We start from the raw sequence: 68,743 nt of genomic DNA, 5'->3' as shown, positions 1-68,743 counted from the left end.
GTCAAGATGGAAAAAAGGTAGTGTAATTTCTAACAATACGTGCAAACCATGAGCACAATCGGGATTATTTACAAAGTAATTTATTACCAAGGGTTAGTGAAGAGTTTAAAGATTTTTGCACATTACCACTATAGAGCGGGAATATAGTAGTACATCAAAGAAAGTATTCTTGCATGGAGAGAATAATATCTTCCATACATGTGTTACAAAATTATATAGGGATGAATATGTTGTACATACACAGCTTAATGACTTACAAAATTGAAAGCAAAGAGGTGTGTAAAAATCTAAAAAAAAAAAAAAAAAAAAAAAAAAAACAATATTGGGAAGGTTATATGATGCCGACCACAACTTTGGTTCTTTTGGTGCATACCGGAGGATGCACAAGTTTAGAGGGGGTGGATGTCGTGTTGTGGTTCGGCTACTATATGAAAATAATATAATTATGTATTTAATATATAATTTATTAAGTAATATGGTGAGAGCCATGTTAGTAGATTTTAGTTGGTTGTAGAATATAATTTGATTATTACTTTGAGAAGAGGGTGTTTAAAAAGATTACTATAGAATTTGTATAACTTTAATTTCTTTTTGATAGTGGCTTTTACGATTGGTTTTGGTTGATAGTAACTTCTAAATATTTAGAGTCATCTTTGTTAGACATTGGTGACATTTGAAAATTTATTTTGGTTCTTTTATTTGGTGTTTAGAGCATACATTATGTAAATCTTACAAGAAAAAGGATTGAAGAAGGATTTTGGTAGCAAAGGGAGTAATTAAGGCACCAATATAGATGAATGGAGATGAATGATGAAAATCTCCATTCCTATTGGTCAAAAATCATGACCAATGGGCTTTGAGGAGGCTGCCCGAGGCCATATTAGGAATTAGGGTTAGTTTCTCGAGGCCATTCGAACTTTGAAGGCTAGAGTCAGAAGGTTTAGGTTTTTGGTTAAGGTTTTGGTGCGAGTTTTGTGTCATTTGGGGTTTATATGAAGAAGTTATAGGCGCTCAAAGTTAAGATGTTAGTTTTGGACCTATTATCCCTCTTTTGGGCATAACGCACGCGTACGGATGGCAATTGAGGATCGGCGACCGCGATTGGAGAGAGCACTTTTGCGGCTATACTTTTCACATACTGCTTACTGGATTCTAAGTTGGGATGAAGGTGTTATTGGATTTTGAAGTCAGCACATGCAATCTAAGGGTAGTAAGTAAACCGATTTACTAGTATTTGTCTCTTGAGCTATATCTTGAGAAATTTTGTTAGGTTTTGGCTCAAAATTTCAAGGAATGTGTAATTTCATATTAGTAAACTTTGTGCATAAGTTTTATGACATTTGGAGTTCGTGTTTTTGAGATATAAGGAAAATAGTTTTCGGGTGCTTGTAAATTAGGGTTTGGAGTGTCTGTTAGGGGTTCTTAGATTCCAGAAGATCGGGAGTGAATTTGCGGTTGATTTTTTTTGTGGTACAAGTTAAGGGTAAATTCTACCTATTTTGTAAATTTGAAACAAACTGAACGGTTCGATCAATAGTTATGATTTTCTAAAGTTCAGGGCGAGAAAACCCTTCGCGGGAAAAATATGTTTTGAAGGGATTTTGTTATATTTGGAGTTTTATACAAAGAATAAAGGAGTTTTGGAAGCCAAGAAAAGAATCATATAAAGGTTTAAGGTACAGTCTCTACAGCTAGATACCCAATGTATTCCCAGATAGCAAATCACGCCATACGACATCGACGCTCTTCATAATGTTTACTGTAGACTACAGTAAATATTGTAGCTATAGTATTTAGAATCTAGTAGAGAAGTATTGTTTATCTTCTCCTCTTTTTTCTTCTTGTGTACGAGACACAACCAGATCAATAGATTGTGTGTGTATGAAGCTTTCTCTCCTCAAAAACCTTCTTGTGTGTATGACTTACTACTACTTTTGTGTGTCTGTATGACTTACTATTACTCTGGTGTCTTTCTAAACATTCTCAACACATTATCAGCACCACTCTCTTCTACAAACTATCACAATTTTTTGCTCTAGTCTTTGACTCTTCAAACCTGTTGCTACCCTTGCTCAATGTCTGCCTCATGATCTTGTTCTTCTTATTGGCTCCTGACACATTAGCTTGCTTAGAGTACTTATTCCATTCTCTGCCCTGCTTCCTTTTAATACTTGATTTAGCTCAACTCCACCCCACCTTGCTCCTTGCTCCCTGCTGCCGCCAAACCCGCCATTGCCACCGCTGCCGCTCGCTGTTGACTGCCGTTGTTGCCACTCTGCTGCCCTACTGCTGCTTACTGCGCCATCTTATTACTGTTCTGTTGCCTTAATCTACAATCTCCTTCAAATATATATATATATATATATATATATATATATTTTTTCAAGTTCAAGTTTATCATTTTATTTGACTTTATATTTTAAGGTATGCTTTACTCAACTTTTTTACTTAATCTTGTATTTTCTTTACAGATTTATTTATAATGAGTAATTCAACATCTTCAACTGCTTCTACTATGGTTCCAACTATTACCAATGCATCCCAATATTTTCAAGCTCTTTTATTTCCACCATTGACTATAGATGGAAACAATCATCTATTATGGACAAAAATGGCAAAAGCAAATTTATTTGCAGCACAACTCTTGAATACCATTATGTTTGAAGAATCTCCTACAATAAGTATTTTTATACTTCTTGCTATTCGTTGGAAAGCACTTCTTCTCATTTGTCATCATCTTGTACCTGCATTATAACATCAATATTTAGAAATGGAAGATCCTGCAAAACTTTGGAAGAATCTTAAATCTAGGTTTGATCATCAAAAGACTATTTTTCTTCCACGTGCACGTCATAATTGGACACATTCACGTGTCTTAGATTTTCCAAATTTAAATGCTTTCAATAATAAAATATATAGTATTATCTCACAATTATGATTATGTGGACAAAGCATTTCTGAAGAAGAAATGATTGAAAAAACTCTCTCTATATTTCCTTCTGTATCTCCTGTACTTGCACAATAATATAGGAACATGAAATTTCAGAGTCATTCTGATCTCATGTCCTATCTATTTCTTGTGGAGAAGCAAAATGAGCTATTCTTGTACAATGCGGAAGCTCGTCCTATTGGAAATACAATTCCAGAATCTCATGTACTTAATATTTCAAAGTCTAAGAAGAAATTATATAAACATGGAAAACGTGCTCATAAGTATCAGGGTAGTTATAATCAAGACCATTTCTACCCATATGGAAAGAATAAACATTCTACTATTAATTATAGTAGAAAACAAAAATCAGAGATGCGTTCTTGCCATAAATATGGAATGATTGGATATTTAGGACATGCATGCCGTACTTCAGAATATTTTATTAAAATGTTCCAAGAAAATAAGAAATTACGAGCTGAGGCTTGTGAAATTCATACCATGGATGTGTCCATGGATTCAATTGGTGTTGATGACTTAGAGGCTTATATGAATGATAGAACCTCTAATGATGAATCAAATGATATGCTAATTGATTCTGCAACAACACATACTATCTTGCGAGATAGACGATTTTTTATTGAAAAATCTTCAATTTGGCAAACTAAAAATATGATGACCATAGCTAGAACAAATATGTTTTATTTCCAAGAGGGCACAACGATGGTAAAATTACCTGCAGGTTCCATCATAAAATGTAAACATGCGATGTTTGTACCCTCAACACCTCAGAGTCTAATCAGCTACCGAGATGTGTGTATTAATGGTTATCACCTCTCGATTGCCACTTTAAATAGAAAAGAGGTTTTGGTTCTTGCAAAGAACCATAAAGTTGTTGAAAAAGCTTTTGCTACAAAAAATTGTTTATACCGAATTGTAATTCGGCCTCCCATTATATTTAATTTTGCATCATCTATCTCAGAGAGTCGTGTTTTTTTTTGGCATGGACGATTGGGACATCCAGGATCCACGTTATTTAGAAAGATCATTCCATGTATAACTGGACACAATTTAAAGCCTGCAAATGTAGACTCTATGGAATTATGTCATGCATGTGTGCAAGATAAAATGATTATTCGGCCTTCAATCTAAAAACTTCCACAAGAATTACCACCAATGCTTGAAAGATTGCATGGTGATATTTATGGTCCTATTAATCCAATATCAAAACCATTTTATTATTTTTTGGTCTTTATTGATTCATCAGGTAAACAACCACATGTTTTATTACTATTGACTCGAAACATGGTGTTTGCCAATCTTATATCTATGCTTATTCACTTTCAAGCATATTTTCGTGATTATCCTATAAAAACATTGCGTATGGATAATGCAAAAGAATTCGCATCAAAGTCTTTTGAAGACTATTATACTACAATAGGAATCGAGTTGACATATTCTGTTCCATATGAACATGCTCAAAATGGACTTGCAGAGTCATTTATAAAGCATATACAACTCATTATCCGGCCATTCTTCCTTCACGCAAATCTATATGTATCTATGTAGGATCATGCAGTTTTACATACTGCAGCATTAATATGCCTCTGCCCTTCTTTTCTTGAAATTGTTTCACCACATGAACTCATTTTGAGTCGTATTTCAAATATATCTTACTTACGAGTATTTGGTTGTCGTACTTGGATTCCAGTACCAAAACCTCAACAGGTTATCATTGGAGCTCATCGACAAGAAGGCATATATGTTGGTTTTGATTCGCCAAGCATTATTCGTATTGTTGTTCCATCAACTGGCACATTATTACATGCACGTTTGTAAAATTACCATTTTGAAGAAATTATATTTCCATTTCTTCAAAAAAGAATATCCAATTAACAAAGAAATAAAATACTCATATTTGAAGCACCAGAAATGTTTACAATGAATCCCGATCCTAGGACATCTTTGGCAGAAACTGAAGTTCTTAAGATTTTGCATTTAAAACGGATCACGGATGAAACACTTGATGGCTTCAATGATACACCTAGAATTACAAGAGTTCCTATTAATGAGGCTCAGAATGCACCTGCTCAGATTGCAGTGCCATTGACTACAATACCTCAAGTTATAACAACAACAACTAAAAGAACTCGTGGACCAGATAAGCAACCACGTAAGAAGAAAGCTATAAAATTAACTAATCCTGGTATTATTTCTCAAGAAATTGTGTCATGGACCAAAAATACAAACAAGAAATCTAAACAAAAAGTTCAAGAAGAAATGACAAGAACTAGATTATTAGATGAGTTTAAGAGTAACGCCAAGAGAATTGAGCTGGAGCTTCAAGAAATGCGTTGTCGAGACTGAAGAACTCTTCAACCTCGACTCCTATATATACTACTGGCCTATGGTTCTAAGGAAGCGCATCAAGAAGCTTCACAAGAACTATGAAGCTTCTCGAGCAACTACCCAAGAGCTAGGAAGCTTCTCAAGTAACTTCCTAGAATCTACTAGAATATTCTAAGAATCTTCTAGAGCCTTCTAAGGGAATCTTTAGGGAATCTTCGAAGAATCTTTAGAGAATCTTAAAGAATATTCTAAGAGAATATTCAAAGAATCTTCTGGAAGTTTCTAGAGACTTCTTTCTAGAAGGTTCTAAAAACTTGTCTCTAGAAAGGTCTAAGGACTATGTCCCTAACATCATCTCCTCCTTTAGCTTCGAGGTCTCCGAGAAGCAATGTTATCGTTAGTCAATACCAATGCAAGAAAATGAAGATCTGTCGCATAACCTCTGCTATGAACTCCAATTGTTGTTCACAAGGCAAGTGATTCAATGGTCCTTGAAGCCAACGGTAGTGGCCCACGCCTTCAACTTCTGACCAAGCATGAACCTCCGTGTCTTCATTGTGAAATTATCTTGCAAACACTCCTTCTGGCTGACCATTGTAGGCAGGCTCGACCTCAAATACAATCACAAGCGATCTGTTGCTCGGAATCCTTCGACGTCGTCGTGGTGCAGGCGGTTCTTCATCTCGCGGTCGTCTTCGTGAGCTAGTTTCTTGAGATAACATAACAAGTGTAGTATCTTGGCTATCCATATTCAAAGGCTAAAACAATAAGAACAAACTTGGGCTACTAACAAAGTTCTACGCTATCTTGGAGAGAATGACTACATCAACTATGGATTTTGGTGGTGCTCTCTCCTCTTTTCTGTTTTCTGGATGAGCAAGCTTCAGTAAGAAGCTATCGTCGAACCGGCTTGGGTTTCTTAGGATATCGTCGATGAAACTCTTGTACCTTTTGCGGCGCATTCGCGAGATTTTTGGCCGGCTCCCATGTTCGTTCATTAATATCGTAACCGCTCCAATGCACAAAGTATTCTAATTTACCCCGTCTTTGCCGTGAATCCAGGACCTTTTCCACCTCGTATTCTTCGTGGTTCTCTATTTCTATGCTAGGTGGTGGACATTGTACTCTTCCAGAAAAAGACGATTCTCGATAAGGCTCCAACAAAGAAACATGAAAGACAGGATGTACCTTCATAGTAGCTGGTAACTCCAGACGATACGCTACAGGATTGATCTGCTTCTGGATAACAAATGGTCCCAATCTCCGATAGTCCAATTTGTCACATGGCCGCTTGGTCTTAATATTTCGTCGAAGCAGCCAAACTTTGTCTCCAATCGTGAATTTAGGTGCCTGATTCCGAAATTTGTCTCCGGATGCCTTGTAAGATTCTTGGGCAATTTGCAATTGAAGCTTCAATGTAGTTTGAAGCTGCGAAAGGTCCTTCACCAATCCTTCAGCTGCCGGATTATTAATCGTTGACGAACTCCATAAGTCAAGCTTCGGATGGTATCCATAATTGGAAAAGAATGGCGTTTGTTGAGTTGACGCATGAAGGGTGTTGTTATATGCGAACTCGACTAGCAGTAGATATGCGGCCCAATCATCTTGTTGATAGTTGATGGTGCAACGTAAATATTGCTCTAAAACTTGATTCACCCGTTCTGTTTGGCCGTCCGTTTGAGGATGAAATGCCGAAGAAAGCTTGATATCCACCTTCAATATCTCAAAAAGAGATTTCCAAAACTTTGACACAAACTGGGTTCCTCGATCCGATACGATATCATCTGGTAGACCATGATATCGATACACATTATCAAGAAAGAGTCTTGCTGTGTCTTCGCTTGACGATGTCTTCTTGCAAGGGACAAAATGCGCCATCTTTGTAAGTCGATCTACGACAACAAAAATGTTGTCAAATGAATTCGATGGTGGTAGATCCGTAATAAAGTCCATGGAAACCGAAGACCATGGTCGGCGCGGAATAGGCAATGGCTGTAGAAGTCCATAAGGCCGATGTCGAGGGTTTTTGGATCTTGAACAAATGTCACAAGATACAACAAAATCTTTCACATCCTTCCACATTTGAGGCCACCAGAAATCGCGAGAAATAAGTTCCAAGGTCTTATTGAATCCAAAATGTCCCGCAACTGGAAAGTCATGACGAGATTGAAGAACTCGGAGTCGTGTTGGTCTTTTTGGGATATACAACCGCTCTTCGAAATATACTAGATCTCCTTCCATCTTGAATTTATCATCACTAGCATGTTGCTTGATATCAAGGGCTAGAGAATCTTCAATGGTTGCGGCCCGTACCTGGTCGAGGAAGTCAGCATCAATTGGTACAATAGCTGCGTTGAGCCAAAATTTCTCTGGCTTCAACAATGTCGTGCACTGTTGATCAAATGCTGCATCTCCAGCCTTTGGCGTAAGATATGATCTCCTTGATAATGCATCGGACAACCCTTGTTGCTTCCCAGGCCGATAAGTAATAACAAAGTCGAACCTGGATAGCGACATACTCCACCGAGCTTGACGCCGATTCAAAACCCGAGCCGACATAAAATACTCCAAATTCTTGTGGTCCGTATATACGGTCACTGGATGTGTAGTTCCTTCGAGAAAGTGGTGCCACTCTTGGAAAGAATCTACTATAGCAAGGAGTTCCTTATCGTGGATCTCATAGTTGATCTCAGCAGCAGAGAATTTTCGAGAATAGAACCCAACTGGATGGAGCTTCTCATCTACGCCCATCTGTGAAAGTACAGCTCCCAAAGCAAAATCCGAAGCATCTGTCTCCAAATAAAAGGCCTTTGTAAAGTCCGGATGTACCAAGATTGGAGCTGTAGTAAATACCATCTTCAAATCTTGAAATGCTTTTTCTGCGATAGGTCCCCATTCGAGCTTGTCTTTGCACGTTAACCGAGTGAGGGGGGCAGCAACTTGAGAATAATTCTTGATGAAGATCCGATAGTAGTTAGCAAATCCAAGAAAACATTGTACGTCCCTAACCGTCTTCAAAACTTCCCAAGACATGATTGCTTCCACCTTCTTTGGATCCATCTTCAAGCCTTCCGTAGTCGCGATGAATCCCAAAAACTCCATCTCAATTTGATGAAATAAGCACTTCTCCAATTTGGCATAGAGTCCTCGCTCCCCTAGTTTTTTGAGTACCAGACGAACGTGATTCTCATGTTCTTCCTCGTTCTTAGAAAATATCAAAATATCATCTAGATAGATGACAACAAAATCGTCTAGATGCTCTCGAAAGATGTCATTCATCATGTGTTGAAAGACCGCTGAAGCATTAGTAAGACCAAATGGCATGACATTGTATTCAAAATGGCCATACCTTGTTCGGAACGCTGTCTTCCATTCATCTCCTTCCTTAATTCGCACAAGGTTGTAAGCTCCCCTTAGGTCAATCTTTGTAAAGATCCTTGCACGCCCAAGTTGTTCTAGAAGACCAGAGATCAAAGGCAGTGGGTAGCGATTCTTTTTTGTCACCTTGTTGAGACCTCGATAGTCCACGTACATCCGTAGTGAGCCATCCTTCTTCTTCACAAATAAGATTGGTGCCCCAGCTGGCGACTTCGAATGACGGATGAAGTTCTTGGCTAGATTCTCGTCAATGTACTTCCGCAACTCAGTCAACTCCGTCTGCGACAAATTGTAGATTGGTCCAAAAGGTGGTTGTGCTCCTTCTTGCAATTCAATGGCACAGTCATAGGGTCGATGCTCTGGCAGCATATCAGCATTTTTCTTTTCAAAGACATCTTTGAATTCTTCATACTTCTTTGGAATAACCAAAGTCGGAGTTGCATCTTCTCGAGTCGGAGTTGCGAAGATGACAAGAGGTATATTTTACTTGGCTTCCTTCATGAAAGCCCTTGCACCTATAAACAAGGATTTGTTTGTAGACATTGTCTTGGTAGATTCCACCTTCAAGGAGTTTGTTAGAAATGTCAATTTCCGCAACTTCCAATCTATCAATGGATTATATCTATCAAGCCAAGATAGTCCCAAAATGATAGAACATGAAGGGGTCTTGATAACATTAAACACAATATTGCTCTCATGGTTTTCAAGACGTACCTTCAATGGTTTAGTTTCATGGATAACATTGCCCGAAGACAATGGTCGTCCGTCTATGACTTCTACATGGACAGGCTTAAGTTTCTTTACAAGAGAAATATTGTGAAGCTTGGCAAACTCTTCATCTATAAAACAAGCGGATGCACTCGAGTCTAATAAAGCATCGACTTGTAGTTCTTGAATACCCAGATGTAAAGGTACCATAAAACAATCTGAAGGTTGAGCTGAGAGAAAGGGACCTTGATTAATTTTGGATGTTGAGATGTCCAGCCGCACTGTCCCTATTGTGGCTAGGCGTCCTTATTTTCCTGCATGCTTGTACTCCTGAGTCTTGTTGTTTGAGGCTTCTATTTCTTCTGACAATCTACAGCTTTATGGCCCGCTTCTCCGCAATATAAATACAAGTTTTGTTCAAACCGTCGCTTCTTTTCCTCAACTGTGAGGGGTTTGAAACGTACCGCATCAATTTGCATGGGTTCAGGATCTGTGGAGTGATTCTCTGGACCTTTTGAAAATGTAGCAAATGCTCCATCATTTCTCCAGCCTGATCGTCTTTCTTGTCGTAATTCAAAGAGGCGATTGTCACAAATAATTGCCTGAGATATAAGTTCTTCTAAAGTATCCGCCTTAGGCATGGTGATCAATAAGTTCTTGACATCATCTCTCAGTCCATATCGAAATCGTGTCATGAACGCCTTATCATTCCAATCAAGATCACATGTAAGCTGTTGAAATTCTATAGCATAGATTGCAGCAGAACGTGATCCTTGTCGCAGATTTTGTATCTTTCTTTCAGCCACTCTTTCTCGATCACTATCTCCAAACGCAGCAGTAAGTCTCTCTATGAAAGCCTCTAGGTTGTACAATATTGGAGAATCCTTCTCCAATAGTGGAGCAAGCCAAGAGCGAGCATTTCCTGATAGAAGAGTACCTATGAAAGCCACCTGGGTAAATCCATTCGGATAACGAGAAGGGTATAGGCGTAGGTAAAGCCGTACTTGTTGCACAAAACCTCAGAAGTTGGCTCTTGTTCCGTCAAACTTGTCTAGCATAGTCGCTTTTGGTTCTTTCGTACTAATCCTTGAAGTATCTATAGGGGTCGTATGTGACACATGTCTTGCTTCTCTCAGTCGAATAATCTCTTGTTAAAGGCTATGAATTTCGCGTCTAGCTTCTTCGGTCACTAGATCAATTTGAGGTTCTTTACTTGGATTGCGAAGAAATGCAATCTCTTTTCGTATACTATTCATAAGAGCTTGAAGATCTGCAAGAGTTGCCACTCTATTATCTACTTGTGGAGATGCACTGTCTATGACCTGGTCTACTTCCATATTTAGAGAATAGATGGATTAAAATTTTGAGAGAAGAAGAAATTACTAAGTCTCTTGGAGAAAATTGTAGCACTACTTGTCACTAAAACCTACTCGGAGAAAAGAAAAAAGAAAAACACTAAACGATTTCAGTTTTAGAGGAGGGTAATCCGCAACCTCTAAAAATGCCTCAATGCTTTCGAGAAGAGGGGTAATCCGCACTCTATCAAGAAGGCAAAGCTCTGAAATCGATGTTAACAGTTTTTTCTACTAGCTATGCTAAACAAAGAGAAGGAATTAATATCAGTCCAAGAGAGGGTAATCCGCAACCCTTAAAACGCTCAAGTATCTCCAAGGAAAGGGGTAGTCCACTCTCTGCCTCAAAGAACTAAGCTCTGATATTAAGATAAAGGCAGTCTCGACAAACTGTCACGGACCAAAAATACAAACAAGAAATCTAAACAAGAAGTTCAAGAAGAAATGACAAGAACTAGATTATCAGATGAGTACAAGAGTAACGCCAAGAGAATTGAGCTAGAGCTTCAAGAGATGTGTTGTCGAGACTGAAGAACTCTTCAGCCTCGACTCCTATATATACTACTAACCTATGGTTCTAAGGAAGCGCATCAAGAAGCTTCCCAAGAACTATGAAGCTTCTCGAGCAACTATCCAAGAGCTAGGAAGCTTCTCAAGTAACTTCCTAGAATCTACTAGAATATTCTAAGAATCTTCTAGAGCCTTCTTAGAGAATCTTTAGGGAATCTTCAAAGAATCTTTAGGTAATCTTTGAAGAATATTCTAAGAGAATATTTAAGGAATCTTCTGGAAGTTTCTAGAGACTTCTTTCTAGAAGGTTCTAGAAACTTGTCTCTAGAAAGGTCTAAGGACTATGTCCCTAACAAATTGTCACTCATCTTGTAGGACTACCAATTCATGATGATATATCCATGCATAATGTACCTTCAATTCTTATGAAAAACAATCTTAGAATTGAAAGGAATAAGAACAAGTTGAGTAAAGAATTATCTATTCTGTATTGTGCTACAGATGATATTTGGGACAGACCATCTATTACAGTAGATGAATCATTTACATATATGATTATAGAAGCCCTTTCTTGTGAGGAAGACGATCTTGAACCTCAAACCATCGAAGAGGTAATGCATTGCTCAGATTGGTCAAAATGAAAAACTGTTATTGAGGAAGAATATGCCTCTTTGCGTAAGAGGAAAGTCTTTGGTCCAATTGTAGATACTCTTATATCTCGTCCTGTGGGATATAAAATGGTATTAATATACAAGCGAGATGCTCAAGGCCAAATAATCCACTATAAACCTCGTCTTGTTGCTCAAGGATTTATTCAACGCTTTGGCATTGATTATGAATCCACATATTCTCCAGTCATGGATTCAATTACATTTCGATATATTATTGGAATGGCAATTCATGCCACCTTTGAGATGCATCTGATGGATGTAGTAACTGCATATTTATATGGTTCTCTTGATGCAAATATTTATATGAAAGTTCCACCTGGCTTAGAAACAAGAACTCCAAATCAATCCGCTCTAGAAAAATATCGTAGTATTAAATTATGTAAGGCCTTGTATGGTTTAAAATAATTCGGACGAATGTGGTATGAACGTCTTTGAGATTATTTAATTACAAATAATTTTATAAGTGATCCACTAATCCCTTGTTTATTTATCAAATGAGATAAAATTGGTTTTGTGATCAACGTTGTATATGTTGATGATCTTAACCTAGTGGGCACTACATCTGCATGTATTACAGCTACAAACCTACTTACACGTGAATTTGAGATGAAAATACTAGGAAAAATAACTTTCTGCATTGGTCTTCAGATTATGCATTTAACAGATAGTAGCATTTTTCTCTACCAACTAACGTATATTAGACGAAACTTGCAAAGATTTAATATGATTGATGCTTATCCATTGTCCACACCAATGATTAGACGTGGTCATGATGGTCATGATCTATATCGTCCATGCAAGGAGGAGGAGGAAATATTGGGAGACCAATATCCATACCTCGCAGCGATTGGAGCACTTTTGTATTTAGCTACATTTATAAGACCAGATATTAAATTTGTAGTTAGTGTAATTACAAGACATAGTGCACATCCAACACTACGACATTAGAATGGCATCAAATATTTATTACGTTATTTAAAAGGTACTAAAGACTTGGGATTATACTACACAAAATCCGCAGATTCAAAATTGGTTGGATATTATGATGTAGGATATAAATCTGATATTGCAACATCTAAATCTCAAATAGGATATGTATTTTTAAGACATGGAGCTGCAATATCATGGAAATCAATGAAACAAATAATAACTGCAACTTCATCCAACCATGGAGAAATTATTGCCTTACATGAAGCATCTCGAGAATGTATTTGGTTGTGATCAATTGATAAATTCATTCAAACAACTTGTGGATTTTCATATGATGATTCTCCAACTATCTTGCATGAAGATAATAGTGCTTGTATTGCACGGATGCAAGTTGGTTTCATTAAAGGCGATAGGACAAAGCATATTGATCCAAAGTATTTTAGTTATACTCATGACTTGATTACTGATCAAGTATTTATAATTAAGAAATTTGAATTTACAAATAACCTTGCTGATCTCTTTACCAAAGTTCTCCCATTAAGCAACCATCGTTGACTTACTTATGGCATTGGTATGTGGCGACTTGTTTTTCTTAAATAAGAAATTTAATGAACTCTTTAAATAATTAAAGAAAATGATGTTATATTCTTTTTCTTTCATTTATGGTTTTGTCCTTAAATAAAATAAGGTTTTCCTATATAAGATTTTAATGAGGTAACAATTATTAATCTTGCAAGATCACAGAAAAGTATAGATCATGATTTTATACAAATTTTATATTATGTAAATATTATGATGAGCGAGGAGGAGTGTTGAGATCATTAAATGTAGCCAACGCTCTCCATAATATTTACTGTAGACTACAGTAAATACTGTAGCTATAGTATTCAGAGTCTAGTGGAGAAGTATTGTTTATCCTCTCCTCTTTTTTCTTCTTGTATACGAGACACAACCAGATCAATAGATTGTGTGTGTGTGAAGCTCTCTTTCCTTAGAAACCCTCTTATGTGTATGACTTAATACTACTTTTGTGTGTGTATGAAGCTCTCTCTCCTTAGAAACCCTCTTGTGTGTATGACTTACTACTACTTTTGTGTGTGTGTATGACTTACTATTACTCTTGTGTCTTTCCAAATATTCTCAACAATACCAAAGTGTAAAAGGGTATTGGAGGGAGTGAAAAAGTGGCCAGAATAATAGAGGTATGGAGTAGAACTATACTACGAAGGTGCGCATGGTGAAGAAGAAGAAGAAGGAGGATAGCAGATGGCACGGCCCTCGAAACTGTGAAGATTGAACCCACAAAGACGTCACGACGACGACGATTTCGCTCTGCCCAATAACAAAGGTCAAGCAGACCTTTGTTGATTTTATCGGAAATTCTAGAAGGGGGGAGTAGGGGGGGGGTGGGGGGGAGAAATTGGGCATTGGTAGGGCCCAGATGCGGTGAATGCGTCTCAAAAGCACTGGAATATGAACATAAACATGAGGACGCCCAATAATCGAGACACTGCAACTGTTTGAAGGCACTACCTTGTCATACGGAAGCCTTGTCCAAACTTTAAATTAATTTAAACAAACAAGGTTGCTTGCGTCATCCCCCATTCCCTGCTCAAACAACATCAGGGCCCACGTGTCGTTCTCCGCGCTAAATCTGTTACTTCCTTGCAAATGTGTCATGTCTACGTTTCATAGGTGCTTAAGCTTTTTAAGCATTCGAAGTAGAATGAATGATGATACGGACGCCTTTTTCCTGGGTCCAGTTCTGACTCGCGAGTCGCATTGGATTTCGATTCAGGGGAGTTGGTTGAAGATAGAGAATTTGGTGATGTTTGGATTAATAGTATTTATGACATTTAGCGATGAAGTATTTGTGAAATTTAGAATGATGGGTTTTTTCGGATATAAAGTCATCTTTTTCCCATATCAACGGATGGTCTGAACTTTGGTACGAGCACTAGGACTTGGTGGGTCGACTGACAACATTGCTTTCCCTGCCTCAGTCCCTTTCGAGCTGCTTTGAAATACCTTCACGATATTATGCACCACTTGCCTTGTTGCAATAGCTTTTCCTTGAGCAGACAAGGTTTTTCTGAAGCCAATTTGCCCTGGTCGTCTTGAATTCATACTGGTCGCACAGCTGCAGAGAATTTCTAGTGGTGGGTTTTCTTTCGGTCCCTGTTCTTTGCGCTTGTGTTGGAGATAGTTTTGTTGTTTGTTTCTGAATTCAAGATATTTGTGCCAACCAAGTGGAAAGATCTCACGTCCTTTTTTGATGTTTCGGGTTGGACGTCTTCTGTTGAAAAGGCACGATTCGCTTGAATATGAAATTTGGATGTTGACAGAGAGATCGCTTTCAGGTTTGTCAGCTGCTTGTGATTGGAATGTGCGATCGATACTCGCAACCTAAATATTTCAATGTCTGCTGCTTTGTCTATGGCTGTTTTTGGTTTTGTTCTAGCTATTTGAGGTGCTGATTTAGGATATCTTTGACGACATCGAACTCGAAATGTAATTGAGAGATTTGTTCCTCTCTTTGGTTGTGTTTCCACTTTACATGTCTTTCGGGTTCCTTGAAAAGATTTATCCTGTGTATGAGTTACATGCACGATCTTGCGTTTCGTTATCTAACGCCTATCTGGCCGCGTTGCTTGGTGCATCTTTGAAATCACTTTTTCTCCGCACCAACTAATTCACAATATATCTTGTACCTTCACATTAATTTCAACTTTCGATTTCTTCTTATCTGTAAATGACCCAGGGGTGATGTGGACTTAGCCTGCTCATGGCTGATTCGTGCTCTATTGATGCTATCATACAGAAAGATAACCAAACAATCCTGCAATGGAGAATCAAATGAAGACAGTCTGTAAGGACGCACCCGATGTGCTGGACTTGGATAACAGTACACTAATCGGAGGCGGTGGTGTGGGCGATGCATACGGTGAAGATGCCGCTACAGAGGATCAGACGTTCACTCCTTGGACCCGGGTTGTTGCGAGGCATGATCTCTTCACATATAGTTCGTCCTTATTGTCTTTTCCTGCAAAAACATTCGTACTCTTTGCTACTCAAATACAAGGAAACTCGCCAAAAAGTAGTAGAGAATATTTTGTTTGTTTACCTCAGAATCACACTGGGTCATCAGGTGTTATCATCAAGCTATGAAGGGTAGCTATTTTCCTAAGACTTCTGGTTGTTGATGCTGGATACTCAAGCTTAGCATGTTTTGTGATGATCTGAATTTAGTTGGTGTGTATAGTGGGCTGGAGCTGCTGAGAGACCCACGTTACAACAAGGGTCTCGCATTCTGTGAGGAGGAGCGAGCAAGGCATTACCTGCAAGGTCTCCTTCCTCCAGTTGTCATGTCACAAGAGCTTCAGGTGAGCTTTGGATACTTTTTAGTGTTATATGTGCTGATAGAAGATCCTTAAATAGGTGGGCTAGTCAACGTACTTTCATAAACCTGGACTTGATCTTTCTCGTTCGCTTAGTTGGGTTATTGTTCTACTCACTTTGTGAAATTTGTTTGATGGATTCCTTCACACAGTTTTTATGTTGATATGGCCTTGCCATTCGTGCCAGTGACGGTATGTGACATGTTGGTGACAGATTCAACGAATATTACAAAATGTGCGAGCATACGAGACTGACCTCGAGAGATACGTTGAAGTGATGGATTTGCAGGTTCTTATTCTCCTACCTGTGTAATTTCGTTTTCGAACTTACTAACAGGCATTTCAATTTTCATTCTATCTTAGAAAGTTACTATTGAAAGTAAAGTATAAGGTTCGAATTTTTTTTTCTTGCCAAATAATTTCTCACAATGATATTTGTATTTAACTACTTCTGTAGTTTAATATGTTCCAGTTCCGGCCTTTATTATGATTTAGAACACTAGAGCATGTAATGATGTGTGGAATTTATGAATATCAAACAGGAGCGCAATGAAAGGCTTTTCTACAGGGTTCTTATTGATCATGTGGAGGAGTTATTGCCAATTGTGTATACTCCAACTGTGGGAGAAGCATGCCAAAAATACGGCAACATATTCCGTCGTCCTCATGGTCTCTACATTTCACTGAAGGACAGGTTAACTATTTCTGTGATGTCCATATTCATTCTTCTAGTCTTTCCTTGTTGTATACTTGGAATTTTATGCCTATCTACTTCCTGCTTTTGAATTTTGGGATGTTCTGAAGGACAGCAAGAAGCTTTGGTCCATTTTGCATGCGAAGAAATTGACTTTCTGTAGAAATCTAAACCTTGCTTAATATCTAGGTGCAGAATTTTTTTTCTGTTGCTTCATAATCGAATACATGCAAATATGCTTGTAACAATGATCATTTACATGTGAATGGCATGACTCATGTGCAGAGGCCATGTGTTGGATTGCATGAGAAATTGGCCGGAGCCGAACGTGCAGGTCATTGTCGTGACGGACGGTGAACGGATTCTTGGGCTTGGTGACCTTGGATTGCAGGTATGTGTGACAAAGTATTGTTTGTTTTCTTTACCGCTCATATAATTGCAGGAATTGATTTTTCCAGAATATTTCGTTGTGCTTCGAACTTGAGCCGTTCGTAATATTGTATTACCCTCTTTGGTATCATTTCTGCAAGAGAATATCTTTTGACAAATATGCATGGACCATGCATGTTTGTGACAGGGGATGGGTATTCCAATTGGCAAGCTTGCTCTGTACACAGCTCTTGGTGGCATTCGACCCTCCGCCGTAAGTGTGCATGATTGCATTTCCATGACTGCTTCATCATATATATATATATGATTGAATGATACCAAATATCAAACTCCGATGTGAAGCTCATTTCCTTTGGGAAAAGCTAGATTCTGGAATTTGTAACTTCTTAAATTGAAGGATTCTTCTGAAATTTTGAAGGACTTAAGTGGCATTGGTGGTGATGCAGACTTTACCTGTTACTATCGACGTAGGCACCAACAATCAGGATCTTCTGGACAATCCATTCTACATTGGGCTACGCCAGAAACGAGCCACTGGCAAGGTAACGAAGTGTCGGACTTCATTGGAAGTATTGAGGTGTTTTGTCTTTCATTTGAGTAGAGTCTGACGATATCTGTTGGTTGGTGCATGGGCCTGTCCAAGTAGGAATATGACGAATTACTGCATGAATTTATGACGGCCTGCAAGCAAGCTTACGGAGAGAAAGTACTTGTTCAGGTATTATTACAATAATTCACCATCTTTTTAAAAGCTTGGAACTATAGTTGTGTCTTGGCGTTTCGATATTCGAGATTCCGAATCGAATATTAGGAAGAGGATTGTTTACCCCGTGAACGTACCACTGAATCTCCAAGGGGTTCTCTGCAATTTTCTTCAATAACATTTCAAAATTCATTCATTAATGCATAGAAGTGTTTCACATTATCTCAGCTGAATTCAGCTTACATGATTTTCTATCTTGGTGGGTTGGTGAACTAAAAAAATTACAGTTTGAGGATTTTGCGAACCACAATGCTTTCCGTTTGCTTGCGAAGTATAGTACTTCACATCTTGTCTTCAACGACGATATTCAGGTTTTTCTTCCATGCTAAGCTTACCAGTTGAATGTGTAAACAAAATTATTGGTGAATCTTCTGTCCTACCCGGTGTACCTTCCTTTGGTTAGCTCCATGCAGCCAGCTTAGGTACCGTATCTTCAATGCGAAATGAGAACTAATATCTTTCTGAGTTTTCACTTATAATGTAAAGCTACAATGTTTAAGTGTTCTTTTCTGAGGCATACTTCGTGGTTTTGTGGAAAAAATATCTGCAGGGAACTGCAGCAGTTGCACTTGCGGGAGTGTTGGCAGCCTTGCCTTTAACAGGGGGCACACTTGCTGATCACAAATTTCTTTTTGTGGGGGCTGGTGAAGTACGTTTCTGCTTCTTGCTCCGTTCGTTCGCTTGCTGATTATGTGCTCTACTTTACTGCATGATTTCCGCGTCTTCGTCCAACTCTTTGGTTAACCTTTTCATCCATGCACAGCCTGATTACTCTACGTGTCAGAAGCAGGCCGCGTATTTCTTTCGAGCACTGTCAGAATCTGGTTTGGTCTTGTGGTAGAAAGCAACCAAAACATAAAATTGACGACTGTTCCTTGCTTCTGCTAGGCTGGAACAGGTATAGCTGAGCTTATTGCCTTGGAGGTTTCCAGACAGGTGAGTGGGATATCCGGACTGCGAATTGATCATTCTGTGCGTGGAAACTATGTAACACATACCCTGCGCAGTGCAGTTTACTGAGTCTTTCGAATAGAAGTTGCTTAAATCCTACTATCGTCTAGTCTGGCTTAGAGAGGGTATGGATGTGTGATATCACATTATTGTTATGCACTTAGATTAGAGTCTTCTTGGTTTATGTGTAATAGGAATGACGTTTTGACACTGGAAATTGAATTTCTGCTTGAATATTACAGGGAAATACAAGTCTGGATGAGGCCCGGAAAGCAATATATCTTGTTGACTCCAAGGTACTGCTAGTTCGTGTATGTTCTTTTGCAAAAAGATAGTGATAGATGCATTTCACAGTTATCCGACGTAATCATTTCATCTATCTCATTTTAGAACTTCTTTCTTGGCAGGGTTTGGTGACAAAATCAAGATTCGATTCACTTCAGGAATTTAAGAAGCCATTTGCTCATGATCTCAAGCCTAACTCCGAGCTTGTAGCTATTATCAAAGTACAGATGACCACATCATGTGACTCTTTTGCGAAACTTCCGTTCCACATTAGGCTCCCTTCTTTGTCTTGAGAGTCTGTTCATGATTTTGGTTTTTCAATGTTGAAGTACTCAAGTGCGTTTTTACAAAGTCATAAATGGTGAGAAGCTTATTCCGTAGGAAATATGGGTATTGATTTCCAGGAGATCAAGCCAACAGTGTTAATTGGTACTACTGGAAAAGGTGGGCAATTCACACAAGCGGTTTTGGAGGAGATTTCTTCGTACCAGGAGGTTAGCAATCTGAGGCTCTAAACCTTCTTTTAGTAACCTTGATTTTTCATCTCTATCTGTTTAGACCACATGATCAGATCTTGTTGATTAGAAAAAGGTTCAGGTTACCGTAATAGTCGATCAATTTTGTGAACAAGTATTGATATAATTGCAGATCGACAAAAGCTGATTATTGCGTTGTAATGTCGAATTGCATATATATATATTTTAGTGCATTCTTACAGCAGTCTAATTGCATTCCCAAATGTCAATGCGCAGAAACCCGTCGTCTTCGCACTCTCCAATCCAACCACTCAGTCTGAGTGCACCGCAGAGCAGGCTTACAAATATACTAAGGTATATTTCCTCTTGTTTTTGTTTTACGATCTGGGAATTTTTTTATTACATTATGCTTTCCTTGCACTGCACAAGTACTCTCTACATTATATGTGCAACTTCTCTTTTCTAAACTCAAGTTTAAGTCTTCACATTCCACAATAGAATGGGTGTCGTAATCGTTCCGAGTGGTAAACGCAGGGAAAATGCATCTTTGCAAGTGGAAGTCCGTTCAAGCCCGTCACTCATGAAGGGAAAACGTACACGATAGGCCAGGTTCGTAATCTGTGTCTACGTCGTGTGGACATCTTGTTCTTGCTAGCCTATTACTACATTGTCTTCGTTTAGGTGATTCTATAGATCATTGTAGATTATTTGCATGCAGTTGTGTGTGACGTTAATGACTACATTAATCTTAATGGTGTGTCGTGTTAATCTGCAGTCCAATAATTGCTATATCTTCCCGGGTATGGGCCTTGGATGCGTCATTTCAGGAGCTATTCGAGTCCACGACGACATGTTCTTGGCTGCTGGTATGTTTCGTTTTCTACCTTCACGTTGCCCATTTTCCGGCGTTGATCTTCTACAAATCTTTGTTGTGCACTCTGATATTTTGGTTTCGACATACGGTGACACTTTGTGGTGACGTGGATTATTGCAGCTGAATCACTAGCTCAAGAGATTGGTGAGGATCATCTTGAGAAGAGGCAATTGTACCCAGCTTTCAGTGAAATCCGGGATATTTCGGCCCATATCGGTGCAGCAGTGGCTGCAAAGGCCTACGACCTGGGTACATTTCTCATTCCTGTACCCCTTCTTTAATACATCTTGGTCATAAATTATTAATAATGATTCCCATGCTGAATTCTGCGAAGATTATATTCAGGTGACACTCACTCAATTGCAACATTTTTTACATGCAAATAATCTATGATTTGTTTTGCAATGATATCAAATTTGGTCGAGTCAATTACCATTATCGCTGAAAAGTTTCAGAAGTGTCGGTATATCAATTTTTTGGGATGCCATGCACTTGGGTGTCAGCAACTTCTAAATTTATTCAGGCTACTTCATTAAAAGATCTGTGAAAGTGCACCTAGAAAACGATGATACATTTTTATCAATGAACACTATTGGGTTTGGTTTGTTGCATATAGGATTGGCGACCAAGCTACCAAGGCCCAAAGACCTCCTTGCTTATGCCAAGAGCTGCATGTACAGCCCGGTGTACCGTCCATTTCGGTAAGGCAGGAAGTTTCGTTGGGTCTCTTATTTGAGCGTCACAAAGCTACAAGCAAAATTAAGTGTGAAATAGGCTTAGGTTTGTTCCCTTTTTCAGAAATATCCTGAAGTTCTGTGTGAACAACCTTGTATGAAAAAGGTTAATCGTCATGTAACCGCTTATCTGAATCCTTGTTTGATTCCTAATAATTTACCTGTCAATTGTGACTGACATCAGGAGGTAAAATTGACCATTTTGGGTGGATTAACCTGTGACCATGGGAGTCAACTCCCACAGTGAGATTTTCGCTAAATAAAACTCTTTTTACGATCAACGTCGGTCTCTTTTTGGTCAGCAATATCGTAAAGCTGCTAGAATTATTACTAGCTGTTGTGAGCATAACATCTACTTAGGCGAAGCACATGTTCTTTACAACTTGCTTGTTGCTTCTAGCCTGCAGACACCGATAAGCCCGAAATGTGGTCCATGTAACTAGACTCTTGTGATCAGGTTTCGTAACCTTTTCGCAATGCATGATCATTCTGTTGGCGATAGGGATATCGTCATCATTCGACAAGACGCCCAAATGAGTCACAGTTTCACCTACATTACATTGTTTGATCTCCCTTCCCTCTCAAATGGAATGTGCTATCTTGCAAAGATCCAGTGATTCCACAAAAGTCCTGTTACTTGTTCACGCATCCTCATCTGTCGTTTGTCGTTATAGCTTGTGTTCACACAATAAAAAGAGGTGTCCACCCAACAATCACTATTTTTAGTATTAATACTATTTATATCTTGATTGACAAGGAATGATTTTTCAATTTTGAGTATCAACAAGTTTGATGATAGAATTTATAGAAACAAGGTGTATAGAATGATCCCGATTAGGTGGATTGATGAAAGCCACCTTTTTAAATAAATATCGAAATGATTCATGAACAAAGCAAGTGCCTTTGAAGACTAATTTAAATGGTATAGGTGCCATACTAAAACATAGAAAACCTGCTCCACCTTAATACAACAAGAGTGATTTTTACATTTTCTTAGAGCCCGTAATTTCATTTATTTAGCTACAAAAAGAAGCGTTAGCTATTTGTGGCTACTTCAGACTTGACTGTTCATTTATTTGTTTGTAACTGTAGTGAAATAATGGGACGAACTTGCCCATGCTCTTCATTTAAATTATAACTGATAACAAATTTTTCATACTCCCCAATGTCCAATCTGCGGGTGGATTCTCTATGGCCCTGTAAAAGGCTGCTGACAACTAGAGAGACCATTGTTTCAATAGTTCCGATAACCGGACATACTGAGGTTCATGACGAAATATCCTATCTATACTCGGATGGTATCCACCGATGCAGTTGTGTACCGACTTTTGTAAAAGTTCTCACCACAATCACTCCGGTGAACCCATCGTCGCCTGGAGCCTGAAATCGCTTGTTTTCAGTTTTTGTGTATGAGCTCCTCATTAGGTCAAGCTGCTGCTGTAAGGGCGTGCACAGAATTGGAACCGATCGAAAGCTCACGTGGAAAGACTATCTTCTTGAGTTGGAGGTCACAACGGGCCCTCCGAGCATTGACAATTTGCGTTCTGCTGCAGATTCTAAGCTATCAATGTTTTCCATTGTGTAGACTGCAATACATTTTGAGAGGTTTCGGATCGACTGGCTTTTATTTTTGGATGTTGAAATAGATGGGGGCTGTAGATTCTTTTCCTGGGAGATGGAGATAAGTAGAATGAATTTTTCGGGGTCGTCTTCGCGTGCTGGGCGTAGCATGAATTGTAGCTCAGCTTTGCAAATAGCTCTTAGTTCGTTGAGTCTATTCAACGTGGGAAAAACTGCATCATCTAGGGTAGTATTGTTCACTGGCGATCCTTTTAATTCCCGGAAGAATCCCAGCCTCAGAACCCATGTTGAAATTAGGGATAAATTATGGGCGAATACGAGATCCGCTTCGTCGAGAAGGATTTACAAGGCAGGGATGGCGGTGGCGGTATTCAAATTGGAAGAGAACTTTGTGGTAGAGGATCCAGAGCGGGGAGATGTTAAAGAACTTGAGCCGAAAGGGACCAATGGAAAAGAAAACAAGAAGAAAAAGAAGAGGAAGAAGGAAAATGCACCTAATGATAAATTGCACAACCTGGCGAAATTGGTTGCTGTGCGTGTTGCGTCCGAGGATTTAGGCTCAGACGAAGACATAATGGGAGTGGTCCATGAGACTGGATTGCGTGTTGACGTTCGTTCTATGAACGTGGTAGTTTGGCAGCTTGGGCAGATGCGGAACTGGGATGCTGCATCCAGGGTCTTTCGTGCATTTCGAAGCGCCAGTGTAGAGCCCAATGCTCATGTCTGCACCACTCTCATTGCAGTTCTAGGGTAAGACCCCTGTTCACTGCTAGATGCTCACATTGCAGGGCCAAAGACATGTATGTACGTATGTGTGTATGAAAATTATATGTTTTTTTCAAGTTGGATTGTTGATTGCATGTCCTGCATACGGAGTATAATTACGATCGGGAGGATTCGCTTTCGCGTTGTGGTTTTGTTGTAAATGAGCTCATAGTGTACTTCGTGCTGTTACTTGGATGCCGTATACTAGATGAAAGAGTCTGATTAGACTTGTGAGTGTAGAAGTTGAGGGCTGTATGAGGTCGCTTAGTAGCAAACCTTGGATTCTCCGCTGCATGTGCAGATATGGCCGTAGATTACCCGAAGCTTTGAAGTTGTTCAGGTGGATGGAAAAGCAAGGGATTGAGCGGCCAATCTATACCTTCAATGCTCTCATGGTGGCATGTGGCAGGGTATAACACTTTCTTATACTCTGTAAGCACTTCCTAATGCATATCTCCCATATGGATATATCTGAACTGTTATATTAGAATAGCAAGTCAACAGTGCTTTTTACCTGAGTACGCACTTCTAGAATCCTAGTTAAAGTAGTGACCCTGCAAATGGAAGGACGCCTATTTACAACCAGGTGTTCAATGCACTGAATTATATATGCACCAACTATCATCTTGACTTAGCGTTGGAACTCTTAGTGTGGCGCAGGGGATACTGCTGTGGAGCTTTTTGAGGAGATGAAGGAGCTGGGATTAGCCCCTGATAATATAACCTTCAGGGGTTTGGTTTCAGCAACCACTGCTGCAGGGAAATGGAAGGCTGCTCAAAGCTTTATAAACTTGATGCAAGTAAGTCCTTGCTATCACATTTTCAAGCCGGCTGTCCACTTGCAAATAAACACTGACAATTCTATAGCTTTCAAATTGAAATGTCGAATCACTTGTTAGAAATGGATGGATAACTTTGAAGAATATACCCACATCTCGTCTGTTCAAAAAAAAGACGGGGTTCACTGAAGCAAGAAAAGTAATGTGCAGGCAGGAGGATTCTCCTTTGCAATTGGTGAATTCACTGAAATGCAGTGGGCATGTGCACGTGCGCGGAATTCTCGTGAATCCTTAGGCCTTCTGCAAGCGATGATTGAACAGGGCTGTGAACCTAGATTAGAAAACTATAATGCACTGTTATGTGCATATGAGAAAACAGCTAACTGGGAGGAGGCTGTGAGGACTGTAGTCTGGATTCAAGAGAAGGGCTTTACCCCTGATTTTATAACTTGGAGCAGTCTTCTCGGTGCGTGTGCCAATGCTGGACAAGCTGAAAAAGCAGTTGCAGTTATGGAGAAAATGAAGGAGAATAATTTTACACCGAACGTCGTGTCCTGGTGTTATCTCCTCAAAGCTTATCAGAAAACTGGCAATTGGGAAAAGACCGAGGAGATATTTCATTCAATGCTGAATTCAGGGTGCCCTCCAAACGAGGTCTTGAGAAGCTTCCATACTCTTGCTCTTTGTGTAGTGTTTTGGCATTGCATTGTTTTGGTTCATTGTATGTTTAGCTATGTAATCACAACTTTGGTGTCTTCATGTTAAGCATAGTTTTTCCTTCGCCGATTTATCGCGAATCTTTTCTTCTGTTCTCACTCACTTGTCAATTTCTATGGGATACGGTGAGGATTGTTCTCAGGAATTGAACAAGTAGTAAATGCGGTGAACTGCATCTTGTGTATTTTCTAATATATAGTTTTTGCGCAAAGCAGGTCGCTTGGAATTCACTTTTAAGTGCTTACGAAAAGGGTCGCCAATGGAAGAGGGTCCTCTACACAATTGAAAAACAGGAAGAGCTAGGTGTGAAGCTTGATGTAGTCGCATGGAGCACCACAATAAGTGCGTTGGCGAAGGCAGGCCAGTGGCAGCTTGCGGAGAAAAAAATTCGGCAGATGAAGCAGAGTGGGTGTCAACCAAATATTGTCACCTACTCTTCTCTCATCAAGGCCTATGGGGATGTTGGGTTATGGAATAAAGCGGAATCTGTGTTCAAATCGATGTTACTGGAGGGCATTAGGTACCCTTCGCCGTCCTCTTCATTAGTTTTCACGTATCATTTGCAGGGGTCCTGGATGACATGACAGGTTACCGGTGGAAAGAGAGCTTAATTGCTTTCAAATTTAGATCATTTTAGATTTACTTACGACATTTATTTCGATACTCTATTAGTTGTCAATGTTTATAGTCACTCCTCTAATCTCTCTTCCCTGTCGACTTAAGGCCGGACTCCAAAGCTTGCTGTGCACTTCTTCGTGCTTATGCCAAAGGGAGACAGTTGGACAAAGTAATGTTTTTCTTTGACTCCATGATGCCGCGATATGGTATTAAACCTGACAAGTACGCCTACGCTGCAATTTTCTGGGCTTGCTGGACCTGTGGAGAGTGGCAACGGGCTGCAGATTATATGGAGAATATGGAAGCGGCTGGCTGCACCCCCGACACTATGATATACACAACATTGATCACCATGTACGAAGCTCATGGGCAGGTTGACAAAGCCATGGAGATACTCAAGAAGATGGATAACTGATGAAATACCTGCTTTTTGTAATCATCAAAACTAGACGAATACTCTAAACTATTACATTGGTTCTACAGCTAAAAAGTATTTACATACCTGGATATTCAACGAGGTGGAATCTTTTGATCACTACTAGTGAACAGAGTTAGGATCCATGCGGAGTTATTAGTAATTGGAAATTTTCATTCTTTAGTTAGATACCATTCGTGTACAGTACTTCGATGGGAAGATACTATCTGGGCTCGATAATGTCCAGAATCAATGAAACTACCCCAATCAACCCTTATCTATTTGCAGAAAATGTGGAGCTATTCTGTGCCAATAGGGCCATATTGAATGTCGAGAACGAGGTCGGCAGATTACAGCAATCTTAGCTAAGTGCAAAACTTGAACTGATCCTTGTGATGATATGGAGGGGATTGAAAGGCTTCTCATCATTCCGAACTCTTTGCTCGATTCTGCCTTCTGCTTTGAAAGTGAGGCTTCAGGCCTCGTCAGTCAATTCCAACATCATATGTTGAGGGTATTATGGCGACCACAAGCCTTAGCGTGAGCGAGTCCTGTAACAGACCCTCAGCAACAGTGCCCAAAATTTCGCTCATATTTATACGTTTGGTACTATAGTTAGCTGTCGTCGGATCAAGTTTGTAATGGGTATCCTAGCAACATCGTTGTGGCTCAGATCACATCTACACCCATCTCTTAGGCAAGGAAGACGGAAGAGTGTAATGTCCAAATCTACACATGTACACTGTACGTCCAGTTTGCATGCAGTAAGCATCACTACATTGATAATCACATGAAAACCGTTCAGAGAAAACGCAGCAGAAGACCCGAGAATACGTTTCAAGTTTTTTTCAGTTTCCGAAACACCCCACCCAGAGCTTCTGAGGTTTTCTACAGCGGGCTTTCCAGTGTTGGGGACCAGAGAAGTCTTCAACATGTTGTGAAAGCTTGATTAGGAAGTCTAGCCACACCCACAGTTCAGAGAACATGTAGGTAGGCTAGAATTTCTCTGACTCTTCCATCTGTGGTACACATTGCGAAAGCAACATACACATCCGCCGATTGAGACAATGCAATTTTTGATAGGTAGTTCAGTTTCAACCACTGGACTTAACCGCAGTACATTGTCAACTGCCGTTTGGTCCCAGACTTCAATCATTTCTGAACCGGCCTATGTCATGGTGTTCAGTCTGGGAGTAGATAAAAATCTCACCATCCACCTGCACAGGATTTGAGTTTCACGCATCTGGATTCCTCTTGAGCGATGTCAAATCTGAAAGCTCTGACTTCATAATGAACGATGACGTCAAAACCGACGCGGTAGTCCGGTGTTCGAAAAGTTGGTTCCCACACGGGCCTAGCGAGCGGCATGGCTATCTCACAATTTAGGATTTTCATTTATTGTTACGATTATAGCGAATAGTCTAGAGAATGAAACTAAGCATGAACAACCAAGCAACAACCTGACTTCCTTGCACATTTTCCACCAAAACAGGTAATTCAGATTAGACTAATTCGTGGAACAAAGGAGATGTAATGTTCTTGGCATACCTACTGCTGTACCTACTGCGGTAACGTGAACTGGTATGTCAAAAGTTCATGCAGATCACTCGTGATCAGTACAAATGATATGGTTGATGCCCCTGTACTTCTCCAGCAATGCTTTATCATTGTTTGTTCTTAAATCCTGTTGTCATGAGACAGCTCTGGTTCAGAATAGAAGCTTGTGTGGAGGTAAACAGCGTGAACTCAGGAGTTGAAGAATTTGAACTTCACCATCAATCATGTCAGGAATCGTGAGTGAAAAGGTTGGAAGCGCATGCCTGTCTGCCAAATGCTTCCAGTTTCATGGATCCAAGCAACAAGGAACGATCGATGAGGATACACCTGTGCAAGCATTCGAAAGTTCAAACCAAGTAGAAATTGGAGGCAAGAGTGAAATCACAAGCGAGAAGGGGATTCGAGGTTTAACTGAGAGGTCCCCAGATGTGGACCAAACTAAACCTCCGAAGATTTTCAGTTTTAGTGATCCTACCATCCTAGTCACAGAGATTGTCCAGTGTAAGAAACTGCTGAATTTACATTCAAGTCATGCAACTGAGGAGTCAGAAACCAATTCTGGTGAGTCTCGAATTCTTCAGGTTGATTCGATCCTTAGTCTTCAGGAGGTTCAAGTTAAGGTTCAGCTCTCACCATAAACAAACAACCAGAAGTTGAGATGCAGCTCTCACCGTAGCATGCACTTGGAATGCAAAACTCCCCAAAGGAACACAAGAGTATTTTCTCACTCGGGAGAGAGACAATGGGAGTGGACTTGCAGGTTTGTGGAGGAAACGGACTGTGGCAGTGACTGGTGCGGGGGGTTTCATTGCTTCTTGGATCGTCAAACTGCTCCTACAGCGCGGCTTCTTTGTCAGGGGAACTCTTCGTAATCTGGGTGAGCTTTCACGAGTTCGAGATAGTGTCTAGATCAATTGATTTTTACAATTGATGCAGAATTTTGAGCATGATATTTTTGCCGAGATGGGTCTCACATTACGTCGTACCTTTGTGATCTTTGCTATTCTTTTCCTACGGTTACTTAAATACCTATCCTAGCTCAAGTGCTTTTCAACGCCTTTGGAGAATATTCATGAAATCCTTCATAACTGTGACGTTGCTGAGAAAACATGCAATAGAAGATGTCAACACAGCGCATCTAAAAAGCCTAGAGGGTGCGAATGAGAGGCTGGAGCTCGTGGAAGCCGACATTCTGGACTTTCCAAGCCTGTTGAAAGTTGTAGGAGGATGTGTGGGGGTGTTCCACACAGCTTGCCCTGTCCCTCCAGATATCACAGATCCGGAGGTTAACATTCCACTCACCTGGTCTATGTTACAAGAGTACTGAATTCTTAACGTAAGAAAACTCGGCGTTAAATATCTTGTTTCAATGTGGCAATCTCTTATAAGTGATGGTTTTAGTTCTCCGTTATGACATGACTTAGGTACAAATGCTTAGACCAGCAGTGGAGGGTACGATGAATGTGTTAAGGGCTTGTAAAGAAGCACATGTGAAGCGGGTGGTCATGACTTCTTCAATTGGAGCTGTGTACATGAATCCCAGCATTCAACCGGACCAAGAGGTTGATGAAAGTTGCTGGTCAGATGAAGCCTTCCTCAGAGGTAGGAAGGTAAAATATACTTAACACATGTCTGCTATTATTTCTTCCATTGATTTCTTAAATATCATAGGTCAAATTGCTGTGCTTTCATAGTTTTACTGATTGAGGTGCTGGTACAATTGTAGGAGTGGTACTGCTTAGCAAAACTGATTGCTGAAAGAACAGCCTGGGATTACGCCGACGCACACGGCATGAAGCTGGTGACTATTTGTCCACCTGTAACATTAGGAACCATGTTGCAGCCACGGGTCAACCAGAGTTCAAAGCACATTCTCAAATACCTCGATGGTAGCCGACACTTCACTAATGATAATTTCTCTATACATCTGCTGTTCGTTTACGTGCATTTGTACCTACAAATTATATTGAAATTGAATCTATCAGTGTTCTTGAACAAAAATCTGTGTGGGAACATTTGGAACAGCATAATCATGAACAGCATAATTTCGACCCTCATATTCATTGTTTCAAATACCCTTTGTCAGCCTGCATTAGCCTCGATTATAAATCGAAGCAACCGCATTCGCACGAATAGCATCATGCCACTGTGTTCAAGGCTTATGTAAATCACTAACCCAGCTTTTTGTGTTTCTAGGTTCAGCAAAAACTTATGCGAATCGCTGTCAAGCGTATGTTGACGTGAAGAACGCTGCAGAAGCGCATGTTTTAGCATTTGAGTCTCCGGCAGCATCCGGCAGGTATCTCTGTTGCAAGTGGTCGTTACACCGTGGCGAGATAGTGGAAGCTCTGGCTCGCATGTATCCCCAATACGCAATCTCAATGAGGTAATCCACAACCTGCAATTATTAAGTTGTTGGGCATATGCACCCTTTTGCACTGTTATGAAAACCTTTATCAGTAGCAGAAACAAATGTTTGCGTTACAGTCTTTTTCAAATGTGAAGACTTTTAGCGAAGAAGTGTCTCCTTTGCCCTTCTATGTAGCTAAATACTGTTACGAAATGTGCGTGTAAAAGCATCTTCAACACCTTTACGAGGGTTCGTGTAAAGAAATCCGAATAATGCTTTGAGGCGTCTCCCTCCGTTAAGCATGAACATGATTTTAAGTTTCATGTTCTGTGCTTTTTCCTTAATGGATTGATAACTTCAAACAACAAACGTCGGCTGCAGGTGCAAGGATGATGGGCAACCAAGGAGAGTCCCACTTCGTTTCTGCAGCGACAAGGTGGAGCAACTGGGGCTGCAGTTCACATCTTTCGACGAAACATTGAGAAATGCTGTTTCAAGTTTGCAAGCCAAAGGAATGCTGCACAAGAAAACTAACATTCTCAAGTTGGGGAGTGTACAACCCTGCAGCTTATCAAGTAAACAGCTTATCCAGTCCTGCATCTGAGGCTCATACTAGTCTAGGTGCAATTCCAATGACGAGAACCTTGGCCAAAACTTCAACCTAAAGGACTTAATAAATCCACTTGCAGCTGCGCATACAAGACATTACTTTAAATGGGCTTTCTATCCTAGACATCTACTTCTTTATTCCTTTCCTTAGATGCCAATAGTAGGACTTTTTTGTCATAGGTGAAAGACGTTAAGATGAATATCATCTAGTGCAGCAAAAGCATGAACCGATACCACAACGGGGATTGAACATCTTCACCTTGTCCTAGCTATTGCCACCTCTACATCCTTTACAAGTTTATATTACATACCAAAGTTTCAGTCAACTGAGTTCATAATATCTCGTGCAACAAAACAATTATTTTCTAATAAGAACTGGCATCAAGAACTGTCTGGAAGTAAGAAGAAACTTAGGATGATTAAGAAAAAGCACCCAATAAGAAGTATCGAATGAAATACACCAGAAGCGAAACCCACAAACCACCAGTGCATTCTAGACTTTTCGGGGAATGTAAAATAGTCTTGCCCGAAAACAATATACAAAGCTTCAGAACTTCCGACTCTGAGTGTGATGCAACACATTTCCTCTGCGTTCCTGAAGATTATCGACGACTTTTAAAAATGCACATGTAAGCCTACAGGGAATAAAGTTATTCCCACAACTGTCAAGATCCACTTAAATGCGGAATTAGGAACTAAATTTACTGACATGACAAGCTGTATTACTGGCCGATTGTCCACTTTTGCACACAACGGCTGGAAAAGCAGCAGGCTGTAAAATAGCCAATCTTAGTATCTGCGAAAGGCAGCTAGTCCATAACTCCAGCGAGGTGTGCCTCCTAAATTACACTACGTCCAGCTAACAGTCCCACTCCAATTTGCTTTCAGAAAGAATAAGTTGGATGTCAAAGCCCTTGGAGGGTGAGTCGCCTTGCTTCCCCACAAATTCCCTTGACTGTCTTTGGCCCTCGTTCTCGTCCTCGTCCATCAACAGCTCCCTGTCACCCACAACAACTTCTTACCCTTTAGAGTGACTGCACATTCCTGCCATTGCATGACCTCATCCGTCGCTTCGGGACGCAAGTGGACCCTGGATAAGGAGTCTCTCTCTCCCTCACTCTCGCTCTCATTTGGGGGAGAATGTGTTGGCATGTGTAAGGCTCACATACCCCATTTTGGATTTGATCTACAAGCTAAAGAGTTACTATCCAGTGAGTTAAGGGAAATTGTATTAATCCCTCTGCCAGCTTTCGAGCTTCGCCTTTCGGACAGGCACGCAGAAGATGCCGCGCTTCATCATCAGTGACGGAGACAACTGAAGTACAAGGACTAAGAGGGCGCAATTCGTGAGTTGGGCAGTTGAATTCGAGATGAGATTATTGAGCACTGAATGCCAGGCTCTCAATAATCTTGCCACAAGAGGGTATAAAAATCAGGGAAGTTTGTAATGAGTAGGTGGTCTACATCTCTTTTAATGGCAGTTACACGTTCGTATTGATTTCATTAAAGAGATTACGAGGAAAAAAGAAAAAATACATGGAAGTGAGTTCTAACTCTACTTCAAAGATCCGGGTAATGGTACATTAAGTATGACACAACGTCCCATTAAACAAGTCCACCAGTACTTTTAAAGCTCAACAGAGTACCCAGTCTCACTGTTTTCTGACACTGAGTGATTAGTAGGAAAATGTTGGTGACCAAGTTTGTCGTTTCCACCAGAACATGTAGCCACCTACTTGCATTCTGAAATTAACAAGAAGCTGAACTACTTCTGATTGTAAGCAACCACTCCAATTCAAAGACACTCCTAGGTTATAAAACATTAACCAGAGGTACTGATTGGGTTGCTGGCCGTAATAAACCTTCGAAAGACCTTGGATGGGAAAACAGAAACAAAGAAAAATAAACTGAACTGTTGCTCAACTGTGTCCTCCTCCAAATCTTTTGGATAAGTTGGTCTGCAAACGCTCCCCCCTAACGCGCATATGGTGTTAGTTTCTAGAGGCTCAGCTGTTTGCTTCTACTTCAAAAAAACCAGCTGGCATGCATATCAGCCAGCAGCACCAGCTTATACCTAAAATACCTAGCGAAACCACAATCGACGTTGTTGCTAAATGCTGGCTCTACAAAATAAATCTCAAAGTAAGTCGACGAAATTGTTGAATTCTCAGACCTGGAGCGGCCTACTAGTATACAAATGAGCAACAACTTTAGGATCTAAAAGCTCTATTGAAAGCAAGAGCACCGACGAGGGCACTCACATTCTACACCTGATGGTTTGAAACATCCATGCGGATCGCCCTTGCCGGTTGCAATGATAGACCAAGTAAAATGGAGAGGACAATGAAAATGATGTACAAGCACTTTAGAGGCAGATAGTTCTACTCTGTCTGACACCTCTGTTCCTACTGCAAAAAAGCTCCACCAATCCTATTCAACCTAAAACTGTATGAGACATTATCAACTCCTCATCGAAGACACTACGTTGTATGTGTTCCTGACTCGCCCAGATTGAGAGGATGTCCTATCTTCAATCAATGACTTCCAACGAGAACCTTCTTTCAACTGCACATGCAGAAGCACAATCCCTTATTGTAATCTCTCGATGCTGCCTTGCTCACACTGCAAACCCCCTCTTACACTACGTATCTAGACTACTCTAAATCTACTATAGACAAATTCCAAGAACGAATCCTGTAACGCTCAACAATTGCTCTTCACGCCAGGCAACGGACCTTCGGTCTCTCTACCTGCAGACAACTTGGTGCAATCACTAAAAAGCAGGTTCTTCGTGGTCACTCGCAACTCTCGCTACGTATTTTTATCATTCACCGACGTCATGAAATCCGCCAGTCCATGCCGCCACGCACGGCAATCAAACTTTTTTGCCTCCGCAGCCAACCATGGAGATGACTTCACTCAACTCTGAGAGATTTCTGCGCTTGTTATCTGTGATTGCTAGCACTCGGTGCTGACAATTGACGCCATTTCGCTAGCCCACGATTTGAGCTGGCCTTTCATATCGATGCTAGGATCCAGAAATGGGGTGTTCGTAAGCGGGGAATCAGGGCGCCGAGGCCAAAGCAGATGCTGGACAGGAGGTGCCCGATTATGAGGTAAGGCGTTCTGGTTCGGGTTCACATTATGGGCCGGATTCTTAGAAAGGCTTTGAGGGGAGTTGTAAGGAGGAATGCCTTGTCGTTCCAATCCTGGGAACATTCTAACGACGTGTGGTGTGAGGTCGTCTTTGCTGACCTCGAACCCAAGGTCCTTCCACCCGCGAAGCTCTTCGTATTCCAAGTCGGTCAGGCTCTTCGTGCCCTTCAGCCTCCGCCGCCGAATAGTCTTAGTCGCGTGCTTGATCGGCACCTGATCACTACTGTTACTAGAGCTTTCTTCCAAAGGTCCTCTTGAATGACGCCCGGGATTAATGGAGCTAAGCTTCGCGGGGCGTACGGCGACCATTCTTTCGAAGAGACCATTCTCCATCTCTTCATCCTCCGTCACGCCCACCAAAGGTCCCGGAGGACGAGCAAGCGGGGAAAACTCGTCCATGTTGCTTGCCCAGCTGCAATATCTAGAATGATCGACAGTGACAAACTTAGTCGGAGTTAGCGGCAGACTAGAGGTCTGCGCAGTTGACAGGTCTGCGATCCGACGATTATGCACCTCGCCTCCAAGGGTCTGTCTCCGAGGATTCGGGTCCCTCTCCATGAATCCCCTAAAATGCTGCTCTCCATCAGCAACACGACGGATGTCCAGCCGCGAGCGAGGGGGGTTGAGTGACCTTTCCCCATTCCACAGCCGCGGCTTGACAGCCCCACTAGCCACATCCCCTTGAGTGGTGGAAAACGCTATCGGTGCAGCCTCCCGTCGTCGGAAAGGTGAATCAATTTCTTTGTCAATAACCCCCGGTGGTGAACCAGGCCTGGACGTTGGCCACTTCACGACATTGTCGCAGAACCATTGCTCATCCAACTGCTCCAACACAAGCTCCGCCGCTTCATTCTCCTCGCGCGTGGCACTGCTACTGCCACTGCTACTCGGCGGCGCTGCCATCGCTCCAGAACCACTGCCTATTCTCAATCCCGACTCATGGGCGACATCTCCGGCCACAGGAGTTTCTGCGGCCGACGAAGAAGGTCCTTTATGCCCCTCTCTACCAGCCCAGCACCACTGCAGACCGCGCCTTGGCGACAAATCCGACATCTCCAATCCTGATGCTCCCAGAGAGTATCACTTAGCCTTCAATGCACCTCTCTCGCAGCCTCCGCTTCTTCAAAGGGTGTGTGCTCCCCAATCCAGGCTACACCGATACTCATATTCTCGCTTCCGCTTCCTGAAGGCATTCTCATTTATTCGCACTCCCGTAAGCATTTCGACCTGCATCCAATCCACGCAAACCAGTTCGATCAACAACTCGCACAATTTCCTCCACTCTCTCTCTCTCTCTCTCTCTCTCTCTCTCTCTCAAAACCTCCTCCCCTACAGGCAAGACCAAACACGAAATCCACTTTCAACACTTTCAACACGAGATCCTGACCTGGACACAGCGCGCCGCCTCTCTCCAAAATTCAGACCCAGTAACGTCGACGAATATGGATCCACCCTGAGCCTCTTCAACTCCAAAACTACCACCCTTCCTAAACACCACTAAACACACCAAAGACTTCAACTACACACTCTACCCAAACTACTCTACTGCAATCTACACACTAAAATTAAGACTAACACTACAAACTACACCTCCGAGACTACCGTCTACGCTACCAGCACTGGCAAACAGGAGCAACCCAACGACTCCGACCTTGAACAAAAAGGTAGAAGGGAACCAGCGACTAGATGCTTGCACACCAACAGCATGATGCTGATGATGATGATAATGATCGTCGTCGATGGCCTCACCGATCAATTGGAGGTCTGAACAGCATAGATCTACACTGTCTGATAACCTCCAAATTTAATTCCAACTGTTGGGGTTCGCGAGAGCGACGACTGCGCGCAGGACGCGGCTGCTGTGCATTGGAGGGGAGGGGGTGGGGGGGGGGGGCGGGGGGCGCGGGGGGCTGCTCTGGAATGTTCTCGCGTGGCAGCAGGACTTTACTCCAATGAGCTGTAACGAGGTTTCCGCACTCTTCTACAGTGCTCTTCGCCTCTCCTCTCCTGGGCTTCTGCTACTGCTCTTCTTCTTCTACTACTCTAGGAGCAAGAATTCTGACTCGCGCTGCCTGTCAACGTTGCAAAATCACCACTTGTGCCAGTGTCATAGAGCATGACTCTCTCTATATCTCTGTCTCTCTTCATTCGTGGCGCTGGCTCGTGCCGCTGGTTTTTATGCCTGCGTCTCTACTCTCTGCCAAAGAAAACAAAACGTCACGCCCCTCCCTCTGCTTGTCTGTCTGTCTATGGCTGGCCACCCCCATCAACACCATGCAAAACAAAACTCTCTGATTAAACAAACATATGTTTTTTTTTATTCTTTTAGTTTTTTTGGTTTTTTTTGGTGTTGTTACAAAATGACATTGTTGGTATTTCTTCTACGGTGCGGTCTGTTTGTTTTTTTACCTGTTCGGCATTTGGTGGTAAAAACTTCAGGATGGGTGTTGAATTGAATGTGATGATTGCTGCTGTTAAGGTGAGATGTACAATGATTCTGAGATTCTTAATGATTGATTGTGCGATATAGTTGAGGGGGTTTGAGCCAAATCGTAAGGGGAAAATGTACATGATGAAATGTTGAATTTGCAGAATGAGAAAAAGTTACGGAGGGGAAGAAAAAAGTTTGAGTATTTTAACGTTATTGGAATGTGATAAGGAAAGTGTGCTTCTCTGTGATGAACACAGATGTCGTTACCGTGTCCCCAAGAGAAATCCAAAAAACTATGTGTTAAATTTAGAGATTAGTATATTCCTAAATATTATATATATATATATATATATATATATATATCGAATCAAATGAATACGTACAATGCAATACGTTAATATAGATCACAAATCCCCAAGTAATGCAGTCGCAGCAAGAACAATGTCAAACTTCAAATAAATAACAACGCAGATGAAGAACCAAACTTTCTATGCATTCCAGAACTTAAAGAACTAAGTCAAACTGTCACATTCCACTCATTTATCCATCAATTTTAGAAAAATAATATTGAGTTCTCCAAGTCAATTTGCAGCTACAAAATAAAATTCAGAACACAAATTGTCTATCCATGTATTCATTGTCCAACATTCAACTTATTTTTCCTTAGCTTTAGCATTTCTAGCTATTTCGGTTGTTCTTCTCTCCTTTTCTTCCACAAGTTTCTTTTTCTGTATTCTTTTCTACAAGATGTGGGTCCAGTGCATAAAGTCAATGGCTTGCAATCACACTATACCAGTACTCTCATCAATTACCATAACTTTTGGTGACAGATGAGGGAAACCTGCAGTTGTGTGCTTGTGAGAAGCTTGTGTACATTAGTTAATGAGGAAGGGGCAGAATGGGAGCAGACAAATGTGCTGGAATGCATGACAATGCCCTCTCATGCCTCTCTTCTTCCCCCTTAAATTCCCACAATTTCATACACAATTTTGTTTTCTGGTGCTTAAAATTTCCCATTCATTTATTTCAACAAATTTGTAATGAACACATGTGGTGACCAAAGCAGGATTTGAGAAGTTGGAAACTCTTTGCAAGTCTCCCTTGTTGTCTGTATTTGATGAGGTTGGAAACCATGGTGAATAATGTGTGAACATAGATTTTTCTTAATTTTTCATTGAGTATGTTCTATTTATAATTCAGCAGTGGTGATTTTTCCAGCCTGTAAGTACAGACTTTCAAAGCACCATCAGATTGTTGAACACACAAGGATTTTTCTTAAGGTGTGAGTCAAGGCTCACATGGATTACTGGGCAAGTCAATCAAGCAGACAAAACAATGAATGAAGGCTGATCTTCAGCATGTGACATTGTGACCCCAATTATAAACACACACACACACATATATATATATTTATATTTATTCCAAGCAACTTGGTATTGAATGATTCACAATCAAACAAAAAACCCTTCAGCTCATGCAGACTCACTCATTCAGTCATTGATTTCTAAAATAGAGTTTGTCATGGGCTAGAAAACAACACTATCATACCAGGTTGAGGTAGTATTAACAAGGGAATAAAGTATCATTTGTCTAGGTTTAGACTGCAGAGATGAGGAAGAAAAAAACCATTCATGATAATAAAATAAAACAACAATAATAACAGTTCAAAAATGTGACAATCATTTGCTGCATGATTTGCTTGATCCAATTGAGGATCTGGCCATGAATAATAATGCATCCTGATCAGAATGAAAAATAAAAACCCATATGGAGACACTTGATGTGTTGCTCTTTTTTTGTTATGCAGTGGCTAAGCAACTGAAGCAGCCAGCTGTGATGCAGTCAAATAGACTCCAGATGAACACTAAATCAGACCAAAAATATATATATTACCCATGCGACTTCTGGTTTTCATCCCAGATACAACAAATGTTTTTAGCTTCAAAGCTTTTTGAGAAATGTTGAGTCCTATGGATCAAGTTTCAATACTTCCAAAGTGGATTCTTCTCTTTCCAACTGTAGGTTTGGTTAGTGTAGTCAAAGATGCTCATTCATACAATAGGGAGCTACTTGTCTCATAGCTCTGGGCTCAAAGGCCATGAAAACACACATAAAGCACAAGGGCTATAAACCCTAAAAATCAGAACCCACTGCCAGTTGTACATGTGTGTATATATATATATATATATATACACACATGCATTTCTGCAAGTGTTTGTACTATACAATACCTTTCAACACTAGTCATTTATCAGTTTCTGTTATACACAGAAAGGATAGTATGTGCTAATTATACAATCATTTATTAACTTATCTTCATCCATTCTTGTTGGATAAAATGTCCCAGATTGATGGTTTTTACACGTTTAGTTCTATCATTGTGATTTGTGGTACTTTTGCACATGATAATGAAATTTTTAAGAATGATTAATTTACACATTTTATTCTACATATACTTATGTATCTCACTCAAAATGTGTGATTCTGTTTGTTTTACATTTGATCAAAACTTTACAAACATATAACATTAGAAAGCTAGAACAAATAAGTATGCCACCTTGTGTATGATAACTATGAAGATATATGGATGCGTATCAGAAACATTCATTCTGTGATTCTTTCTGCAACCTTGTGACTTAAAAAAAGAATAAAGAAAATGGAGAATGTGATTGCCACCTATCTACCATAATAATAAACAAGTAAACAAAAGAAAAAAGATGGGGTTCTCTGAGACCAATTACCAATTTTCCATGGATTAAACATACAAGACACCACTAAACTAATGAACCCTAAACAGTGTGAGGAATAAGGCAACTGAATTAGAGAAAAACCCAATAATCCCCTCCAACATCAAAGTCAGTGAAGGTTGACTGCAATCCCACTCAGCATCCACAATGCTGTTTTTTGTGGGCACTAATTGTTGCTATATACTGCAGGATCATGACCCATTTGCTCAATTTAGATTGATGCCCATAAGTTCCAACCAGGAATATTACAAAGCACCTTCTCACTTCAGAATATCCTCGTAATCTAACATACTATTAACCCACTTTTTTCCCCCATCCTATATGCATCCATACTTTCATTTTTCATTGCCTGGGTCATCCCTTGTTAATCATTATAACCATTGTTCATGTGGATATGATAATGTTTGTTATTTCTATTGTAAGAACCATGACCAGGACTTTCTATATCAGTGCCATGCTGTTCTTGTGAATGGGGCATCAATGAAGGTGTTGGATTCCACACAAATGAGGTGTCTCTCCAGAGAATATTATTCATGGGAGCATCTTCCTCTCATTTGCTCACAGCAGGCACCATAATAAGCATTCGAAACAAAACACCACCATGAAAGAGGATACAATATTTCGCATAAAGAATTACAGGCTGAAAATACCTCATTCTTATCATTCCACAACTCCAAGTTTACCACCCATCATTTGTTCATGGAATCTTTATCTTTTCTAACAAGTATAAATATATAGGGTCATTCACACAGAATGGGGGGAGGGGTCAAGTAGTGTTGTATGGTACATGTTGGTAAATGGATCATAATATGCCATATCAAATTACAAGCTGCCTGATAAACTACTGTGAAAGCTCTGTGCCACTCTCTCATGCACATACAGTGTCTACGCATACACACTCACTCTCTATATGGGTTAATAATAACAATAATATATATATATATATATATATATCACCAAGGAAGCTGTAACAAGAAAGAAATAACTTCTGTCCAAAGCAAAGGCCATTGTTACTCACTCTTCTAGCTTCCCAGACTTTCTTCAATTGTATTCATTCCTGTTTGAAGACAATGAGTGACAACAAATAATGGCTTCCCTTCTCTACCCCTCCCAAACAGACAAAAACTGGACAAAAAAAAAAAAAAAAAAAAAAAAGGAAAGAAAAAAGAAAGAATTAATAAACTCTTTCCACTAAAGTTTGAAGTATTGTCTTCTTGTCATGCTTTATGGCCACTTTGTTCACATGCAAATGTTTCAGCCTTGTATGTCACATTTTTAGCCATGTTTTTCAGACTTTTCTACGCAATAGGGTCATAGCTAATCTTTGGATGAATATGTGTGTGCATATGTCTGTATGTATACAATAGTAAAAAAATGTTATTTTTATCTTATTTTATAAAGCAAATGTAGAGATTCTCTTTTGGTACTATTCTGTGACAAGGACCACCAGTGCAATTATCAAATGAAAATGTGTATTCACATGTTTGTGTAAATCTCAAAGAAAAAATGTACATATATCAAGAAATAACATATATCCTCATCCACATTTAGATGCATTAATCTTTAACTTTTCTTCACAATTTTATTACTCCTTGGTGCAATAGAAAACACACTGTTAGTCCTTTATAGATGATTTAGTGACACATTCTTATGTTCATTCATTCAGACAAGCACCGGAGATTGTCATGACTGGGTTTATCCACACCAAATTTGCTTGTGTTTTAATTTTTTTTTGTATTTTTATAACAATGAAGTCAAACCTCCATTGGGGGTTTTAGGGTTGCGTGCATGGCAAACAACAAACGTGGAAAATAGGGAGAATTTTGAGGTTTATGAAGATCAATCAGAACAAAACGTATCAGGAAATAAATAAAAAATAAAAAATAAAAAATAAAATTCCCCGTAGGATTTAAGAACACGTTGTTTATCATCTACTTGTAGTTAACAACAGTAATAGTTATAAACTTAAAAAAGAAAAAAAAAAGAAAAAAAAAAGAAAAAAAAAAGAAAAAAAAAGTGGGATGTGGATACAACCTCTGTGTGTGATTACCAACAGGACTCGCGTTTCTTTCTCTCATCTTTGATTTATGTGTTATATTTTGAAATCTGCAGAATCTGAAAGTGAAGAAGAGTTGAGAATATTTGTAACTATGATGAGTACTATTCAAGTACTATGTAAAAAGAAAGGCTCCATGACAACATCATTAAAAAAATGAATGAATAAATCAATCAATCAATAAATAAAGCTCAACATATTAAAATAAACAAACAAGAGGAAACATAAGTTGCATCACACTTGACACATGACAATAGGATTGTACTGCAATAGGCTTTGTGGAAGTTGCCACTTCCACTCTATCCTAATAATAAAAACACTCCACCCTCCTGCATGTATTATTATTACAGTAACAATAAATAAAATGGGGTGTATTGGCTCTGAGGACTGTGGTCAACAGAGACGTTCAGTCCACCCTGATGTCAATGGACCTCTGCTTCAATCTTCTTCTTCTTCTTCTTCTTCCATTATAATAACAGTGGCGCCACCACTACTACTGCAGCTATTACTGCTTTTTGAACCCACTTCATTTATCTGTATAAATGTGTGTGTGTGGGTGTGTGAGTGTTGCAAAGCAAATAGAGCTCTCTGTTGCGTTTTCATTTTGCAGGATCTAATAATATCTCCTTCTCAGGGCAACTCTGTCTGTCAGTCAGTCAGCTGAAAAATAGCTTTATTGAGCTCACCAACCCCAGCTTGGCCTGTTGAATATTCGACCATTTTAGTACTGAAAAATGTGGCATACACTCATTAGATTAATTATTCCTTCTCATCTCTCAAAAATTCCAAAAGTGTGTCAAAGCAAGTACACACTTTGGTGAAATCAAACTGAGTGCATCAAGAGCCCTCCCTTGTTCTCATTCTTTTCTTCCCATAATGGATTCACTTACATTTGTCCCACTTGGAATGCTACAACCAAAACTCCTCCACAATGAACAATGTGCACGTACACATTCAAGTTGTGCAATTTCCTTGGCTTTTGTTTAAGGTAGAACATTGTTGTGCAAAACTTACCCATTCTCAAGGACATCAATGGTGTAAGAGGTTGAAAAATATTAAAAAGTCCAAGGAAGGTAATGGAATAGTAGTTTGCATTTGCATTATGGCTTGGTCTTTCTTAAGTAATGAGGAGAACAGCTACAGTTATTGAAAGCATCATGGATTTTATTTATACACTTACATATTACAAATACAAAATAGTATACACACATGCATAATGTACTGTCTTAGATTTATGCCATCACTGTTATGAGTTTAAGTACTCTTAGTTTTATAATCACAATAACTTCATGGGTAAGGAAGAATAATTTGCAAAATTGCAATTTAATAATTTATTTTAAAAGTGTATTGCAACTTTGATATGAAATAGAGAAGTTAACATAATCATTGTGCGATATAATCATGCTAGAAGTTGTTTGTTGACCACTCCATATTGGTAGTAATTAAACTAATACATGACCTTGAAAGTATTAACAAAGGTCGGTACCATAATAAACGAAAGTCAAACCTATTAGTTTAAAGGAACATTTAAATCTTCCAATTGATAACAAATTCAAATTTATTCATCAATTACCAAATGCTAACTGCTTCACATAATAAAATGTAACCAATTATGAGAGTAAAAGGGAGAAGGGGAGAAAAATAAATAAAATTAATAAAATTAAATAGAGTTACTTCGTTTTCTTCTTTTTGACACAAATAGAAGTTAATTGAGTTAAAAACTTTGAATAAGTAGGGTGTCTCAAATAAATTTTTGTCAGCAATGGTATAAAAAAAATTATAATTATAATTGGACAAATTCCTGACGTAAAAAAAATACCATGGATAAGATTTGCAAAACATTGTATTGTATTCATGATTACAGTTTGTAATTGCTTTTTTAAAAATTAATTAAGAAAAAAAATTGGTAAGAATTCTTGAAGAATCTAACTCTTGAGAAAGAATTATGAGAATTAATAATAAGCAATTAAACCAAGTTTCTTACTATGTTTATTTGACTCAAGAACCTTGCAAACCTTGTAATTTGCAAAGCTTTTACTCTGCATCTTGGCACGTTCTTTGATTTTATACTGAATTAATTATTATGTATTTTTCATATGTATTGAAAATTATAATTTTAGTTCATTCAATTCAAATTTTAATCATAAAATATTATATAATAATGCATGCAATGATTTCATGTTCGGATTTCGAAAGAACAATCATGTAGTAAATTATACAATATGTCTTGTCAAAGAAAGGAAATAAAAAAATCAATAAAATAGAAAGACTTAAGTATTTTTATTTTGAATAGTATTTACATTCAAATATTAAGAGTAAAACTTGTGTATTAGAACCCAACATTTACAAGCTGAATTTTGCATAATATAAATGGACAATACTTAAAAATATACGACAATTTTAATTAGTTGAAATTATAATTTAGGAACATCAAAAGATAACACACACATATAAATATATATATATATATATACACACACACACACATGTGTGTTCAATCCAAATACAAGATAGGTCATATTGAAGAGGAGGATCTAAACTCTCTAAGTCCACAAGATATTCATAGGACTACTACACAATGCCTCGATGCCAAGCACATCAATTATACAACCTATTGTATCACAAATAAAACTTTTATTCACCACAATAAACAAAGAAGTAGTTTATGAAGAAATAGTTTATAAACCACATCTCTCAACAGTTTTACTATAATACTTGTATATACATTCCTTGCTTTCGATGAGGAAAAAAGAGTCTCCACTTTATACCCCCCCCCCTTTCCCCAAGTGTGGGTTTCTTCCACATGAAACTCATGGTCCCTCCCAACAACTTTCTCATGGGCCATCCCTTCTTTATTCCACACATCCATATATGTATGTATATATATATATATATATCTATTATTCCTCCCTTTGTTGTTCTTTTTAATGATACCCACAATTGGCCTTGTAGGCATCGCCGTATTTAACCCTATTTCACACCCCCTATAGGAAACTGGAATCTTATTCTCCATTGGACCGAGACGATGACTATAGGGCCCCCACCCCCGACCCCCCTCCTCCGGTCCAGCTGTGCAGACGTGGCTGCGAGGGGCATCTCAAGGGACGTGACGTGGCGGATGACATGGACCACTCCCGCCGTGTTGCCAGGCTGTACATTGTGTCTCCCACAAGGCACGAGCCTCGTCCAGCAGACACGCTCGTGGCATTTCCAGCTCATCACGCCAACGTGTGGTTGTCCTGTCTCCATGAGGGCACACTATCGTCGCGTTCACATTAGCAGCGCCCGCCACGGCCCGGCCCCTTGGCTTCCGTGGGGACCACGCATCGAACCTCTGCAGACATTTTTTTGTTTCGCATTGAGTGACGTAGACATCAATCCTACTTTCTGTTCCTTTGTTTCCAAGTGGATCGTCCACGGAGTTAAGTCCCTGTTGATCTATTTCATGGAACACTGCTCTTTCTCAACGTGGGATGCAGTGCAAACCCACTACATTTTAGTTCATAAAGTGAAGAAACTGAGAGTGTTTTTGTGCTACTGATGCACAAGTTGTTAGGTTGGGAAAACCCATTAATGATTTGTGCCCCTTTTTTAATACCATTGTTTTTTAAATTTATTTTCCAATGCAGAAAAAGGTGAATGGTGTGCTTGGTGTGGAGGACAAGATGCTGCATTTTCTCACCTACCCAGCCCATCTTTATTAGTTTTTATACATTTTTCCTCTCTGCCAACTCAGCAGCCATGCTTATCATCTTTTTTCATTTTTTTTCTTCTTATGAGTTGGCATCACATGACTGATGCTCATACCTTGCAACTTGGCTTCCTGGGTATGATACAACTGGTCCCCCCCCCCCTCCCCCAAAAGGTTTATCATAAGCCTCCCAATGAAAGGAGCCTAGAAAGCAGACAAAACAAAACCAGGAAGAACTTAATGGCCATTCCTTCGAACTTGGAAAGGCAGACACCTTGAACAAGTGGATGTAGTCCATCCATATTATAATGGAAGGTATTCATCCATACGTGTTTCATCCTTGGGGTTGGTGGTGGCCTTTGGTGGATATGGCTAAATTAGGTTTCGATATTTGACCCTCCAGAATGGTGAGGCTGATGTCCCTAGAATTGCATGCAAGCCAGAATCTAGGCTCCCTGGGGACCTGGGGGCTTGATTCTCCTAGAGGGTGTTTCTAATTTCATTCACAAAATAATCCTCATTTTGGTGAAACTAGTTTGTTATGTTAAGAAAATGTTATCTTTGTATCATGCATAGGTTCTAGAATCCCCCTTCCACTTAGAGCCAATGTCAAAGCATTTCTTTTTCAGAAATTGAGTAAAGTCTCCATGAAAGCCATGAGTAGAAACATCAACAAAAAATAAACTCTTCAGCAAGCCTGCAAGTTTCCTGAAGGACAAGATTGAGGAACAGTAGTGCAAAATCATGCAATTCATCATTAAAATTGAGAGGGGTATGAATGTTGAAACTAATACCAACAAAACATTATGTCAAGTGTCCAAAGTGGCAGTGTCCACCAGATTAGAATTCAAAAACTTTCTTCCTCTCTGCATTTGATGTGCCTGCCATTGCTGGGTCCATTGAACTTCTGAAGACTTTAGAAAAACAAGTGTTGACTTTAAGAGTTGTAATGCCTCTATGGACCAGTCCATTGCCTTCAATTCCATTTCATACTGGGGGTGGCCAAGCATGGCTTTTGAAATTCAATTGTTATATGTTTAATGCCATCATCTTTACTTTTAAGCTAGTAAACATAAAACAAATTGTTCACCCAAAGAACATGTGTGTCTCTCTCTGTGTGTGTATGATAAATAAACAAATAAATATATCTGAATGTAATATCAGGGTGTAGAGCATTATAAAGCCTAGAAAGGAAGTACAAATTCACAATCAATCATTAGTACTGCCACAACTACCAATGAAACACACACAAAGGACCCCACAAAGAGCTTGTGCCTAGAGGCACTGCAAATGCCACCATGGCCCAGCTGGAGAGGAAGTGGAATGAGATTGGAACCAATTGTGAATGCCCACAAATGCAGAAAAGGAGCTTAATAGGATGGATGGGGAAACCCTAAACCCAAGCAGATGAAGAAGATGCATCCAATGCACATCTGCAGCAGGATATTCAGTTCATGGGACCCCTTCCTTGGTCTCTCAACTGCATGGGAGTGCAAAGCCTCAGGCTCTCATTCTCTTGTTCACTTGCTTTGGCTTTGCTTGTCACTAGCCTAACATGTGATCCTTTCCATGCATGCACTAGGTTATTAGCTCTGGCTTATTAAGAGCCACCACTATGACTGTATATATATGTATATATAGAAGTGTGTGTGTGTGTGTTTGTGTATTTGTATGTAATTAAAAGGCTGTCAATGTATTGTAGTTATTGAGTTAATTTCAATAAATTTTTGTGCAGAGAAAAGTTATTCATAAGAATAGCATGCATGGTTGTGAGAATTTGAAGACCATGACAAAAGTGGAGCACATTACATGTCATAGCTCTTTTGGGAAAAATGTGACTCAACTGTTTTATTGGCCTAAAATACATAACTGAAGACATTTATGTTGACAATTATCATGAAATAAATTATTTGTGTATGACATTGTGAGACATGTAATTAATCAATCATAAAATAAGGATAAGAATAATAATGACAAAACTTTGATGCAATATGGAGAACTGATTGAAATTTTTAGTAAAAAGGAAATGCTATAAGGTATCTTTTAAAACATAAACATCACCTCTCATATATAGAAAATCATATATTATAATTTAAATGAATACCACAAAATTGATGCAGTTTCTGTTCATATTTCTTTTAAGTTTCAATTTTACATTTGCACATGTGTGTGAGTGTGTGTGTGTGTGTGTGTGTGTTTTATTTTATTTTATTTTATTTATTTTATTTTCTCTCTCTCTCTCTTTTGTTTGTTTGAGTGTGTATCAATTGTGTTCTTTTCTATATTTTTCAGCAAATTTGTATTTTCTTTTTTGCTAGCTTGATTATATTAAGACTATGATGTGTAGTAATGGTTACATAATACACTTTTTTTTATCTGTTAAACCTGCAATAATCAATATATGTATTAAAATTTACACATTTATTAAATAAGTGTATATACAGGATATATATCATTTTGTCGTGGAATATGAATAATCTTGATCGATATATGTACATATGCATGAAAGCCCCAACATTCCATGTCGAGGAAATGTTCCGAGCTGGAACATGCCATGTGACGTGGCTGAGGATAAGATTCCTCCCGCGACCATGAACGGGAATGGGGCAGGGGGACGGGAATAGGAGCAACAAGCACGGTCAGGCGGTCACAGGCGCTGTTTCACGCAGCAGTAGAGAGGGGTAAACGCGGGCGGCAGGGAGTGTCAGAGAAGGGAAGAGTGGGGATGAGACTAGACTGGACGAGGCCGAGAGACACAGGTCCAGATCCACACTTAGGGTCGGTGGAATCGGAGGAATTGCGATTTGTGGGAGGACCACGCCCTTTCTGCGACGATGGTGAGGGGCAAGCAAAAGATCGAGGCTCAGAAGCGAGCTGCGGAGCGTAATGAGAAGCCGAAGGGCTCGCAGATTGAAGCGCGAAGCGCGGGCTTGAAAACGATTTGCGTTGTTTGTAAGGTGAATTTTACGTATTCGATTCGCTCTTATTTCTCTTGCTTTGGGGGTTCTTTTGTTTAGGAGTGTCGCTTTTGGTTCTTGGTCGGGTAGAGACGGTGCTGTTTCGGTGGATTGTGCAGTGGTTGCTTTTGTCTTAGGGCATTTTTGGAAACCGTTTGTGTCCTCGATTGATGTGATGTCTTATTGAATTTAATTTTGAGAACAGGGTTTGTGGTTTTTAAGGTTTTTTTTTTTTTTGATAGCTTGTTTGTCGTCTTCTTTCCTCTGATGAACTGATGTTTCACGAGGCAATTCTGTTTGCGTCAAAGAAGAGTTTTTTGTGTCAACCACTTGTTAGCATCCCAGGTTAGTAGCTGCTTTGTTTTCGGAACTTTCTCGATATTCTTTGTACCTGTGCGGTAGATACGTCGACATTTTAATGTTTGAGATGTTTGCAGGTGTTGGTTTGTGGGATTCTTTTGTAAGCTACGTGATAACGGTGTGCTATTTTAATATTCTTTGATTCGAAATTAGTTTCATTCGTACTTGCCCTAGTGTCCTAGTTCGATGAAGCCACTCATACGATAGTATTCGCTAACTTAATTCACCTGTTTTCAGCAGTTATCATAGAATAGATCGTTGTTTTATTTCAAGTCTGTAATCCTTTCACGTGGTTGCATAAAACCATGCTGGTGTACCACAGCTTCTTCTGAGTTTGCATGATATTACAATTTTTGAGCCAGTTTCCCGATAAGATATTTGATAAGGCCTGGGATGTTGCTACGCAGTCGGTTCCAAGGTCATGCTAATCCTCTAGCACATGAGTCTCCGTTGACATTAATGCGGCACAAGACCACAGCTATGGGATATGCGCCGAAAAAAAGTACTACTCATGTAATTACAGACATTAGGTCACAGATGTTTAGATCTCATTTAAATATTTTTATTGAGCCTAAGATCGTATGCATAACATTTGTGTTAGGAATTCTATACTCTTCATAGTCTTTGTGGCAATCTTGCCCTAATTTGGGCGACTGATATCTGCTAGGGTCATTGTTTCTTGTACTGCGTTGGAAGTTGTTGATTGTGTACAGCATGTATTGTACTAATCGTGCTGTGACCTTCAGGCACCTCTCGCAAATCACAAGCAGCTAGTGGATCACTATGGCTCGAAGCATCCCAAAGAGACGCCTCCACCAGCTCCCTCAACCTAGCAACACCTTCGATTTCTGAATTATGGAGTCACCTCTGGGGCTTTCGAAGCAAACATGTTAACCAGCTTCAAAGCTGGCATTTATGTAGTTGTAAATTTGTGAGATTATGGTCTGAAATCATGAGTTCACTTGTTAGTTTGGAATAAGGACCTGATTTATGCTACTAAAAGCTGGAATTCTCCTAGGTTCCGAACTTATATTGTGGACACGATATGCTTGGTTAATGGAGTTCCTGACTAAAAATTCAGTTAGGCGCTTCGCTTGAAGCCACAGTTTTGAAACGTGTCCTGAATACTGTGTGTGGCATAGTGTGCTGATCACATTGTTTTAAGAGTACCTACTCCGTCTCTTGCAGAATTCTCGTCTGCTACGTTATTTATTTTTCTCTTATTGTGCTTCAAACCATGGAATATGACAGAGTATTATAAAAATTCCCAATTGATTACCCACAACAATAGGGAACCACTTTCAGCGATCCTTCTCCGAAGGATAGAATTGTCCTAACAGTAAAATAAATTAATGCTTTAGATCATGGAGAACACGAGCCGACCTAGCTCAGTTGGTAGAGCGCGTGGCTTTTAACCACGTGGTCGTGGGTTCGAGTCCCACGGTCGGCGACTTGGCTTGAACGTCATTCTGATTGGAATTGATCAAGTCTCCCCCGTTGTCATATCGAGATTTCCGTCAATCTTCCCAAAATCCATGAAATTTTGTGTATTGTTTTCAACGCCATTCATTTGTACAAAACCTTCTAATTGTAGTACCTCTTACAGCATTTTGTGTATTGTTTCCTAATTGCTTTTTCAAAGTGCCCATCTTTTTTACTTGGTTTGAAACATCGATTATCATGTATATATTGATAGGCTTGAAGAAAAAATGAAATAAAATAAAATAAAATCTAAATTTATACGTCTACATTTAACATTAGTTATCAATAATTCATTGAATAAAAAACTATACAAATCTTTATATATAGATGTGTATTTTATTTATTTTATTTTATTTTATTTTATTTTATTTATTTTATTTTATTTATTTATTTATGTTATTTTGTTTTGTTTTATTTATTTATTTTATTTATTTTGTTTTATTTATTTATTTATTTATTTTGTTTTATTTATTTATTTTATTTATTTTGTTTTATTTATTTTGTTTTATTTTATTTATTTATTTTGTTTTATTTTATTTATTTATTTTGTTTTATTTATTTATTTTGTTTTATTTATTTATTTTATTTATTTTGTTTTATTTATTTATTTTATTTATTTTGTTTTATTTATTTATTTTGTTTTATTTTATTTATTTTGTTTTATTTATTTATTTTATTTATTTTGTTTTATTTTATTTATTATTCTTGTATTCTTTCTAACAGAAAACTATTTAAAAAATCAAATTTACAGTATACAAAGATAGCACCAACAAAGACAGCTTTATAATAAGAATTATGAATGGACATACAATCTATATTTGAAAGACGCAAAAAGTACAGAAGAATGTTACCAGAATCCCATCATTCTTAGAAGGCACATCACATTCTTCTGAATCAAACTGAACACTTATAGATTTGCAAAATCTTCATTTCAAAGACTCCTTACTTGCACAATTATGGATTATTTTCTCTATTATTCATATATACATTTCAAAACTAAAGTAATATCAATTACAAATTTAACATTTACTTATTTCAGGACGGATTTTTTTTTCTATGAACACAGCAATCGTTGTATTCACAAATTGTATGACAATACAGGACAATCGGAATACAATACAAAACACAACGCCAGCAAGATATTCACAGGATTAAGATTACTTTAGTTTAGGTTAGTTTTTATTTAATTATTATTAATTATTTAATTATTTATCATTTGTTCTAAATTTGAAACACATTCTCTCCTATTCCCTCCCTTAAATCAATTCCTAGTCCTGAAATTCAGCAGTTATCTTCATCTCCACCTCCACATCTTTCCATTTTTTAGAAGCAATAGAAAACGAATAAAATTCCATCCTCAATGCCGCTCTACAACCAAAACCATGCTTGCAAAACAATGTCCACTCTCAAGCCCATGAATATCCAAAACCATGCTTGAGCAAAATTGTGTACACAGAAAAGCAATATGAGATGTTGTCCAGGAAAGTGTTGCAACATGCACACACACACAGAGCTATGGCGTGTTTTCAGCGAGATGGGTCATGTCGTAGCGTCTACTGCAGGTGCGGTAGCGATGTTTGCTGTATTGGTGGGTTGAGTTCAGGCTGCCAGAAGTTGTGTTGAAGAACTCGCAGGTTGTACTTTTGGGTATGCGCCGAAAGCATAGATAGAGTCGCTGGAGTCTGTCAAGCTTCAATTTAATTGAGTGAAGGTCCCCATCTTTTGAAGCTGTGCATTTCGCGGAGAAGTTCTGCGCGGAGTAGTTGTTTGGGGTTGAGTTTTTTGTATTTGTGATGCTTCGTACAACGTGGGTGATGCGTTGCACAATGCCTGCTACTAATCGTTGGAATCGGTTTTGGGAATGAAAATTAGGGTTGGTTGTGAAATATGAGTGAAGTTTCTGTCCTGATTACTGGAGCGACGGCAGTTTAGCGATATTTTTCAGTCTTGGATTTTTGTCAGGGCAGGTGCATAGACAGCCCTGGGCTTGGTCATGATCCTGTAGCGTTGTTTCTTTTCAATCGATTTGTGGTTAGTCAGTGGCGTTAGATTGAATCAATTCACGGTATTTAAATTGGTTCTGAGGACACAAACGTTCTGAACATGAGTGGTGGAATTACATGTGTACGTTAGGAATCGGGCATCATCAAACGTGTGCAATTTGTGCACCTTGCAGGATTTCAAAGATGATGATAAGGGGATTGATGAGCATGAGGTGAAAGCATGTCTCAAACCCCAGAGCCTGCTGGAGCATTTTGGGGCTGTGTAGTGATTGCAGCAGCTGTTGCAGTTGGAGCTTTAACAATGGCTTATCAAAGCAGCAAAATAGCTGACCACATGATGACAACTATGACAAAACAGGGTGACCGCATAGCCAATACCTGTGAAAGGATGACCAACTCATCAGACCGACTGGCCATGGCTCTTGCTTGCCATGCAGACCGCCTCGCAACCACGGGAGAGAGAATCGCCTCTGTTGCTGAGACCATCGGTATCAACGTCAATTTCAAAAATGTATTTTCCCTCAACTCCAACTCCATTCTTTCAGATTAAATGATCTTCATTGTTCCCTTAGCAGACTTTGCATTGAAGGAAGGATATCAGTTATTCAAGAGACGAACTCACATGTTTGACATGTCTCTTTCCTCGAGGATATGCAGGACTGATTATAGTTACAAGCATTCAAGTCAAGGAAGAAATATTTGATCTCCATTTGTGCCTCGGTGAGAGCCTGTCCGCAACTTTGATGAGGATACCCTTTCAATATTGGTGAAACGGATTACATTCTCATTTTTTATTTATTTATTTTATTTATTTTAAATTAGTCAGCAATACTAAGTTTATGTTTCTCAAAATTCAACACCACAATGAACATGGTGAAATTTATAAAGGTTTTGAACTGCTACTTTGCAATCTACAATGTTGTCTGAGCACAAGCAGTAAAAAGGACAGGACCTGCACGATTATGTAGAGCATCAGCTCTGTTCCTAGAAAGTGAAGCTCTCAGCCACCCAAAGGGCAGTGTCAAGTATAACTTTGAACTATGGATATGTTTTTAACAACTCATAGGAATTGCCCTTGACAAGTGATGTCAATTCTATGTTTTTGTGTATGCATCACTGAGACATCACACAACCTACAATATTGGTAGAATAAGTAAATCTTTAATCCATTCTGGAACTTTGATGTGCATCTAGCATCCAAAAGCTCGCTTTGATTTACTTTAAAATAGTTCAAATGCAAAAATACGAATATGTTGTTAAGAAAGCAATTTAAATGCCCATGATTAGACACCTGCAAAGTTTGAAAATATATTTGTTGTATTTGTTATTATTTTCATTTTCAACTTTTTTTTTTTCGTCCAATTTGGAGTGATATAAAGAAAAATAATGTCAAAATAATTTGAAAACCACCCAAGATATGACTAAAAACTCTTCTTCAAGAGTATCATAAGAGGAAGAGAAGAGAAAGTTTGCAAAAATCTAAAAAGAATTTTATTTTGATTGGTCATTTTTCTTTTTTTATCTCTCCAAATTCAAATGGTGTCTTGGAAATTTTAATGTCCTTGTATTACCAAAGAATTTAAGAAGCTTTTTGAAATAATGCTTTGCGATGGCTTTACCTCTTACCAAGGTTTTGATGAACATTGTTGTTTAAAATAAGATCCAAAGAGAGTTTCAACTTCTAAAATCCATCCCAACCAACCAAAGGCATCTTACATTTGATATCCATTAATTTGGGTAGTTATATGGTCCAATAAGGGAACTTGGTTACCACTGCCTCCTCTATGGATCCAAAGAGCATTACAGAGCAACCAAAAACGATCCACAATAATGCCATATAAAAGTCCTAAATATACTTTTGCATCTATTGTTTTAAAATCTTTAAAATTAGTTTCAATATGTTTGAAAATAATATTAATGTCTTTATAAAACTAAAGTAGAAGACACTTAAAACAATTGGGTCACAAAGTGGTACTACTTTTGTATGATACTATATATATATATATATGTATATATATATAAATAATCAATCTTTCAAAATTCATTAAAATAGTCAATTTTTTTATCTATTAATACTCAATCAATTTTAGAAAGAAAAACATTTACTACTATTAAGGATTTTTGTGTATAAATTGTAAAATAATTCTTATTATATTTTTTAAAAATTAAAAAATCTTTTTATAAAAATTATAAATATATATTTTATTTAATTTTAATTTTTTTAAAATACTAAATCTAAGTTATTTATAAAATTTAATATTATGATAAAATAAATATATAATACTATTAAATCATAATAATAATTTATATAATAATTTAATCTAAAATATTTTTGGTAGAATTTAATTAATTAATTAATTAATATTTAAAAATAACATATTTTATCTTTTATACATCTATATAAAATACTCTTTTTATTAATTAAGCTTCTAAAAATTAATAATTCCTAATAAGTAATCAAACTTTTAAAAACCAATTCTATTCTATTGTAGCTAATTAACAATTTCTTGTTTCTAATAATTAATTAATTTTTATTTACTTTTATTAATTAAAAAAGATAATTCATAGAGGCCATGTGGATAGCAAGACCACATGGCTATACATAATTGGACAAGACAATACTATGTAGCTGGTAGGGCTATATGGCCACTATAGTAAAGACTAACAATCTATATTATAGGGCCTTGGAAAGGATAATTATTATATTACCTTCAACATGCTACCCTTAATGATTAATAACCTTTTATAATTGATATTTTTTGGTGCAACAAATAATATTAATTAAGAAGGAAAAATGTAAATCATGCTCATAACTCCACCAATAAATTCTCACAGAGATTTTGTTAAAAATCGTAAAATCAAAATTTTCTTCTATTTGAGTATCCTATGTCAAATTTACTACATATTTTTGCTAATTATAACCAAATTGTTTTACAAAGTAGTAAGATGCATCTACTTAGTCTTTATAAATGCTATTTTTTTTCAAAATCCACTACTTTCTACTTATTTCAACATAATTGGATTAGGATCTTAATTTGTCATTCTATTTGTCTAAATCAATGTGCATTTTCTAAAACATCAACAATAGTAGATGTGATTCCTTTATTACCTTAATTCTAAGGATTATACAAAAAATATGGCATAGCTCTTACTTCTTATTGGAGCATTTCAAGAACATTTCAATTGTGTGCCTTATAAAGTTGTCAGTCCATATTCTTACCACTTCATCCAATTGCTTGACAAGCCAATATCAATATGCTTCAAACATCAACTTTGAATACTCTCATATTTGTTATATGTATTTTTTTTATTTTTTTATTTTTTTTAATTTCAATTCTTTTAAGTATGTCCTAACATCTTCTAATATTGCATGGCATAATTATTGATAAACTTTGACCTTGTCTATATAATTGTCTATCTTTGATTTAAAAGACAACAAGTCATATCTTTACAAATTGCACATTTCATAACCTTGGGTTATGATTTTGTAGTTGATTATCACTAAACTTCAAAAAAAAAAAATATTGCTCTCAAAAAAACCTACTCCACAATAATAATAATAATAAAATAAAAATATTACCTAGAAGAATATAAGGGCCCATTTTTGCATGATAATGTTCAATGAAGAAATTAATGTTCAGTTGTGCAATAGAAATCTTCCACTTCATACCAAAAAAAAATTGAATTTGACACAATTTTGCACCTAAGTGCTAAAGTGCATGTGATATAGCAGAAATGAAAATACTGATTTAGTTTTTATTTTGGTTAGGATTTAGTACTTAAGATTTAGGATTCCGAAATACATAGATGTGCCTAATTTTTTGACCCCCCTTATTTTTGAATTTTCACTTGATCTATTGTTTCATTTATACTATCTAAAATTCCAATAGTGAAAATAACTTCCTATACAAATTCTTAGTTTGTAAGATATAGCTACTTTGACTCAACATTTAGAATTGACTTTTTTTATAAAAGAATTTTTGAAAGTTTTATAAAACAATTGGGTCTATTTAGAGATTGCCCATTCTAAATATGTGATTAAATTGGGTTTAAGATTAATTTATTATAATCTAACAATTTCTTTACTTCTTAATTTTTTTAAAATTTAATTATACATCAAATGAATACATACATGCACATGTATATATTAGTATTAATTTGTATACATACATACATACATATATATATATATATATATGCATATGTTGTAGAAATCAATTCTAATTGTATGTAAACTAAAAACATGATAATTAAGAAACATACTTGATTTACAATTTAATGAGATTTTGTATATAAAAAAAATACAAAAAAGAAAGAAAAAGAAAGTTATATTTGTTTAAGAATATACTATTTATAAATATGTACATGCATGTATATGTTTGTGTGTATATGTATAATTGAATTCAACTTAAATGAAAAATGAGATTCCAATGCACATCACAATATTATACTCAAATTAGTCATATAATTACGAATTCACAAAGGTAATAAAATTTATAAACTATAATGTGTGCAGAGGATTGTAACAAGATAGTAACGTTACAAGCAAATAGCATTCAAGGGACGGCATATAAGGAAAAGTTGACAGATGTAAGCAGGTCAGTAATCACACATTCTAACAACTTTATTCTTAAATAAATAAATGTATATATAAATATATAGATACATATATTCTTATCCAGAAAAAGGTGAAAGAACGATTTATGAGTCATAGTTGTAAAAAAGTTAAGTTTAATGTATATGATATCAATCAATTCAAGACATAATCGATCAAGGATTCCACTATTAGACCAAACTGATTGGTACTCAAAAAAATGAACCAGAATTATTCCAGCTACAGTCTCATGTTGATGGACAGGCTTGTTGGGACTTGAAGGCCCTGGGAAGGTCAAGACTGCAATTAAGAGGGGTCAGTACACCTCCGGCTTTCATTGTGCTCCAGATCCTATGACGACGAAGATCTTAGTCTCCATGCGAAAAAGGATAATAAAAACATGAATGAAAACCAACACAAAAACAATAAATAAATAAAAACGAAGTAAGAACTCGTGCCAGTTATACTCAGAGCCTCACAAAGTTCAGCATGTTGAACAAGCTAATTCTATATTTCTCAACAGAATCATATCTGTTTTCTCAGGATAATAAACAAAATCCAATCAGAAACCTTCCATGAAAGAGAATGTATAAAATACTCCACCTTCAAGATGCTCCTCTACCTGTTGTCTTACTTTGAATGATGTAGTCGCTAAATCCAGTGTGTAAAAATCTAGTGATTAAATCGAGTGGATGCCAATGACTCCAGAACTGGCATGTCCAGTGGATTCAGCTACTGTTGGGGGGGGGGGGGGGGGGGGGGGATTTTGACTGGAGGTTGCTGGTGGTGGCAACTTTCGAACGATTGTTATGTCTGCTTAAGCTCTGAATTAGCCTCCTCAACTGGCTTGCTATCAGGACCAGTCTCTCCAGCTCCAGCCAGCAAATGGTTCAGCTTTTCTTCTACTTTCAAAATCTCGGGGTTTGGTTGACCAGTGCGGGTTACACACAACCATTTCACGGGTGCGGAAACATCCTCACCACCGCTCTTTGGAATATGCCAGGACCCACTTACAGATTCCTGCATTCGTACCAACAGACATCATGATTTGGGAGTGGATTGATTTATGATTTTAGGATTATTTTTTAATTTTTTAAAAAAAGACAAAAGAAATGTGGTGAAAACAAAGCAACCATAGACCTAAGACTTTTGTAACAAGCCTCATTGAAGGTGTACCTTTCAACTTCCTATCCTCCATCCCAAGCCTACAACGCTGCAATTTTAAGCATCGCCGTCTACTTTCACTTATGCCATAAAAATAATACAACAAAAAATTCACACATGCTCCTTTCAGAACTGCGTCTTCTCATCGATAAAAAGGTGAAACTTGGCACCTGGATTAACATGGAGTAAGGAGGCGGCATGTGGAAAACTGGACCCTCCCTGCTGAGCGAAAACCGAACCTGTTCATTACCAAAACGTTTGTCACGCAACTATTGGCATATGTTTACCATATTAGGCATTCAAGAGTGAATAATATATAGTTCATCTGATGATTGTGTAGAGGACGATTTAATAGTAGCCAAAGAGTGGAATATAGGTGAAGAAAAGCATCGATTTAAATTTGTTAAGTACCTGATGGCGTTCTTTCCACCTAGGAAAGAAGTCGTTCCCAAGCAGCTGGAACAAGTGATCACGCATTTCGTCATTGGTCACAAGAATGCACTTGTACTTAACTGCAGCGAATAGCCAATACCTGTCAACAGGTACAACCTAAGATACAAACACATGGGTGGAATTATCTAAAGCCCGAAAAGACTATTGATATTCAGATACGCACAAGATATCAAACGTCCAAACCAACTTTCACGTCAACATCAAATCATCGAAGGACCATTGAGAGACCGCATCACCTATGATGACAACAGAACTGCAGCAAAAACAGAATAAACAGGTTTCGTGGCACACACCAATCATCGTTTGATCCTGTAGGCGTTGTATAGATGGCATGCGTCTCTTGCCATTTGTTAAGAATTTTAATGGCAAAAGAGGAACTTGCAGGCCCTCCTCTGGTTCGCCTGTGATGTAATAATATAAGAGGCTCCCTCTTCGAACCTACCTTTTCTTTAATTCCTTTCACCACGGAGTTCAGCTGAAATGGAGCAGGACACAAGTTAACAGACGGCACTGATGACTTGAGTTGCGGAGTCGAATAATCCATGCAGCACGTACTTGATTATTACAAAAGATAAGTTCCAGCACATACCTGGTGGAAGTTGAAGCCACCTTCACCAAAATTTTGGTTGAACAACCCAACGTTTGCTCCATCTACAATAACATCAAAAGGCCCATGTCGGTCAAGCCAACCCTGCAGCAATGTTCACCAGAGTATATGATTAAGCCATCAGTCCACATATCTTGAGCAGAAGATCAGGATCAACTCAACACCTTGTAAACTCCCAAAATAACAATTTCTTTTGAAATACCTGAAACTTTTTAAACTCATTGCTTTTTCCCTCTCGCTGACAAGCCAACTCTGACAAGGATTTGGCGAACATCACTGTCTCTTTTGGGTCGATATCGATTGTAACAAGCTGCTCTCCGCATTCTTGACAAACGCCATTCGCATCAAGTTCACTAGGTTTGACTTCCCATGAACCTCGACCCAGCCAGCCCAGTCCGTGCCACCCACCGCCGCGGCTCTCATAAGCCGCTTTCACTGTCTCTTGGCTCGGCAAAGAATTCCAATTTGACTTGCCAGCGTTTGCACCAGCGCTACTTTCAAACCACTGCTGAACTACTCCAGCAGTAGATGGTGAAAGTCCTCGAACAGTAGTTCGTATGCGATGCAAGAGAGGATAGACTTTGTCTTCAAGCCCTGCATCAGCTGTCAACTTTAAGAGCGCCTCCAATTCACTTTCTTCAGGCTGGACGCCGGCTGCCAACATGTGCTCGTCAACCTCAAATGCCTTCTCAATATTCTTCAATTTGCAGTAAGTGTGCAGTGCAGGACTGTATGACCTCAGCCTAAAACACACAAGCAAAGGTTAGGAGACATACTACGGTGCTAATTACAACACCTTTACCGATTCTCTGGGAATCTAGTATGCTTGTACGTTCACACCGTTCAGAATACTATTCAATAATCAAACGTGAACTATAAAGAACTAATGAAATTCCAATATTTTGCCTGGGAGAAATCTTAGCTTACCTGGGAGAAAGCTTAGCTTTTGCCATCTGCTTAACCATGTCAAAAGCCAGGTCGCCATCATCCTTCGCCACTGCAAGTCGTGCTACGGCAGTAAAAGTTGCTTCATTCGGAGGCACTCCTTGCAACTTCATCGCTTCATAGACAGCAAAGCCCCGTTGAAGACATAACTGCTTCTGTTCGTCTGTCAGTACGACTTCCTCAGAGGTATCCACCTCAACATTGGAATGAACCTTCTGTTCGTCACTGACACTATTCGTCAATTTCTCCTGCGCATTGCCTAGCGTATCACCAACATTAAAACTCACTCACGCAAATGCTGGAAAAATTTACCAAGAATTATTTTCAAATAATGGATCATCCAACCCAGGAAACGGTACAATCAAAACCCTAAACCCTAAACCCTAAACCCGAAACCCTGACGTTGAGTTCATGCAGAAACGTAAATTGGTGGTGCACATTAAATGTTGGAAAGCAATGGCACTGAAAAGGAGACTCACTCTTCTGCCTCTCGCTATTTCCACTTTTTCCGCGCTTAAGTGAACCTGTCGCTCCGGAAGAGCATAAGTAGAGAAGCACATTGTAACTGTACTGATTGAAAGACATCTTTCCTTCAGCAACCACCTTATCATAGATTTCTATAGCACCCATAGCATCTGCATGCTTCGAACACATGTCGATGGACCTACGAAGCTCCGATTCGGCCGGATCCCTTTTCTTCTTGGACTTCCGTTCGTCCCCATCTTGTTGGTCATTCGGAGCGGGTCGCTTAGCATTCTGCATCTTGATATTACGTCTCTCGAATTGACAAGCGCCCTGCAGAGCCACTTCAAGAGAGGATGTAAAAATTGAGTATCATCCAGTTCCAGTAGCAACACAGCTAAAATCGTGGGATAAAGCTATGGAAAGAAGAATAGAAAAATGAAAGGAATAGAATCTGTTGAGTATGATGGACTGAATGCCAACCGGATGATTTTGCTCCCCTACAAGCGCCGTAGATGCGGCAACTGAAACGATACGTGCGATTGTTGGAGAAAAGCCTGCTCTTTGAATTCTTCCAGATTCTGAACTTGGAGCTAAGGTATTCAAAAGTCACCGCCGCATTAACAGGGTGTCTATCATTTTGCTCTTCCTCCCATTTATCAAATTTGATAGCTCAGTAATCCATGCTTCCAGCACCTCTTACGATTTCATTTCTCTTTGTAATACCGACTGCTAAAACTAACACCAGTACAGCAAAACAAAGCCTTGCTATGGTGTAGACCTAACCTGAACCCAACGTTCTACTTGAAAAAATCGTATAATTCTCAGATTTTCCAGATTAGCATCTGCTAAAACTACCTCCAGAATCTGAAGGAGACGATATGGTGTCGAAAAGCTGCTTTCAAACCACATATAAACCTCAACATATGAATATGTAAAAAAATGCCACCTTCGTACTACAAGAAAACATTTTTCGCAAAAAATACAAACCTTGTATAGACAACCAACAACGAGAAGGCGATAAGCATTGCAAGGCGATAAGCCTTTCTTCAAAATTACAAAGTTCTGCTAGGTCCAGACATTGCCCCAGCTGTTTCGAGAAACTCTACAAAGGGGTCGACGGGAAACGGTTGCTAACCACTGCGTCTGACTTCGTGGGCTACACCCCACAAACGCAACCACCAGTCAAGTGCGACTGAGCTTGCTGGCTCGCTCCTCCCACCCAAAACCTCACTCAAAGCACCCTCCCAACTACCGTTCCTTGCTTTCAAACTTCCTCCCGACGAAATGCTCAAACTGGACCAACTCCCGCATCCACTCGCTGCACAAAAACAACAACACATTCATCCCATATCCTCCTCTCCCAAGCTCAAAAACCCTACCAATTCAGCCAAATGGGCTACAACACAGCACCCCGCATCAAAATAACCCCCAAAACAGCCCGTATTGCATTGAGAATCACCAAGAGGTGCAAAATGAAGACGCAGTTAACCTAATCCGCAACTGCAAGGGCAGTAAAATGGACACGAGAAGTGAGAAAAAACAACGACGAAGTCGAGCTCCATGGAATTGACAAAGCAACAATCGCCGTCGCATAGACCGAGGCTCACTGGCGAGAGAGACGTCGTTCCCCTACATGGATACTACGGGGAACACTGGGAACATGGAGAATGCTTGGGAACGTTTCAGATTCGCTGCGCTTTGGACTATTCAGCTTTTGATTCTATTCTGTCCATAAGTAGAAAGAGCTCCTTGTATTGCAATTATATTTGCTATTAATAGAAAAAGTTGCAAAAAATTTATTGGGGTAGTGGATTTGTGATTTGTAGATTTGGTCTCCCATAAGCTTGAATTGATTGGTTGGGTGATCTTAACATTGTCTAGTGGAAAATAGAATGTTGGATAATCCTCCCATTTTGTTTGATAATAATAGTGATGATAATGTTAATAATAAATTGTCTTTAACGTGACTTGCGTTGTGGACTTAAGAAAATGGGGATAGTTATTCGTGGATCAATGTTTTTGGGGATTTCTGGGATTGATTGTTTCAATTAATTTGTGATGAATGAAACTCTGAGATTTCTAGGTTTATTTGAGAATGGGTGGTTTGTAATATGAGTTTTATTTACGGGTGAAATTCTGCGTAGTTATTTAGTTGTTGTTCATTTGGAATAATGGGTCATGCAATCTCCTTCTGAACAAAATTCAGGTAGATGTTTTCACTGTAACTTTGATGTGTGTAGTGGAAAGTCATCATTAACTAATGTTCGGTATTTAGTTTTATGTTGAAAAGGACAAGTTCAAAAGACATAATCATCTAATCAATGGAAATTATTAAAAAAATCTTCAAGTTTTTACAACATTAATAATCATTCAAACATTATCATATATATACATATATATGCTTTGCCAATTTCCAATAGCAAAGCTGGAAATGTCCAATTTATTCGGGATAAAAAGTTATTTAAAAAAAAACTCCATATTCAAATGCATGTGTATCACATGACAAATAACAACAACAATAAATCAAAAAATTTTAGGTAGCTGATTGATCCTACATGATTATAATATGCAGTATATTCAGTACTGGAATTTGTATCAAATATTTTTCTATTATAATCTGTTAAGAGAGTTTTTCAAAGTTAATTATTTTTCATAAGAATAGTTCTCTAAATTTTAAAATAAATTCAATGAAAAAACTCACAATATTTGAAAACATATATAGATATATTTATATATATATATATATATAACAAAATAAAAATCTTATTAGTTTTGGCAAACCATACTTCTACATTTACATTATTTTATCTTTATAATATTTTTAACTTATCATCTTACAAACTAAACCATGTTTAATGCTTTATAGAATAATTTGTCATCATGTAATTTTCCTTCTTAAACAACAATGTGTATATATTTACACACTTCCCTAAAAGTAAATCTATCAAGATTCATTCTTATTCATATCTTTGATGGCAAAGTTATGTTTCTAAAACTCAATTGCACATATCAAAATGAAATTTGTAGGTTTATCACAAGGCCTTAATTCAAATTCAAATTGATGTAACAATCTAAGTTCCACCACTTCATTTTCTTGTTAAGAAAAAAATCTTGAAGGCATCATTTCCAATGCTTGTTTAAAAATTAACAAGGCTTAAAACAGAAGGAATCAAAACCTAATTACTATCACGACTAATATCCAAGTATTATTAACTTAATCACCAGCAACAACGCCAGTAAAAATACCCCACACCATGAAACAACTGAATCAGTGAAAAAGCCATTCATTCAGTGTCAAACTATCGGCATGGATCTGACCCAACTTACACAAGTTTTAAATTCTAAAAGTACGGGACCAAACTTATATAAAAATCTACACAAAAAGAGGTCTGAAGTACGAAGGAAAAAGTGTGCTTTCATGGACGCGCGTCGATGGCCGCGGCCGGCGTTCGGCGTGGACAGTGCACCAGGATTCCAGTTTCGGCGGCAGCCTTGAAGCCGCGCGTTCGCGGTCGCGGCCGTCAAGCGATGGCGGAAGTCGACTAGGCATACAAGTATGGCGGGAGCCGGGGCGTCGCGACTGCGCGGAGACGAGTTCTCATCGGCAACGTGCAGCCGAAGGCTTCGTCCATGTCGATGCGGGCAACGTCGGGTGGGAGAGACCAGTTGAATCCGTGGTAGAGCGTCGCCAGCGTCGAGAGTACCATGCTGCTGCCTAAGATGTAGCCGGGGCACTGGCGACGGCCATTGCCGAAGGGGAAGATGCGGAATTCGGGGTCCTGGACCTGGGCCAAGTTTTCTCGCTCCCATCGCTCCGGTTTGAATTCCAAAGGATCCGCCCAAATCTCGGGGTTTCGACCCAACGAGTAGAAGTTCATGAGGACTCGAGTGCCCTTCGGCACGTGGTAACCGTTCAGCTTAGTATCGGCCATCGTCTCGCGGGGGATGCCGAAGGGACCCGCTGGGTGGAGTCGGAAGGTCTCCTTCGTTATGCACATGAGGTATGGCATGTTTGGAAGGTCGGATTCCTGCACGTTACGGTCGCGGCCTACCACTGAGTCGAGCTCGTTCTGGAGCTTGCGCTGAATCTCCTGGTTGCGGATGATTTCCGCCATGGCCCACTCGTTTGTCACTGCGGATGTGTCCGTTGCGCCCGCTAGCATGTCCTGCGTGCCAAGCATTTTGGTTATCGTTTGCGGAATCGTGTGCCATTTTGTTACTCGTGAGTAAAGTGATGTTTGACAGTTTTTCATTCGCGTGGTGAGCTTACTTGTAGGAGAGCTTTGATGGTTTTCTCGTCCAGGTGCGGCTCTCCATTCTCGCCTGGAAGGTCCAGCAGGACGCTGATGAAGTCGTTCGGCTTTCCTCCTGGCAGCTTGCCAGATGCCAGGTCTCTATGCTCTTGAATGACGGCGTCAAACACCTCATCAAATTCACGCCGCAACTGCGAAATACGTTTCATCCCATGAGACACCGTATTAGAACAGAGTAAATAAATGTAAAATAAAAATACATTGAAGTAGCGAAAAAGAAGACGAATGAAGAGGGGAAGATCCTGAATCTCAGATTTTTCTTGTCAGATTGCATGGGAAACAAGGTTGCACCGAAATCAACGCACACTGCAACATACCTTGCGCATATCTCTCTCGAAACCTTGCAAGTCCAGCCACCCAAGAGCTGGCACAAAATCCCTTAGGTTCAACACTCCCATCAATCGAAACAATTCATGGATAAGATGCTTAAAATCCCGCGGCTTATCTTCTCTAGCAGAAAAGTCCCGCCTCCCTACCAACATTCTACACATCACCGTCATCGACACGCCCGCAAAGACATCCCTCATGTCTACAACGTCGCCACTGTTGGCCGCTTCTAAAATGGCCTTTACCATGCATCTCCACTCCTCCTTGCGCTCTCCCGCAGTGCTCTCAAGCCGCTTGTTCGTCAGAAGTTCATGCACGCAGATTTTCCTAACATGCCGCCAGTGGGGACCATACGGCGCCATTGCAAAATCGTGGGCATCGTAGGCCACAAGCTCCGTGAACGTCAAATGCGGTCGCGATGAAAACACATTGTCCTGTTCCCTGGTGATCTCCCTAAAGAGCTCGGGACTGTCCATCACAATGGTTTGGACGCTGCCCAGACGTAGGTACACAAGGTGGCCGTATTTTTTATGCAATTCAGTGACGGTCTTGTGGGGGAGCGATCCCAACTGCAGCAAATTCCCCACAAACGGCAGTCCTTTGGGACCAGGTGGAAGTTGCAATGGCTTCCGGAACCGCGAAAATAGGAAAACTGAGCTCACCAGCGCCACCAACACAGAACATGTAGTCATCAGCAAGCGACTCTCCTGGACCCAATTCCAGACGACGCCGCCAAAGAGCTCCAGAGATACAAGGGTATCCATATCCTCGAAGCACACAACTCAACGAGCTTAAAACTTTGTACTTAATTTCCCTGTTCTGCGACGGTGACGCAGTTACATCTCACCAGGCTCCAGCAACAGCACACTACTACACCGATCCCATGTGAAAATATAGTATCAACTCATGGGTGCTTTCACAGGCTTCATAGAGAAGCGCATGAATCGACTCTCCACCACAACTCAAGAAAACGTCCACGGTCCGATCTTGGTAAGTCCCGACACTGTACATATACCTGTCGATCAGCTGGTTGAAGTCATCGCTGCCGCAACCTACCACTCACTCCAGCAATAAATCCAGCACATGTCATGCTGCAGTCGTGTAGGGAAATACGGCACAGCCAAAGTCGAAGGTCTACTTCAATGACTGCACAAAGATCAGGATTGTCTTATTCCTTAAACAACTTCTCACTCCTGTAAAGTCACTCGATTCTGTGGCTGATGTGAACCAGTCCCTCGCAATTTGGTGGATCTTAACTTCTTTGAAAAGTGAGTTGCTGTGGAAACGCATGAAAGATCATCACACAGTTGAAGTTTCCAAGCTATTTATGTGGAATTGGTGAGAGAGCAAGTAGTCCGGTGCCGGCACTCTCCAAGCCTTCACCAACTTAAGTGAGGCTTTTGACGAGTAGTGAAACCTGCGGCGGCGTCTTGTTGTTATAACGAATTGGTTCCAACTGGTTTTTACAACCCCCACTTTGTCCCACCTCTTTCTGCCAACCACTTGCCATGAGCTGACTGTTAGCACAGGTTGACCTTGTTTTAAGGTAGCCAACCCATTGTCGACCATCCTCCCCCATTTCCAACATATTGGCTTACATAATTTTGTTAGTCCAGCGATTAGGTTTGACATTTTATTCATTGGAAATAGGTTGGAGGTTGGTTAAAATGATGTTTAGCTATGAGCTATAAACAAAAATTCATTGTACTTGAAATGGGTATGCATAAATTATCAATAGGTGGCAATTGTTGATTGGTTGGGATGGAATAATAGTATAATTAGATATCACACATCATGGTTTTTTAAAAGTTAGATTTTTGGTTTTGTAATCTACCACCAGTCAAAATTATATTCTAAAATGCTTAAGTTATCAAAAATGGATTGTCTACTTTATATTTCATTTCTATTTTTGTTCAATTTTGCATTTTGCTTACACATAGTTTTAGTCTTCCAATTATTAACTTAATTACATTTTATATCTTCCATTAAATCTTTCTTTCCATGCATTGCAAATTGTGAATCTGGAATTACATTACATAGTTGCAATGCTTACAAAGAAAAGTCTTAATAGGATATTGAGTTTTATACTTAAAGTTTGTACTAAAATTCATAAGTTGAGTAAAGTAATCGAGTTTATATATTTTTAGTTTGATTATATATATATATATATATATATATATATAAAAGTAGTAGTGCTTTTGGAGTATTGGATATAAATTGACATGCTATAGTTTCATCTTAAAGTATTTTTTAAAATTATTAAATATATGTTACTTATTGTCGCATGATCTATAATAAAATTTTATTACATCTACTTTGATATAGATCCAACCTCTTAAAGATTTTTAAACATTAAATTTTAAGTTCTAAAATGAGTTATGAAAAAAAAAAAAAATTAAAAATTAAAAAAACATAAATTTTAAATTTTTTTTAACCATTATTCTTGTCCTATAATAGTGCATTAGCAAGAATAAGCCTATAGAGCCACCATGTATTATACACTAATATTTTCATGGTTTTGATTATACCATGTATTATATAGTTTTAATAATATTGAACATATAAAATTTATTTGAACTATTTGAAATCAAGTGACATTCAATTGCTATAATTATCCTAAATGTATTATAAAATTATGTATTGTTCTAAGAATTTTATTGTCAAATTTTTATTTTTAATCATTATTTCTAAATTTTCACTTTAAAAAAATATAAGTTAAAGAATAGTTATCTTACTCTTTTTATTTAAAAATATAGGTATTTTGAGAAGTATTTTTTTGAAAGTTGAATCCAATACAATCAACATTAGATATTTTATTATAAAATTTCACAATATTTTGTAAAGATTTTTAATATAGTTTCTAATCCAAATAAAATAAATTCTATTGATATTATTCCACAGCTAGAGTTTTAAAAATTAAATAATAAATTAACCAAATATTTATTTTTAGATATATTTTTAATATTATTTTATAGACTTTGATATTCATGATATTTTTTTGAAACTACTTGCATAAACCTAAAGAATATAAAGAATATAAATAGTAATTTACAAGATTTTAATATTCATCATAATAAAATTACAATGAAATCATTCTTTATAAGATTTTTTTTGTAGTTGCCACAAAATATCTCTAATATACCTATAATATATATATATATATATATATATATATATATGATATTGCTAATTTTTTTTAATGTAATTTTGATAGAAAAAATAAATTATGTTTTAAAATTCTAAAATTAATATGTATATATATATATATATATATATACATGCGTACACTAAATATGATATCTTTTTAGTTTTGTCGAATATTATCATGCTTTGAAAAAAATTGAAATCTTGTTATTAAAGGACTCAAAACATTAGTCACCAAAGACATCACTTTTCAGAAAACCTTAATATTTAATAGATCTAGAATAATATATATATATATATATATATATTATTAGAAATTTAAAATGTTTTTATTTTTTTTATTATATTACGAATCAAAAGTGCTGATGATTTTTGATATTGATAATTTTATGCCTTCATAATCATTAGCATCAAACTTATATTGACATCAGATTTTTTTTATTACTTTCTTCGCATTTTTTTTCATATACATTTAGTTTGTACAAAAACCGCATTAACCTCCACGAATTGGCTCTCCAACAATGTTTTGAATGATATTTTCCCTTTTTCAGATAAGATGGTAATTTTAAGGTAATTTTCAATAAACACACCTTCATTTTAAAAATTCTCTTTTAAAGCTATATATATATATATATATATATATATATTTATTGCGTTTACTGCTGAAAATGCCTTCTTTAGACTTTGCTAAGTATCTTAAGAGCAAGATTAAAAAAATATTATCTGATTTAAGAATCAGAGGTTTTGAAAAATAATCATTATCTGTAATTTTATATCAATTTATGTTTTTGTTTTGGAGATTCTTAAGCAATACAAGAAACTAAAAACATTCTTGAAGATCAATATGTCTATCTAAATAATAAGATACATTGCTTTTGACCATACAAGAAATTTTATGATTTTTAAAATGCAGATTTCAAAATTTAAACAAAATAAAATAAAGTATAACAATCAATTTTAAAGATCTGGTATAGTAAAAAGTATAATACGATATCCTTTAATGAACATATATATATAAACAATTATGATTGAGGTCTTCTTTGGCTGACATAACCATAAAAATAA

General features: G+C 38.4%; 7 protein-coding genes, 2 long non-coding RNA genes and 1 other non-coding gene across 31 annotated transcripts; 6 read left to right on the top strand and 4 right to left on the bottom strand.

Annotated features, from left to right (window-relative positions):
- Positions 1–14,904: 14,904 nt before the first annotated feature.
- Positions 14,905–21,673, top strand: LOC112284246 (NADP-dependent malic enzyme). Of its 5 annotated transcripts, XM_024523895.3 has the most exons (22): positions 14,905–14,986; positions 15,135–15,187; positions 15,649–15,829; positions 16,090–16,210; positions 16,440–16,514; positions 16,768–16,919; positions 17,205–17,310; positions 17,497–17,562; positions 17,756–17,851; positions 17,956–18,027; positions 18,300–18,383; positions 18,623–18,721; positions 18,961–19,008; positions 19,266–19,319; positions 19,431–19,529; positions 19,713–19,802; positions 20,061–20,138; positions 20,319–20,393; positions 20,560–20,650; positions 20,779–20,907; positions 21,275–21,359; positions 21,577–21,673. In XM_024523895.3, the coding sequence occupies exons 3-22, from the start codon at positions 15,672–15,674 to the stop codon at positions 21,581–21,583; spliced, it is 1,785 nt and encodes a 594-aa protein (XP_024379663.1). In that variant the 5' UTR covers positions 14,905–14,986; positions 15,135–15,187; positions 15,649–15,671; the 3' UTR covers positions 21,584–21,673. The 5 variants fall into 5 exon arrangements, with proteins under 5 accessions (XP_024379663.1, XP_024379662.1, XP_090108121.1 ...); XM_024523894.3 differs by lacking the exon at positions 15,135–15,187; XM_024523896.3 differs by lacking the exons at positions 14,905–14,986; positions 15,135–15,187 and adding an exon at positions 15,197–15,338.
- A 1,081-nt stretch (positions 21,674–22,754) lies between these two features.
- LOC112284245 (uncharacterized) lies at positions 22,755–26,544 on the top strand. Its single transcript, XM_024523893.3, has 6 exons — positions 22,755–23,723; positions 24,040–24,148; positions 24,389–24,538; positions 24,728–25,171; positions 25,450–25,754; positions 25,958–26,544. The coding sequence occupies exons 1-6, from the start codon at positions 23,068–23,070 to the stop codon at positions 26,265–26,267; spliced, it is 1,974 nt and encodes a 657-aa protein (XP_024379661.1). The 5' UTR covers positions 22,755–23,067; the 3' UTR covers positions 26,268–26,544.
- Positions 26,545–27,947: 1,403 nt separating this feature from the next.
- LOC112284247 (cinnamoyl-CoA reductase 1) lies at positions 27,948–31,006 on the top strand. Of its 2 annotated transcripts, none has more exons than XM_024523899.3 (7): positions 27,948–28,385; positions 28,585–28,701; positions 28,946–29,109; positions 29,249–29,434; positions 29,551–29,713; positions 30,021–30,210; positions 30,556–31,006. In XM_024523899.3, the coding sequence occupies exons 1-7, from the start codon at positions 28,049–28,051 to the stop codon at positions 30,776–30,778; spliced, it is 1,380 nt and encodes a 459-aa protein (XP_024379667.1). In that variant the 5' UTR covers positions 27,948–28,048; the 3' UTR covers positions 30,779–31,006. The 2 variants fall into 2 exon arrangements, with proteins under 2 accessions (XP_024379667.1, XP_024379666.1); XM_024523898.3 differs by having other exon boundaries at positions 28,943–29,109.
- Positions 31,007–31,239: 233 nt separating this feature from the next.
- LOC149988567 (uncharacterized) lies at positions 31,240–33,185 on the bottom strand. Its single transcript, XR_016504204.1, has 2 exons — positions 33,045–33,185; positions 31,240–31,781 (listed from the first exon to the last, which is right to left on the bottom strand). It is a non-coding gene; the product is annotated as an uncharacterized LOC149988567 (long non-coding RNA).
- On the bottom strand, positions 33,058–36,128 carry LOC112284248 (uncharacterized). 4 transcript variants are annotated; one of them, XM_090251997.1, is made up of 2 exons: positions 35,689–36,128; positions 33,058–35,166 (listed from the first exon to the last, which is right to left on the bottom strand). In XM_090251997.1, exon 2 carries the CDS (start codon positions 34,990–34,992, stop codon positions 33,742–33,744), a length of 1,251 nt encoding a protein of 416 aa, XP_090108123.1. In that variant the 5' UTR covers positions 34,993–35,166; positions 35,689–36,128; the 3' UTR covers positions 33,058–33,741. The 4 variants fall into 4 exon arrangements, with proteins under 4 accessions (XP_090108123.1, XP_024379668.1, XP_024379669.1 ...); XM_024523900.3 differs by having other exon boundaries at positions 35,327–35,702; XM_024523901.3 differs by having other exon boundaries at positions 35,591–35,702.
- Positions 36,129–47,580: 11,452 nt separating this feature from the next.
- Positions 47,581–49,295, top strand: LOC112284204 (uncharacterized). Its single transcript, XM_073535547.2, has 2 exons — positions 47,581–47,821; positions 48,928–49,295. Exons 1-2 carry the CDS (start codon positions 47,699–47,701, stop codon positions 49,012–49,014), a joined length of 210 nt encoding a protein of 69 aa, XP_073391648.1. The 5' UTR covers positions 47,581–47,698; the 3' UTR covers positions 49,015–49,295.
- A 263-nt stretch (positions 49,296–49,558) lies between these two features.
- On the top strand, positions 49,559–49,631 carry TRNAK-UUU (transfer RNA lysine (anticodon UUU)). Its single transcript has one exon. It is a non-coding gene; the product is annotated as a tRNA-Lys (tRNA).
- A 1,237-nt stretch (positions 49,632–50,868) lies between these two features.
- Positions 50,869–52,973, top strand: LOC149988566 (uncharacterized). Of its 8 annotated transcripts, none has more exons than XR_016504199.1 (3): positions 50,869–52,177; positions 52,324–52,386; positions 52,604–52,973. It is a non-coding gene; the product is annotated as an uncharacterized LOC149988566 (long non-coding RNA). The 8 variants fall into 8 exon arrangements; XR_016504202.1 differs by lacking the exon at positions 52,604–52,973 and having other exon boundaries at positions 50,870–51,297; positions 51,840–52,177; positions 52,324–52,583; XR_016504197.1 differs by lacking the exon at positions 52,604–52,973 and having other exon boundaries at positions 50,870–51,630; positions 51,840–52,177; positions 52,324–52,583.
- A 3,397-nt stretch (positions 52,974–56,370) lies between these two features.
- On the bottom strand, positions 56,371–61,502 carry LOC112285149 (proteinaceous RNase P 1, chloroplastic/mitochondrial). Of its 7 annotated transcripts, none has more exons than XR_016504194.1 (11): positions 61,030–61,456; positions 60,375–60,786; positions 59,909–60,224; positions 59,412–59,688; positions 58,687–59,227; positions 58,467–58,568; positions 58,171–58,352; positions 57,836–57,956; positions 57,595–57,663; positions 56,883–57,280; positions 56,371–56,560 (listed from the first exon to the last, which is right to left on the bottom strand). XR_016504194.1 is itself a non-coding variant. In XM_090251993.1 (11 exons), exons 4-11 carry the CDS (start codon positions 60,189–60,191, stop codon positions 57,068–57,070), a joined length of 1,788 nt encoding a protein of 595 aa, XP_090108119.1. In that variant the 5' UTR covers positions 60,192–60,224; positions 60,375–60,786; positions 61,030–61,212; positions 61,384–61,502; the 3' UTR covers positions 56,371–57,067. The 7 variants fall into 7 exon arrangements, 5 of the variants coding, with proteins under 5 accessions (XP_090108119.1, XP_024381492.1, XP_024381490.1 ...); XM_090251993.1 differs by having other exon boundaries at positions 56,371–57,280; positions 61,030–61,212; positions 61,384–61,502; XR_016504195.1 differs by having other exon boundaries at positions 56,371–57,280; positions 57,836–57,973.
- A 1,407-nt stretch (positions 61,503–62,909) lies between these two features.
- Positions 62,910–65,560, bottom strand: LOC112284522 (cytochrome P450 703A2). Its single transcript, XM_024524397.3, has 3 exons — positions 64,525–65,560; positions 64,165–64,338; positions 62,910–64,060 (listed from the first exon to the last, which is right to left on the bottom strand). The coding sequence occupies exons 1-3, from the start codon at positions 65,296–65,298 to the stop codon at positions 63,437–63,439; spliced, it is 1,572 nt and encodes a 523-aa protein (XP_024380165.1). The 5' UTR covers positions 65,299–65,560; the 3' UTR covers positions 62,910–63,436.
- Positions 65,561–68,743: the final 3,183 nt, after the last annotated feature.

The sequence above is a fragment of the Physcomitrium patens genome, chromosome 7 (genome assembly GCF_059467195.1).
Source record: "Physcomitrium patens ecotype Gransden chromosome 7, ASM5946719v1, whole genome shotgun sequence".
NCBI classification, from domain to species: Eukaryota; Viridiplantae; Streptophyta; class Bryopsida; order Funariales; family Funariaceae; genus Physcomitrium; species Physcomitrium patens.
This window is presented reverse-complemented; position numbering and strand designations above follow the sequence as displayed.

Excerpts from the sequence above, each read along its gene's own strand:
- LOC112284245 (XM_024523893.3), top strand. The coding sequence starts at position 23,068 with ATGGAGATAAGTAGAATGAATTTTTCGGGGTCGTCTTCGCGTGCTGGG. Across the intron at positions 24,539-24,727 it reads GCTTTATAAACTTGATGCAA|GCAGGAGGATTCTCCTTTGC; the intron begins GTAAGTCCTTGC and ends AGTAATGTGCAG. Across the intron at positions 25,172-25,449 it reads CAGGGTGCCCTCCAAACGAG|GTCGCTTGGAATTCACTTTT; the intron begins GTCTTGAGAAGC and ends TGCGCAAAGCAG.
- LOC112284248 (XM_090251997.1), bottom strand. The coding sequence starts at position 34,992 with ATGTCGGATTTGTCGCCAAGGCGCGGTCTGCAGTGGTGCTGGGCTGGT.
- LOC112284247 (XM_024523898.3), top strand. The coding sequence starts at position 28,049 with ATGTCAGGAATCGTGAGTGAAAAGGTTGGAAGCGCATGCCTGTCTGCC. Across the intron at positions 28,386-28,584 it reads GGAGTCAGAAACCAATTCTG|GTTTGTGGAGGAAACGGACT; the intron begins GTGAGTCTCGAA and ends GTGGACTTGCAG. Across the intron at positions 30,211-30,555 it reads CAATACGCAATCTCAATGAG|GTGCAAGGATGATGGGCAAC; the intron begins GTAATCCACAAC and ends CGTCGGCTGCAG.
- LOC112285149 (XM_024525724.3), bottom strand. The coding sequence starts at position 60,191 with ATGCAGAATGCTAAGCGACCCGCTCCGAATGACCAACAAGATGGGGAC. Across the intron at positions 59,228-59,411 it reads AAAGCTAAGCTTTCTCCCAG|GCTGAGGTCATACAGTCCTG; the intron begins GTAAGCTAAGAT and ends TGTGTGTTTTAG. Across the intron at positions 58,353-58,466 it reads GTGGCTTCAACTTCCACCAG|CTGAACTCCGTGGTGAAAGG; the intron begins GTATGTGCTGGA and ends GCTCCATTTCAG.
- LOC112284246 (XM_024523894.3), top strand. The coding sequence starts at position 15,672 with ATGGAGAATCAAATGAAGACAGTCTGTAAGGACGCACCCGATGTGCTG. Across the intron at positions 19,320-19,430 it reads TATATCTTGTTGACTCCAAG|GGTTTGGTGACAAAATCAAG; the intron begins GTACTGCTAGTT and ends CTTTCTTGGCAG. Across the intron at positions 19,803-20,060 it reads AGATTTCTTCGTACCAGGAG|AAACCCGTCGTCTTCGCACT; the intron begins GTTAGCAATCTG and ends GTCAATGCGCAG.
- LOC112284204 (XM_073535547.2), top strand. The coding sequence starts at position 47,699 with ATGGTGAGGGGCAAGCAAAAGATCGAGGCTCAGAAGCGAGCTGCGGAG. Across the intron at positions 47,822-48,927 it reads CGATTTGCGTTGTTTGTAAG|GCACCTCTCGCAAATCACAA; the intron begins GTGAATTTTACG and ends TGTGACCTTCAG.
- LOC112284522 (XM_024524397.3), bottom strand. The coding sequence starts at position 65,298 with ATGGATACCCTTGTATCTCTGGAGCTCTTTGGCGGCGTCGTCTGGAAT. Across the intron at positions 64,339-64,524 it reads TCGAGAGAGATATGCGCAAG|TTGCGGCGTGAATTTGATGA; the intron begins GTATGTTGCAGT and ends CGTATTTCGCAG. Across the intron at positions 64,061-64,164 it reads CCATCAAAGCTCTCCTACAA|GACATGCTAGCGGGCGCAAC; the intron begins GTAAGCTCACCA and ends CTTGGCACGCAG.